Below are 60,948 nucleotides of genomic sequence, written 5' to 3' on the forward strand. Positions count from 1 at the left end.
TTATATTTTCAAGTTTGAGAACAATTTGTGATTAAATGGGTTTTACAGTCTATTCTTTGGTGTAGGATTTACTTTAAACAATTTCTGACTGTAAATTGCTGGTAAACTTGCTGGTAAATTTCACGATTAATTAAAAATAATATTTGGACAATTTGACACAGAATCCCTAAAAAAAGGCCTTTTCTATAAGTAAAATGCTGCAATAACCTCTTCGGAAAAAAATACCAAAATATATCAGAAATTATTCATTTATTTATTTATTTTGATAAACAATGCATACTGCAACACATGATTTGGTAAATAATATTAGATATCCAAAGTATCTAAAATGGAAATATTAAATATGTAGATGTAGAGTGATGTGAGAACAAATCGTTAGCATATCCTGCTAAACAATACAGTATGTGTTTACATGCTAAAACTTTAGGGAACTATTACACAAACAGAGATCTCTTCAGCACACCCGCTCATGAGTGCTGGTATTCCCACAGGCCGCGCTCATGTTTTCTAGCCTGTAACAGTTGGCCTAATGGCATTATGAGGTCATGGTGCTGGAACAGGAAGTGAAGATCTTTTTCTCTACACTTTTTCTCTACAGAGAATACAGGGAAAGTATGTGTTATGCTAAATGCTTGATATGTAAAGATTTGTGGGTCTGGTCAATATACTCTCAGTCCTGTTGTGGTCACTGGACATGCAGCGCATTTAAAAATAAATAAATAAATAAAATTCTGATTAAACATTGTTATATAAAGTGGTATAACAGCCGCTCCAGGGTTTAGTGTTATAGATATTAATAGTATGTGATCAAAATGCTACAATATAAATTTGTTTATATATGTGTGTGTGTGTGTGTGTGTGTGTGTGTGTGTGTGTGTGTGTGTGTGTGTGTTAATACATTTGGGGTCAGTAAGATGTATTTATGTTTTTAAAAGAAGTCTCTTACACTCATCACGATTTACTTGATCGAAGATACAGTATGAACAGCAATTAAATTAAACGTTTACTAATTGATTAATTTTATCTTGAGTGAAAATTCTACATATAGCTAATTCAGCTTTTGTTTATAATGAAACATTAAGTAACATTTTGGCTTATGTCTAAAGAAAAAATATTGATTAACTATGGTCTTTATAATAAATAATCTTTTAACTTTGTATCATTGCTTTTGTCTTTGGAATATCAGAATATATCTTTTTTTGCTAAGAAGTAAGAAGACATATTGTATCTTTTGAGGGTGGCCAATTCATGAACTGAAAAATAGTGACGCATTCTGAATGGCATGTACCATTATAGTCACAAACATATGAACACATTCCCATATTCATCCAGACATATGTCCTGTGTTAGTAAACATGAACTGCTCTTTGGGATGAAGGAAGATCAGAACCTGCATGTGACAGACAGCTCTTACAGTAATGCACATTCACTGTATAGAGAGGTGCACATCTTCACACTGTCCTGGCTCATCTGTCACAGAGGGAAGAAAGAGACCCAGAAAAAAGGCATGGAAAGTGGGAGGAGGGAACCACTGTTTCAGGGCTCCCTGAGGGTGGCAACTCACTGACAGACCGTATCCAGCCAGCCCTGATGGCCTTGGCGGTGGTCCCCAGATGCCCCGGAGGGTCCCTCTTGTGCTGAGGGTTGACAGCTGCTCTTTTCCCTGGGGTGAGATAGAGAGAAAGAGAGAGAGAGAGAGAGAAAGCAAGATATTCTAAAGCAAGAGTGCCACCTCTATTCATGTCTCCGCTACATACAAGAGCTGATGGGTTCTCACAGGGCCAGACTTTTGTGCGCAGACTAACAAACATAAACAGTCAGTTGAAAAATAGAGCCTTATTCAAATGTATGGTTTTATATACTCTGTTTATGGTTTATATATGTTCTATATCAGTACAATAGTACACTTTATTGTTTTAAACTATGTGAATAATGTTCATATTCTAACATGATGAAAATCTTCTGGAACACGTGTGAAATAAAGGAAACGGATTTCATACATCCACAAAAAATGACCACCAAATTAAGTGATTACAAATGTTTGAATAAGCAGAAAAGTCATTTTCTGAGATAAGCTCTAGCATAATTTGTTGCCATATGGTTATTGTAAAACTTGAACATTTTAAGTGTTTTTACGTCCAAATACCTTTATTTAAAACCTTTATGGATTTCTTTCTTCTGAAAATAAAAGAAGATATTTTGAATAATGTGGGTTACTAAACATTTGCTGGTCCCCACCGACGTCCATATTCCGAAATAAATAAATAAATAAAACCTTAGGAAGTCAATAGGAACAAGTGTTTGGTTACCAACATTCTTCAAATTTTTTTATTTTGTCTCCAGCAAAATTGAAAGTGAAAGTAAATGATGATAGAATTTTTACTATTGGATGAACTAACCCCTAAAAATATCTACCAACAATTTGATTATGATGCTTTCCTATCAGTCTTGAAGGAAAAGGGGAGGAGCACAAGCTGTCTGGGTTTGTGGACTGACAGCATTAATCTACTGTAGAAAACTCTCTCAGGATTCATCAAAGAGAGGTGGAGAGAGCGCAAACACCCATCTGTGCAGATTTCTCTAAGCATTAGTGATAATAGTTTTCCCTCATCTGATTGCTGACAACTAATGTTGATGTGGCGGGACGTGTGAGAAAGCCACGCTCGTCACCACTGTGAGAGTGGGAGGCCGAGATATTGAAGGAGATGTCTGATTGGTCAAGACAGCATATGCAAATATGACAAGAAAAATTCATGCTCTGCAGTTTGGACTGTTAAAAACTTTTACTGATAAACTCCAAACAAATATTGACCCTAATCCAGCAGAAGCGGTGTAAATATTCTTAACTGTTTATACAGTGAAAAAGTGTTTTGTTAAAAGGGTTATATGACACTGCAAAAAAAAAAAAAACATTATTTTGTGTATTTGGAGTAATTAAATGTGTTTATGTGATTTAAGGTTCAAAAAACAGATTATTTTCTACATACTGTACATTATTGTTTCTCCTCTATGCCCCACCTTTCTGAAACGCATAGATTTTTACAAAGCTCACCATTTCAAAAAGTGAGGTGTGCTCTGATTTGCCAACTATCCAGTGTGTTGTGATTTGCCGAATACATCAAGCGTGTAACGGAAATGTTCCGCCCCTTACCATACTGTCATGACAAAAACAATAAAACCCATTATAAATGATGAATTTGTTGCATCCACATAATTACAGATTATAATGACTTATACTGTCTTTTTACGCGTTGCGTCGCACCACGTAAACATAAAACCATGTCTGCATCTGTGATCGGAGAAGGGAAACAACAAGCGCTACTCTACACTGCTTTTTGAATAGTCAGTAGCTAGATGAGTAACATCTACAAATAAATTACAAAATGTAGCCTTTATTTTGTTGCCTTTGTTACCTGTTAGACTATTTTAGGCATTTCATATTGCTCATATTTTTCTTTATTGTAGTAAGTTCTTATCACTGTAGGCATAGTTGTAGGAGTAACCATGTTTGCTCTCTTCAATAGGCTATTTTTTCAGATTCACTCATAAAATACCTACGAGGTGCTTCTGTTACAGGTGAGGTAGTGCTAAACGTAAAACAAAGGAAGAGAAGAGGATCTGGAACAAATAAGGAGTTTTTACTGAAGACAAAGGAGGTACAGACTATATTAACAAGATTACATTAAGTATACATTCAACTAACACATCAACAACGATCAACACATCAATAACGCTAAACATCGACAATCACGGACAAGGGAGAACTAAACAGACCAGGTATTTAAACACACAGGTGATGAGGGAACTGGGGACAGGTGAGGATCAATCAATTAACTAAAAAAAGGAAAGGAAGATGACCAAATAAGGAAACGTGACAGTTCGCCCCCTCCCGGAACGGTGCGTCCTCGCACCGCAAGAGGAATACCAGCGGAGGGAGGGTGGGGGTTCTGGAGGCGGGCGAGGAGCAGGCCAGGAGCAGGTGACGAGGGAGCAAGGAGGTAGGGACCAGGGCGGAGTGGATGGAGGGAGGAGCCAGGGAGAAGCCCGGAGCAGGAGGAGCCAGATGGTCCACCAGAGACCAGCCAGGATGGAGATCCACGGTGGAGTCGACGGCGGGAGGAGCCATGGTGGAGAAGCGGCCGACGACACCAGGGGGGGCGACAGGCGGAGACTGCACCGGTGGGTGAGGAGCCCAAGATGGAGCAGCACAGCCGCAGAGCCAGGGTGACGTCGAGGATCCGGAGGGCCTAGGTGGAGCAGAAGGCTCTGGCGACCAAGGCGGAGGCGGGGTCCTGGAAGACCGCTGTGGAGCCGGAGTGACTGAGGATGATGGTGGAACCAGAGGGAAGGATGAGCCTGACAGAGCCGGAGGGATGGAGTGACGAGGTGGAACCAGAGGAGTGGAGTCCTGAGGCGGCGGATGGTCGACGACTGACCAAGGTGGAGCCGGAGGGACGAGGGAGCCCGGTGGAGCAGGTGGGATGACAGGCCACGGTGGAGACGAGGGAGCTAAGAGCCAAGGCGGAGCCGCTGGGTCGAAGGACCGAGGAGGAGTCCAGGGCTCGGAGGCTGGAGGCGGAGACAGGGCCTTAACGCGCCAAGGCGGAGCTGGAGACTGGCAGTCCAGCGACGAACCATCGCGCCCAGATGGCGCGGACTAAGGGTGAGCTGCGGGACTGACTGGCACCAGCGGAGATGAGGTCGATGAACGGGCTGGTCTAGGAGGAGGAGAGAGAGGAAGGAAGGGAGGAAACACAGGAGGATCAGGGCTGGACGGAACCAGCGGAAGTGGAGCAGGGGAACTGGCAGGTTTAGGAGGAGGTGGGAGAGGGAGGCTGGGAGGGAGTACAGGAGACACAGAAAATTCAGAGCTGGGCGGAACCAGCGGAGACATAGGAAATTCAGAGCTGGGCGGAACCAGCGGAGACATAGGAAATTCAGAGCTGGGCGGAACCGGCGGAGACATAGGAAATTCAGAGCTGGGCGGAACCAGCGGAGAGACAGAAAATTCAGAGCTGGACGGAACCAGCGGAGAGACAGAAAATTCATAGCTGGGCGGAACCAGCGGAGAGAGACAGAAAATTCATAACTGGGCGGAACCAGCGGAGAGACAGAAAATTCAGGGCTGGGCGGAACCAGCGGAGAAACAAAAAATTCAGGGCTGGGCGGAACCAGCGGAGAAACAGAAAATTCATAGCTGGGCGGAACCAGCGGAGAAACAGAAAATTCAGGGCTGGACGGAACCAGCGGAGAAACAGAAAATTCAGGGCTGGGCGGAACCAGTGGAGAAACAGAAAATTCAGGGCCGGACGGAACCAGCGGAGAAACAGAAAACTCAGGGCTGGACGGAACCAGCGGAAATGGAGCAGAGGAGCTTACTGAAGGAGGTAGGAGTGGGAGACTGAGAGGGTATACAAGGGGATCATGGCTGGATGGAACCAGCGGAAAAACAGGGGATACAGGAATTACCTCCATAGACCAGTCCATTAGATCCATAAGTTGCTCCATATTTCCCGAGACCGGATACAGCTCACCTCCAGTCGCGGAAGTGTGGGCAGGGCGTTCCTCCACGCCCTCGATCTCCGCGAGGACTCCCACGATGCACGGTGTTGCCGGCTCGCACACCTGGTCAGTCGCAAAAAGTTAGTAGAAAAAGTTAGAGAGCGAGCGGTCGGGGAAGTGAGTAAGGCACGCCAGATCTAAAAAGTCCCTGGTGTGGTCCTCCAGCGAACGGTCCAGTTGCTCCAGGCATAGGAGACGGACTGCTGGGATGGCCATTCCGGGAGAGGAGAAAAACAAAGCAAAAAATAAATGAAAGAAAAAACGCCGCTAAAATAAACTATACTGTTTAGGTCCGTGATTCTGTTACAGGTGAGGTAGTGCTAAACGTAAAACAAAGGGAGAGAAGAGGATCTGGAACAAATAAGGAGTTTTTACTGAAGACAAAAAACAGACTATATTAACAAGATTACATTAAGCATACATTCAAGTAACACATCAACAACGATCAACACATCAATAACGCTAAACATCGACAATCACGGACAAGGGAGAACTAAACAGACCAGGTATTTAAACACACAGGTGATGAGGGAACTGGGGACAGGTGAGGATCAATCAATTAACTAAAACAAGAAAAGGAAGATGATCAAATAAGGAAACGTGACAGCTTCAACATCTCCATTTAGTTGTTATCACAATTTATTTACTACTTATTTATGTTTATACTTATCAATATTTCTATATAATAGTAAGGGTGGGGGGGTGGGGGGGCAGAAATCTAAATTCTCACCTAGGGCACCAACAGAGCCTGGGCCGGACCTATGGCAGTGGCAACAGTGAACATCAAAGTTAGGCCTTCTTTCTTTGTGTGAACATTTGGGCAGTGTTATACAAATCTTCCCACACAGTGATGTAGACATGTGGGGACGTGTTTAAACGAGGCATTTTAGGAGGGCGTAGACAAGTCTTAACTTTTAAATAGAATATTCCTTTGGGTTCGAGACTTAAGTCTTTGCAACTTTAGGTATCTTATCTATGTACCAACAGCTTGTAACACTCCAAAGAGAAAGGAAAATTTGAAATTGCATCATATGACCCCTTTAATGATTAGCAGGTGTTTAAGCTGAACATAAGTCCCTCAGTATGGCATTATATCTTCAATGTAATTGGAATCTAACAAATTCACACAAATACATAATGCAAATTTTCTGTCATGGATGTGCAATTACTGACAAGATATTGTACAGCAATTAAGTTAATTTACTGTGTAAGAGGAACTAGAAAATCCAGACAGATGTGGCTCCTGCTCCTAATTAAGGAGTTCATGAAACAGCCTGAGATTTGAAGTTGTCACAGTTAATTGGTAAATAAATAGTTTAGGAAGGTGTGAGGTGTTCATGTAGTCATTTATATTGTATATGTAACATGGCAAATGAGATTAGAGATGTTTGGATCAATTTTCAAAGCTTTATTTAAAGATGTTGTCAAAACAGGTGCGGGTCAGACAATAGCAAATAGGCAGTCCAGTAAATGGGCATGGTCGATCTCCGGCAAACAATGTCCAAAAAGGGTAATCCAAATGGTTAATCAGAAACACAGGTGATGATCCAGGCAAGGGGAAAACAGTATCCGAACAGGGCGAGATGAGAGGGGAAGTCCAAGACAGGCTATATACTTCAGGGCAGGTAGAGATCATACAGAAACGAGATACACAGGCTAGGATCAAGACAAATGACAAAGGCAATAAAAATTATTAAACTAGACTTTGACTAAGGAAACTCGGAATGGCTCTGTAATGTAGCTATCACCTGGAGAGCAATAAATGCTACACAGTGCTCGGCAGTTTGAGAAGGATCTGAGTGAGTGTAATATAGTGTGTGCGGGATTGTTTACAGCTGTGTGCAATCAGTGCAATGGATGATGGGAAATGTAGTCCGTGGTGACGCATAACAGTCTGTGTAGTGAGAGAGTCAACATGATGGACAAGTGACCTCTGGTGGCGATCGGACGGAATTCCATGGACAGGATTCGTAGCATTATATCTGTCAGGTTTATGAACCTATTTGTGTGTGTTTTTGATCCATGTGACCCAGTTTCTTCCTCATGATGATTGTTAATTTGATTCCAGGTGTTTCTCATTCTTCCCCAGTTATCCTGTGTTTAAAAGCCCCAGTCCTTTCAGTTTGTGTTTGTCGGTTCTTGGACGTCCTTCCATGTGTTCCTGTTTCTCCTACATTCCCTTTGTGATTGGATTATTAAAGACTGTGATATTGAAGAACTCCTCGTTTCCTCGTTCCTTGCTCTCCGAGTGTATTGTGACAGAAGAACAGACTAAAACAGTTACCTCCGTTTGTACCCTCTGTTTTCTTTTTGTTTTTCTCCCAGTGTTTTTCTTTCCGTTGTGTCCCATTTATTCCCTCCTTCACCCAGAATACCTCCTCCTGCTGCTGGAGCAGGGAGAGAAATCACTCGAGGGCCACACCAGACTGTCGTCTGTCGTCACACCAGACACACCAGCACCACCAACTACTCAGATGACGTGCTCTGTGCATTCTACGACGCCAGTTTGAACATGGCCCTTGAGAATTTTGTCGCCTTTGTGAAGTGAACACTGGAAAGAAATGGATCTTGGTTCCCCCCACCGGTTCTAAGGAGTTTATTTTGAAGGTAAGGGCCACTCCTGACCCAGAGCCCAGCCCACCAGTTCCCAGCGGTACGGAGCATCAGTCTGAGCCCACTGATGATGGAGAGCCATTTTTCGCCGCGATCTGTGAGACAGAGCAAAGCCAAGTGATTGAGTGGCTCCACCTCAGCTCCTGTCTCCCTCGCCTCCATCTTCACCCATTGATCTGTAATACTAGGATTTGCAGGTCTTGAGGAATTTGTGCGATATCTAGCGTACCATATAACTTTATTTAAACCTTCCCATTTAAATTCTTACAGATCCATCAGCTCCACCGGGCTCCCTCATCCCTCCGGTTCCACCTTGGTCGGGCGTTGACCTGCTCGGTCATCATTGTTAGGCCCCCTGGAGTTGGCAGCCATCCCTCCTCTACATCTCCTCCCACCATCGGCTCCTCCATGGGCCACTGTTATGGTTGCATGGGACCTACTGTACCCCTCCTGCTTCGGGTCCCTCCTCTCTCCTCTCATGCTACTCCCTCCTTCGTCACCCACCTGGACTATGTCTGCCAGTCTCCTCCTGGATATCTGTCCTCCTCTGGAACCTCCTCTCAAGTTCCCATTCACACCTCCCTTAGATTTATCCCTAATTAAACACACTTGATCCAACTAATCAAGTTCTTCAGGCTTATTTGAGAACTACATGGCATGTGTGTTAGAGCAGGATTGGAACAAAACTTTGCAGGGCTCCGGCCCTCGAGGAATTGAGTTTGACACCCCTGCTTTACAACATGTATTTTACTAATATTTCTATAAAGACACACTCTTGCAGTGTTGTACATACGTAAGTAATCATACAGACTGCACATTCTCAGATAACAGCTCAGAAGTATCTGCAGGCCAAGAATTGTTTGATTTATTTACTTTTTCCAACATGATGTCATGAAAATTTCAGTGTACTACTTTGCATTGCAGTATTACTCTATTATAATTTCTACAAATATGTTATATGCTTTAAAGGAATTTGTGCAGGCTAAATTAACAGATGAGAATTGTGCATCAATCAACATTGGCTTGTTTTTGTACAGAAATCAGTTTTATGTGTTACCAGTGTACACAAACACAAAAGCTGTATACGGTTTTGAGCTAATAATATTTATTGAAGTGTAAGTTGTATTTTCAGTTTTATGAAAATGCATAATATAGACTGTTTAATGTATAATTCCTATTTGAAAATCCCTACTACAGAAAACCTAAGAACTGGTGCTTTAAAGAACCCAGAGGAACCCATGTAAAATCAAGAACTTATTAATATCTAAAAATCACATTACCAGCAGCTTAACCATTCTTGAACCATTCTCCATCATTTTGATTTAAGTGCACATGAGGGACTTGGAAATATAACCTGTGATAAATATAAGCTTATTATTATGCTACATAGTTAAATAGCACATCACAAAATACACTCGAGTCAGTCTCGAGTCAGTCTAAGCACATTTCAATCCAAAATCTGGAATGAGCTCCACAATAATGTCTTTTTCCCATCCCAACATTTATTCACAACAACAGGTGGACAAGCCAAAGAGGTAGACCTTGGGGCATTTATTCAACTTCTCACTGTTTCTTATAGCCTTTGTTAATCCCTTTACCACATTTCTAAACAAAAGGTTAAGGTAGGGTGTAAAATCAAAGAGTTCACAAGCTAACTCAAAAGATGTGTTCTCTTATAAGATTTCTCTCTATGTACAAACAAAGTTTGCATCTCCTTAAAAGGTTGATGAACGAAGCAATACAAGTCTGTAAATTCAAAAGAGTTTTCTTGTCCCATGGGCACAGGTCCCAGTACATGCCAGATTAGCAGTGTGACTTAAAAAGTGCTCATTTTTGCATTATTAGCCAGTTTATTTTGGTAACAACCCCGGAATGCATTCCCTCTTGTTGGTTGTGCTTGAAATAACTCTTTGAATCCAAATGCTGCCACACTTATGCTTAACTTAAAGGGATAGTTCACCCAAAAATGAAAATTCTGTCATCATTTACTCTTCCTCGTGTCAACTTTCTTGTGTCTGTGAAACACAAAAGAAAATATTTTAGAAAAAAAAAGTCTTAGTGTTTGTATGTTCATACTATGTCAGTCACTGAGGTAATGAGTTACTTTGGATTGACTTCCATTGAATGGACAAAAACAGTATCTTTTTTTTTTTAATCTTCAGTATCTCTCTTTCCATAAAGCCATATTGGTCTGGAATGACATGAAGGTGATAAAAAATTGTTTGGGTGCACTGTCCCTTTAAGATAAAGTTTGTTTTTAAAGGCAGTACGGTAAAGTTTATTGTCATCTTTTTATTGTATCGTTGTCGGTTTATCAGTCAAAATTGGAAATGAGTAGCAACACGAGAAACTGAGACGTAAAAGGGAACACTCCACCCTTAAAACACTGCCAGCTTTTATGTGGCAAGCTAAACTGCGGGCAGCTGTTCAGACAAGGGATCTGAGGGGGCTAAGGAACATTACAGCAACTGTAATTCAGCATAAACTGTCCATAACAGTGACAATTGTTTCCAGCTTGGAGGGACAGTACAAAACTCTGGCATGCTTCCACGCACGGGCCACTAGAGTACTCCAGTGGGCAGTTTGACCTGGAGGGCCAAAACATGTAGTAACAACCACAATAATGATCTACAACCATTGTGATTCCCTGATGCAGATTTTTTTTCCAGATGGTTTAAAAGGTGACTGATTTAGAAACTCCACACATTGCTCAATGAAACATCTCTATACATGTCCTCATGAATTAAATGCCTTTACTAAATTAAAAATAAATGTTCATTGTGGTTACCGGTATATATGTAAATTACATATGCATTGCCCTAGTAATGCTTAAGCTCAATAATTAAAATCTGTTATAAAAATAATATCAAAGTTATTCAGAGAATAAATATAATAATATGTATAATATATAATAAATATAGATATAAGCATAAAAAATAATGATTTGTGTGACAATAAAAATATGAAATGAAAAATGTGAAAATTATATTCAACCTTAAAACATTTTGATTGGAAAATTGTACACATACAGATATTGCAGAAATTACACACTAAGATATACTTAAATGTGAAATGAATGTTATATTTTTGGACACTTAATGCATGCCTATTCCACTGAAATGAAAACGTATAATAGTTCAAATTTATATTAAATGTAATTTGCTAAATTTTAGTGACTATTGTTATGCAGTGGACAAGCATTTATGGAGAACTAAAATATAAATTAGTAATTTCTTGTATGTTGTATTTTTAAACAGTTCTAATGATTAAACTTTTTGGTGTTTTTCAAAACAAGTATAATATATAGTATATAATATATATTCCTTTTCTATTATTGGGCAGGCCCAAGCGAATTGAGGTTGGACACAGTAAATTGTGTTGATTTGCACATGAAACATATATTTCTTTGTGTGTGTTGTGTGTGTGTGTGTGAATTTTTTTTTTTTTTTTTTTTTTTACGGCTTGGGTTGTGGGTTTTGAAAGGGTTACAGACCTGAATCATGGACAAGATTGGCGATCCAGAACTATCTGTCAGGTTTTATGAACGATAATGGACAGAGCTTGTTTACTCAGCTGAGGTTCCCATGACAAATGCAGTCTAAATCACTGTGCGCGGTCACGGACATGGTGCAGTATTTTCTTTTGCTTTCTGCTATAACAAAACAAAGCATACATAAAAACAGTGCATACTTTCCCATTGTTCTTTGTATGTGTGTGCCATATGGAAACAATTGTCTAAAATATTGTGAAACGGTTCGTGTGTTTCTGTGTTTTTGCTGGTCCATGTTTATTAAAAATGCAACGCACATGCAAAAATCTTTATCTTGTATAGTTCAGAACTATGCCACGTTAACACCAAGCACATCAAGTTTTTCATAGAAAAACCATAGAAACTTGGTAATCTTTAAAAACAGGTGCTTTTTGGAGTAAAATGTAAATACCCTCATATAAGAATATGTGATTGTTTCACGTGTTACATGTACTTACTATTATAATAACAATAAATTATACACAATTACATGCAAGTAAACCTAAACCGAACCCTAATCCTGACCCTAACCATGTAGTTAGTACATGTAGTTAACTGATATTATATGTAATAATAAAAATAATTTCATTATAAATTTAATATAACACTGTAACAATCATGCTATTTTTTACTTTTTGTTTGAGAAATGTGTTGTTTGCATGGAGGTCAGCTTCATTTATAGGCATATTTAACTCACGATAAAAAAAGAAAAAGAAGAGTCCTTTATTTACTCTAGGCATATTGTTGTTCAAAACTGTATGACTTTCTTTCTTGAGAGTAAGTAAATAATGACAGAATTTCCATTTTTGTGTGGAATATCCATTTTAAAATGCATAACTATATTTGTTTCTGAAAGCCAGGCATACATGGGATGTACACACGCAGTTTTATCAATTTCCTAGCTGCCATAAATTTGACGTTTTCAGCTAAGAGCAAAGTACTTTCAGCACTGTTTAAAGAATTCTCCCCTCAAAATCCAGAATGCAGTGCACAGATTCGGACCTGCTAAAACAGAAATTAACTGACTATTAGTGCAATGATGTGCTAAAACCAAGGTTATGAAGTGAGTAAACTGACAATGGGCCGTCTGTCTTGCTCCTCATCACTTTTCAACATGATACAGCACTTTCTCATTCAGTTGGCCCCCGTCTAAGTGCCTCCCGTGGACATTGTTTACCACTTTACACCCCCCCCACCCCCCCCAAATGGTCATACCACTACTGGAATTGAACTACTGGTTTCGTCTGGTCAGAGGAGAACTGGCCCCCCAACTGAACCTGGTTTCTCCCAAGGTTCTTTTCTCCATTCTGTTACCGATGGAGTTTCGGTTCCTTGCCGCTGTCGCCTCCGGCTTGCTTAGTTGGGGTCACTTCATCTACAGCGATATCATTGACTTGATTGCAAATAAATGCACAGACACTATTTAACTGAACAGAGATGACATCACTGAATTCAATGATGAACTGCCTTTAACTATCATTTTGCATTATTGACACACTGTTTTCCTAATGAATGTTGTTCAGTTGCTTTGACGCAATGTACAGTATTTTGTTTAAAGCGCTATATAAATAAAGGTGACTTGACTTGACTTGACTACTGAATAAAAAATAGCCTTAGCTGTCAATCTCTGCCACTTCTCTTTTTGTTTAGCCGATCAAATGGTTCCTGAGTGTCCTGATGTCCCATCTAGACTTCAGATCTCCCTGCCCACAATGGTCTCTCAGCTCCTCGAGTGCTAGACTTCGAGAACATTAAGTGCCATCTCGCGTCTGTTGTCACTCTAGACCATCGATGTTTCTTACTTGTTTGATTGTCATCATGTTAATGATTTATTTATACCATGTGTTTATGTGAAAGGTTGCCCTTTTTATCTCCATCTGAGTTCATCTTTAAAATCTCAGCATTTCACTGAAATAAACACATAGAGGCAATATGACGCGGACTCTTGAGAAATGGACCCTGAATTGGAGATGACATCAGGAAACCGGTGGCCTAACCTCCGCTGATGTCTGCTGTCCATCACAAATATGAGCGTGATGGAATCAGGATGCCAAAGTGCTGCCAGATTAACAGACTTTCAAGGATGGCTCCTTTCTGCCATTTTATATTTGGGCTATGAAGGATCAGTGTTTTCTGAATGCCTTGCGATGTCGTTTTTGACTGCAGTTGTAAGGCTTTGCGTCCTCTCGTTGATGGGTGTACTGGAAATGTCCATTAAGTTTTGACAGAGACATTTGGTGAGCTTTGTCCCAGTTTCCACAGCCAGAAGTTGAAAGACAAAGTGACTTTGTACTATTACTAGCTGCAACTTAAAACCCGTTGTCAAGCACGGCTCCTGATTTTTGCACAATTTTTGTAATTCACAAATTCTGTGATATAAAATATATCTATGAATCTATTAAAGCAATATCATACATGCAAACGTATGTTATGGACATCCATTATTTGGCTGTAGGCATGAGGCCGCAGGACATGTATGGACAAATATGTAAATAAGTAAAGAAAAACAAAAACATTCTAACACAATTAGCAACTATCTTTAAAGTGAGTGACATTCATGCTGCGGCGCCCGGGGAGCAGTTGGGGGTTCGATTGCTTTGCTCAAGGGCACCTAAGTTTCAAACCCACAACCCTAGTGTTAGGAGTCAAACTCTCTAACCACTAGGCCACGACTTCCCCTTTGTGGCTAATTTGCTGTCTGAATGTCTCATCTAATTTTGCATAAGGGTGAAACATTTCCCAGTACAGATTTTGCATCATGTTCAAGTTTTTTCCACACAAAATATTCTGTGTTGACAACAACATGCTGCATGGTTTGGTAAGCTAATGCTGAGTAACTAATTTCAGTAAATTTGTCCAGTTAGCATGTCTGTTTTTCTCTAGTGAAAATACAAGTAAATTTAAAATCTTCATCACCAAGTGAAATGGACCCTGAGCGACTTTGTACTCCATCAACTTCTCATTCACACATAAGTTTATGTTAAAAACACACGAGTTACAAAAACAGTCGGTTATCTGTGAAGGTAAACCGCTGGGAAATAAATCACGTTTATTTTATATCTGTGTGGCAGCAGTAATATACAGTAAATAAATCAATAAATCCACTGCTCTCTTGTCTCCTCTGAGTCTGGGACTCTAAATACTGTTCTGTTCTTGTCTGTGCAGCCAAAGACAGATTAGTTAACATGTTTTGCTCAAACTTTCACCATGGCATTAGAGCTGGTACACCGTTGTCGCTTGCAAAATCAAAATGATGGCGCCATGGGTCTAAACTTACAGATTAAATGGCGGTAACATTATAATGAGATCTCTTTGCCACGTCACCAAGGGTGCTAAATCTGAAGCACTCATTTTCTCAGACGCTTGCAGAAAAAGGCTTAGCAAAACAAAATTACTGGGTTAATCTTTTTCACGTTTCCTTGGTTGTTAGATGCACCAGGGACCTGATTATAGCACTTAAAACCTGGAAAAGTCAGATTTTCATGATATGTCACCTTTAATAACTTTAATTAAAATACAAAGAATAATATAACAACAATAACAACAACAACCACGTTGGGATCTAATGGTTACTTATTTTTTTTTTTTTTACAAAGTATTGTCAAATGACAAGGGTTGACATGGTATATATAGTATTAAGCTAGACAGTAAGCTACTTATTTCACAGCCATGGTGTCTAAAATGGTGTTTTGAACATGTCCCATTGTAGACCTATGATATTCCTTGAATTACCAAGATGTAAAATGCAAATACCATGAACATTGTAATCCAAGGTTTAATTTGTCAGCAATATAATTGCAAACATGGATGACATGCTATTGACTTAATTTAATTCATTATAATTTAGAGCAATACATTGTATTTATTTGGAAATCATAAAAGTACAATTAATAACCACATATTTCCGTCTAAGGTTTCTGATGAGTGATAGAAAACTCGACATAGCTTATTTGTGTCTTCTAACTGCTGTAATACTGTATATTTCTCTCTCTCTTTTTTTTTCTTTTTCTTTTTTTAAGGTACAAAACAGGATAAGCACTATAAATTGTAGCCACTAATCTGGTTAGTGTGTTATGGTTCAGAGTAACATATATTTATTTGAAGAAATAAATAATTCGTCTGTTCTGCTTAAAACATTTACAATTGTGTGCTTTGGGCTACATTTGGAAGGTTACGTATGTCGAGAAACTACAGTTCCCATGATGCCCGCACACGACGTCATGCACGCGTCCGTTCCCCCTTGACGCACAATACGCGTCACCGTAGTAACTGGCGATCCGCTGCTGTGTCGTTTAGCACTGGAGCGGCGGAAGGGGCCGAGGGATTCTGTTATTATCGGTAACAGATATCCGAGTCCACCTGTGTATTAGTGCGGACTGGACGACACGATATTGAGGTGGAGAGCCCCTGCTAAGGCGCCGAGATGTTGAATATGTGGAAAGTCAGGGAGCTGGTGGATAAAGCGTGAGTATGCCCGGGCTTTTGCTTTCTAAAGAGCTTGTGTGTCGATGCAGAGGCCCGTTACTTATAAAGGTGCGGATCCCGTGACGTCACACACCATCAGCTGAACACGAGCGCCACACGATTAATATAACATTATGAGCTTTTATTTTTATTATTTCAGTATTTTAAACATATTTATGACCCCTTCCCGTTCATGTGTGCTCTTCTATTAAATTTACACAATTCCACGCGTGTGTTTTTTTCTTGGTTGTGTTTCAAACCCCAGTGAGCTGTCTACCTAGGCAGCATCTTTGGGGACGGCAGGAGCGTGTAGCAATTTAAGGAATTATAGGCACGTTTCCCTTGCCTATATTGCTCTCAAAATGTTAACTAGGTAGACAGCTCACTAATTTTCAGATATATTCTTCTTACCTGTTCATTCATCTTGTCAATAGTGTTATCCCGCTAAAACATCTCACTATTTAGCAGCAGATGAGCTTGAACGGTCTCTGATAGCATTTATCCTCATCTTATGCACCGTCACATATGTTTTATTTGTGTGTATAATGTTAAAGATTGTGTTGTTTAAATGCAATACAGTTCACCGGTTACAGGCCCGTTATATATGCTAGCTAATTAGCCTATTAGCTAAAGTCAACATAAATTCGTATGGGGAATGGATAACGATATCGCTCAACGTTAACATCACAACACACATTGATTATATCAGATTTGACTATTAGCTGTCAACCCTAAAATTACGACGTTCAGATGACCTTAGTAGTACCTGTGTGCCTTGTTTTTCTCCATCACACTTGGAGCTCTTCACCTGTAAAATGAATGAATTTCAGATCAGTCCTTCTGATTTATTTAGTAAGTGTTGGCAGAACCTTGTGGTGCAAATTGATGAGAAACTTCAATATTAATCTTGATTTTAAAAATAAATGTTATTTTTTTATTATTGTGAGAGAAATGTGTTTTACTTCTTGGCTAGACCAATGATACACTGCATGTATTTTCTCAAAAAGTTAGTGCATGGCTATGTGCTTTATAATTGTTAAGAAATGTTTTTATACAATTTTAGTAGCAGGTTATAGTGGGAAGAGAAAAATGGTTAATGACAATTAATTGATTTTTTTTTTATCATTTGCTTTTTTTGTATAGGGTACTTGTAAATCTATTAAATTTTGTTATGCTGATCAATCCTTTTTCACAATACTTACACAGAAATAGTAAATTTTCCAGTTTTTCGTAGTTTTTCAGTTTGCACCATTCAGTGGAGCATTTCTGTTTTATATCAAACTTTCACCAATACTGGAGGGATATTAACCTCTACTAAGGATGTCCAAGCATAAAAGGAAATATTTTTTTATGAAAATGTAATGTAAATGTAAATGAATTTGAAGACTAGAGGTTTGTGGTATAGCTACAAAATGCAAAAATGTAAATATTCAATGTATAACTTAATGTATTTGCTCCTAAAGGGTGTCTTTTTTTATAAATGATATAAAAATGATTAATTCAAATAATTTAGAATAATATTTTATTTTTATCGTTTATGTTTTTTTTTTATGGTTTCTCATTTGTAAGTCGCTTTGGATAAAAGCGTCTGCTAAATGACTAAATGTAAATGTATGTTCATGCTTTCAGTAATAACTGCTCAAACAATTTTACTGGTCATAATTTTTCTGACTCTGGGTGTCTGGTGCACAAACAAGCCCTGCAGTCAAGTTACTGTAATGGATGCCACAGCAGAAGGCATCTTTTAAGCATTCATATATTCAGCTGAAAGGAAATGGATATTGATATAGTTTGCCTTTTCATTGGCATTGATTTTGTATTGTTGGGTGAAGCTTTTTTGCTTGTCCTTGAAGTGATACCCACGATAATAAGTAAAATAAGTGTTATATTAAGCTTGTTAGCTTGGTGCAGGCAGCATTTGTTCCATTTTGTGAGATTGCTTGTGGTGTAACATAGAATGTTGTGGTGCAGCATGGTGATGTTTTTTATTAATTTAGGGCTGGATGAATGGAATGTACTGCTAGCTTACCTACTGGTTGACTTTTTAACTCTAAATTTTTGTACTCCCCTGGACAGAAAATTAATTTTAAATGTGTGTTACGATTTACTCTTACTTTTTGGTCATTGTTGTTAATGTTTACGTCACTCATATACTGCCCTGCAAAGCCAATATGCAGCAATTATTTTGTCAAAATTGTTTTATTATGAATCTCTTAGACTGTAGCTGTGCTACAGAGGGAAAGCAAGTGTGAAAATTTACTCAATTTATTTTGTGTATGTTAGTGTTGGGCGATATGGTCATTTTTCAAATCGTCATATCGTCAGCCCGTGAGATCGACGATACACAATATTATCGAGCATGGGTGGAGCAAGAGAGAGACTCTTTGTTCTTGTCATAGCATAACTATTTGGTGTTTTAAACCGCGCAGGTGCGCGAGAGAGAGCCTATGGAGTCACCAATAATAAAAAAAAAATTACTTTCAAACATACTGACTGATTTAACTAACGTTGAATATAAAAATACTGTATTTAAAACAGCTAGTTCATACATAGTAGGACGCAACTGTCATATCGCACGTCCGCATCTGCGCTGGGAATTTATCAGTCTAAATGTTCTGCAAAATCAGTCAACGGTGAAAATCAATAGCAGATTTCATTTAAAGTCCAACAGTTAAACACTAATATTGGGCATAAACGAACATTTAAATATAAAGTATTTAAAACAGGTAAGTTGATATATTTGTAGTAAAGTTGAATTGAACTGCTGCATCAGTCATACAGCGCTCCGGACCGCGCGCCTCATGACGAGCTCGACGCACCGCAACAGAAACAAGAATGAGATGCAGTCTAACATAACTGTGGCATTAAACTCAGTTAGTGAGGGTTCGTTTAATATATTGCACATACAGTATATAGGCCCTTTAGATTACTTATTAAAGTGCAATGAAATACCTTATATCTGCAGACGATGTACGTCTGTTTGTGGATGGAGACTTTGTAACGACCAAAACAATGTATTTTGCATGCATCACATTATAGTGCGGTGTGCATGAAAATAATAACAAGGCGGCAGATTGAATTTATTATCCATAGTGGTTCTCACTAGTCCTTCTACGTCATCACCACATAGTATGTTTTATAAGTTAAGTGATCAGTCTTTAAGAAAAGGACTACGTGAGAACCATGCACTATGGATGATAAATTCGCTCTGCCGGCTTGTTAATTATTTTGTCTTTACTTTATTTGTGACACCAAGAAAGAGTTAATCTCTCATGTATGAGAAGAGCGCGTTGCCGTATACCAGCCATTAAATGTGTGGGACACCAACTCGTCGTTTTCTATCTCTTTCATTTCATGGATTTAACGAATTATCAGAGTCAAAGCGTTACAACTTCACCGACTACATGCTCTAATCCTCCTGCACGTGCGAGGTGTGTGTGTGAAATGCGGGCAGTGAAATTAAGTGAAATAGCTGGGCAGTTTAAAAGCCGAATTATAATAAGCAGCCTAATAAAAATAATAGTTATTATTATTATAATCTAATACATTAATAGGAAAATGAGCCTAATATCGTCTTGATTATCGACAGAGAATTCTGCTTATGTCGATATCTCTGACGATCGTCGATACACGATACTATCATCTATCGGCACAACCCTAGTGCATGTGTGATTGTGTGTTAAAATTACTGTAAGAAAACAGTAGCTGATGCTGGCTTCTGCTGTGTTTAATAGAGACTTTTTTTTTATTAAAGTCCTTTTACAGTGTCTTGATTTGGATTCCGTGCTTGATTGTTCCAAAAACGCATTTTGTTTGATTGTTAGTTGACCGTTTCAATGAAATCCCTCTTTCTGAAGGATGAAATTTGCTCTGATTGGTTAATTGGCCCAGTGTGTTGTATTTGGCAAAACGGTGTTCTGGAATTGACACATAGCGTTGCAAAAAGGTGAAAATTTTCCAGTAAATTTCATAGCATTCCAGAAAATCTCCAGGATTTTTTGGAATATTCCAGGTATTTTTGGAAAATTGCTGGACATTTACCTTAAAATTTCCACCCCTTTGCAACCCTATTGGCCCCCCCCCCATTTACCATAACCACAAGATTAATCTGCACAACTGTAAATATTAATGATGATGACATCAATTTTACCGTAACAATTTGAGTCCGATTCAGATCCTGAGAGTGTTAACAAACAAGAGGAACTAGCAATACCTTTGCAAGCACAAATAAAGGGCTTTTTGAACCCTGGGAGGAAAAAACAGCATTTATTCGCCATGGCAACAATATGCTACTAAAGCAGCTCTTCTTCAATACACTAACTAAATTTAAAAAAAGTGAAAAAGCATAATAGGACCCCTTTAACTATATATATATATATATATATATATATATATATATATATATATATATATATATATATTATAAATGGAAATAAAAGCTAGTTGCCATCATTATTCCCACAGGGTTGTTTAGTTGACATCTGTTAAAATGTTGTATGAATCAACCCTGTTACCCTATTATTTTTCTAGTTACAATGACATTGATCATCAAGCTAGTTTCAAACAGTGAATATTACAAGAAGAAACGAATATCTCCTGTTTTTATGTCAGAATAAAGCTGAAAAATACTGCACGCAAGTATGAAACAATATTTGGTGCTATTGACCCCATCTCATGTATATTGGTATAATAAAATCAGAATAAAAACTACAATTGCAAAAAAGCATCTACACTGCTCAACAGTTACGATCTGATCTGCTCTGCAGCTGTTCTTCATGCCTTCAGTCAAAAGAGCAAGTGTGAAACAGTCATGTGCTTACACTTTAGAAATATAGAACATTGTTTTATGAGATGAAATATTCAAGGATTCAAGTATTTTTATTGTCATTCCAAAACATACGTGGGCTGGAACAAAATTGAGTACTGAGGTGCAGTTAAAACCACTCACACACAAACACATATGCAGATACCCAGTCATACACACACCAACACATACGCAAATAGGCGCTAGAACCTTAAAATTAGCAGCATAGTGATATAAAGCAGCGTAGCTTAGGCAAATTTAGTAAAAGTATTATTTCTATGAAATGGATCATTATAAAGTGTGTGCAACATTGCACAGAAAAAAGTTTATAAAATAGTAGTTCAGTGGATAGGAGCAAAAAAAAGTCCCCTGCATGTATGAATTCTTTTATATATATATATATATATATATATATATATATATATATATATATATATATATTATACATTGTAAAACGGAAATGTTTTGAGAAAAAACAACTACACTGTTGTGTGACTGAGAGTATCTTCAGAAATCCTCCCCGTCACGTCACGTGGTGGTGGACAGCCAATCACGGGGAATTTAGGTCCTTACATGCACGAATGCTACAAGCTCACACAGACACAGCCACTTGGCAAAAAAAAAAAAAAACAGCCGGTTGGCTTTTGGAACCAAAATTTGGCACTGAAAGATAAATAATTTTTCGATACTCATAGTATCGAAGTTTTTCGGTACCCAGCCCTAGTTAAAAGAAGCCCGGTTCGTATTCGGTGGCTATTCCGGTGGATCTCTTGGGAAAAATGTATCCCATCTTTTGGACTCTTTTGGACAATTTTTCTAATGATGCAATCACGAAGCTCGCCACTTGAGGACGCCACAGACATTTAAGAAAAACTTTTTAACTTCAGACTTAAGTTTTCAGCAAACCACGCATATTTTGCCTTTTCTAGCAGCTATTTTATTAATCGTACATCGGCTTTACTCTTTACGTTTTTGGATTGTTGCTTCAACTAAGAAACGTCATAACACACAGGTAAGAACTCCGTAGTTGTATTGCAAATTAGTAGCAGCTTACTCATTGAGGAAAGATCGTGATTTAAAAAAAAAAAACATAGTCAAACAAACCCCTACATTATTAAAATCGCTACATATAATTGTTTAGAAGGTTATAGTGTGCGTTATTTGTTTTCTCTTTAACTTCCTTCAGCTCTTTTCATGTTTGGGAGTACGGATTGTACAAATTATGAAATATTCGATATCCCAATTTTGCATATCGTCCAGACAACAATTTGGATATTATCGTCTAAATGATATATCGCCCACCCCTATTCTATAGTTTTTGGAAGTATTATTGAGTGTATTGCTTTGTAATCGGTTTGCCCAACCTGAGCCAGTTTTATGTATGTTTGACCAAACTCAGTGGATCAGTTTTTGGCTGCTGGGAGATGGTGGGGAGTGATGCACAATCACAGTGACTTAATTTGGTAATACTCCAACATTTCAACAACCAACAGATGAGAATCATAAATTAGGTTTAAATCCACCCCAAACTAAACTGTCTAGCACATTTCCAACAGGAAAATTGTCATGTTAATTTTAGGGGTGCTCCTATCACGATCGGCCGATCGTTATGCGCATCTCGTCAGTAAAGCCGGTTCTCTAATCAGCAGTAAATTCCATCAGGTGCGTGATTTCACATAGAGCAGCTGTTACTACACAGAGCCATTGTTAACTGAGAAGCTGCGCAAATCCACGTTCATTTTCAGCGTTTATTTGCGCATCTTCTCAGTTAACAATGGCTCTGTGTAGTAACAGCTGCTCTATGTGAAATCACTCACCTGATGGAATTTACCGCTGATTAGAGAACCGGCTTTACTGACGAGATGCGCATTAATGATCGGCCGGTCGTGATCGGAGAACCCCTAGTTAATTTTCCACTTGAATGCCAAGTCATGACATTACTACACACAGACTTGATTATGGTAACTGCATGATTAGATATTCCGAAACAAATTCATTTAAGCTAAAACAAACTGAAACCAATGCTGGGTCTTTAATTTAACACAAAATCAAATGCTTCCATATTCACGATTGTATTTGAATGCCAAAATATTATTTAATACATTTATATTTACGCTTTTAGCAGATGCTTTTATCTAAAGCAACTTGTATTTATATATATTTTTACCAGTGTTTTATTATGTAGCCTACTTCACTAACGTTACAATATCCACATAAAACAAAATGTTTTACATGACATCAAGGCTGATAACACTTGACGGCACAGATTTTTCAAGTGTGATTTTTTTTTTTTTATATATATTTGACTGACTGTATTTTATTATGATAATGAACAGGCTGCATTGTCAAGGTAGCAATGCTTAACTGTGTTTGCGCATTTGATGCCGACGCAAACACTTGCGCAAACACTTACTTTTTTTTCTTCTAACGGAGGAAGTAACTACTCCTTTAAGTCATAAAGATAATCTAAATTATAAAAGGTTTGCCTTTATTTGTGTACATTCACAATAAAAAGAAATCTTTGTGCTTTGTAAAATAAGCCTAAAGAAAAATAGGAAGTCCACTATCTGCCGTCTGGTTTTCTTTCGTGCAGCACAAAAATGAAGTGAAACGCTGCATACTAGCTTGAGGTCAACCGATATGGGTCTTTCACTGGCCGATGCTGATGCCAATATTTAGAAAAAAGGTGCGTCCAATGGCCGATATATGATGCAGATTTTGTTTGGCCGATATATTTGGCCAATTTTCTTTTTCTTTTTGTTCTTTTTTTTCTATTTAGAGTAATAATAAATGGCTCAAACAATTCTAAAACATGCTTTTTGTTTCTGTTTACTGACAGACACCAGTGTTTCCCACAGACTGCAAATAAATTTTCTGCCAGCTGGATATTGTTATATTCGATATTGGATATTGCACCATAAGTTAACGTGCACGTTATAATCAGCCCTGAATTGAATGTGTTTCTACTTTCACATGCAAATGACTTGTTACACTTATGAATATGATAACTTTACAGCATCAATTCTAGTAGGGTGAAACGTAATGAAAGTGCTTTATTCAGAAATGTCACAAATGTAAGGGAGAGTTGTCATATCTGTGATGCTTTTTACACATTAATGTACATTCTGTGCTATTTCTGCATTTCCATTTACACAGTCCTTGCAAATTCTGTAATCTCACAACATTCATTAAAGAAAGAAGATTGGACATAACCCATTTAGTGGCTTTGGTGCTTTTTGGCCAGACTTACAACGGTTTTGGGCAGCCCAGTAACCTGGGTTGGCATCTTTTGGCCCTAGCATTGATGAAACAACCAGAAACAGAAGAATCAGACATACCCTTGTCTACAGACCTGCAAATACTCTGAGAAATCTTGCTCAGAGAGAAGCTTAAACCTAACATATCCAAAAAATCTAATCCATTATCCTTTGAACTGTAATCAAATTGAATCGTAAAGGAAAGGTTGTCAACAGGTACTGAAAGTATTCTGTCTTTAAAGATGCCCTTTTTGCATTTGTAGCAATCTCAGAAAAAACAAGGAATAGAAAAAAGAAAAAGAAATCAGTATTGAGAAATGCTAATAAAAAAATTAAATAAAATAAAAAGTTCCATCATATATTTGAAAGGAAATATTTCATCCATATATTTATATATGTGTGTGTGTGTGTGTGTGTGTGTGTGTGTGTGTTGTTGAGCGAAAAACCCAGTGCTAGCCCCAACTCAGAATCACCCATCTTCATAATTCACATCTCTTGGGACTTCTTTCCCTAGCAAACTTTCCCTTGTCCAGGTATCACTGCTTTCATCTCTTAGCTGGTGCTTTCGTTCTCTCTCCATCATACTTATTATAAACCACCACCATCCTCATCTCCATCGTAAAGTTTACTCCAGACCTTTGCTTTCCTCTGAAGCTGTAGGTAGTCTTTTTAGTTTGAGGTGGCGGAGCAGGAAAGCTGAAACCACTCAGAGAGCTTTCATGTGAGAAGTCTTGAGTTTGTTGTGGGTTTTTCGCAGGCCATAGCTCCACAGTGAATGTGTAAGTACACCCATTCATTCTAGCGAAAAACAGCGAAGGAGACAATAAAAGAAGTGGAGAGTAAATCTCGGCAGGCCCATAGAACAAAGAGGTTGTGGATGCAAAGGATGGCAAGACGCCCCTACGCCTGTCTGTGCCCCCTTCCCTTTGTGCAAAAGAAAGCCTGCCTCTTTTGCTTTTGTCTTTCCTGCATATTAAATATTCCAGTGGAATATGTGCAGCACAGTACACCGCACCATATGTGTGTCTGGAATGTATTTATTATGTGTGTGTGACTGCTTTACAGGCCGCTTGCTTGCATAAACCAACATCATTCATTATTCATTTGCCTGAGATTTTCCTTGTAATCTTAGCCCAACTTTGCAGCGCTCTTTCTACATTGAATAACATCGATTGCCAATCCCTCTATCATGAACTCTTGCTTGGCATTGAAACAGCCAAAGAATAGACACAACTCTGTGATACCTTGGATGTTTGTTTGTGGTCACGCCAGTAAATTTACAACTTTTGTGCCTGATTGTCAAATAGATTTTGCAAAAGGCTTTGACTTGTTGAATAAACATGAGCAATGCACGTTTAAAAATCAAAAACCGGTGCGGGTGTTTTTATATCACTATTTCAGAAGGAAACCGACTGTTTTCAGAAAATTTTCAATATCATTTTCATTTCATCTTCCATGTATTGCCTGATAAAGCAGCGTCTGTGAGCGGAGCGTTCCATCTCTTCTGCTCTAAAAGTGCCTCCTGCTGGCAGAAAATGAATACAAATTAAATAAACAGTGATTTTCAATTTTCAATTTTTTTAGGAAGGTCTAGTATTAGTTTTAGGAACACAAATCGAATAAAGTAATCAAATGTAAAACAGCATTGCATATTTGACTGTATAAATTAAATATTGTTCTTTATTAAAGTTACAAAAGCTTTTCAATCAAGAGCAGTGAATTATTTCTTTGTTGTTGCTGTTTGATTAATATAAAGACTGTCACTGATACAGCAGGCCTATGTTCAGCCGGCTATGTCTGCTGTAGGATATTTACCAAGACGGGCATTTTGACATAAATATTTTTTGTGAATTTGTCCATTTAAACACAATACTTCAGAGAGAGCTGTGCGTTCTGAGGGGTGGGTTTGAGCGCATCAGATGAGCGCATGCACAAATCTTCTCACTGAGCGCACAAGCTCTGGCTCTTAAATGTTTAAACTGGCTGAGCTTAAATGAGTTTAGTTTAAACAGAGAGCAGATAGATGTTTGTTTTACGTGTTATTTATAGCAAACCATATCACAGATGCTTAATAAGGTTTAAGTTGAACCACAACATATGAGGCAGACAAGTATTTTATATATATTTTTTTATGATTAATGATTACTCACATGTACAGTCGTGGCCAAAAGTTTTGAGAATTACATAAATATTAGTTTTCAAAAAGTTTGCTGCTAAACTGCTTTTAGATCTTTGTTTCAGTTGTTTCTGTGATGTACTGAAATATAATTACAAGCACTTCATACGTTTCAAAGGCTTTTATCGACAATTACATGACATTTATGCAAAGAGTCAGTATTTGCAGTGTTGGCCCTTCTTTTTCAGGACCTCTGCAATTCGACTGGGCATGCTCTCAATCAACTTCTGGGCCAAATCCTGACTGATAGCAACCCATTCTTTCATAATCACTTCTTGGAGTCTGTCAGAATTAGTGGGTTTTTGTTTGTCCACACGCCTCTTGAGGATTGACCACAAGTTCTCAATGGGATTAAGATCTGGGGAGTTTCCAGGCCATGAACCCAAAATTTCAACATTCTGGTCCCCGTGCCACTTAGTTATCACTTTTGCCTTATGGCACGGTGCTCCATCGTGCTGGAAAATGCATTGTTCTTCACCAAACTGTTGTTGGATTGTTGTAAGAAGTTGCTGTTGGAGAGTGTTTTGGTACCATTCTTTATTCATGGCTGTGTTTTTGGGCAGAATTGTGAGCGAGCCCACTCCCTTGGATGAGAAGCAACCCCACACATGAATGGTGTCAGGATGCTTTACTGTTGGCATGACACAGGACTGATGGTAGCACTCACCTTTTCTTCTCCGGACAAGCCTTTTTCCAGATGCCCCAAACAATCGGAAAGGGGCTTCATCGGAGTATATGACTTTGCCCCAGTCCTCAGCAGTCCATTCACTATACTTTCTGCAGAAGATCAATCTGTCCCTGATGTTTTTTTTTGGAGAGAAGTGGCATCTTTGCTGCCCTTCTTGACACCAGGCAATCTTCCAAAAGTCTTGGCCTCACTGTGCGTGCAGATGCGCTCACACCTGCCTCCTGCCATTCCTGAGCAAGCTCTGCACTGGTGGCACTCCGATCCCGCAGCTGAATCCTCAGCTGAAGCCATTTTTATGCAACGCAATGATGGCTGCACGCGTTTCTTTGCCGGTCACCATGGTTAACAATGGAAGAACAATGATTTCAAGCATCACCCTCCTTTAACATGTCAAGTCTGCCATTCTAACCCAATCAGCCTGACATAATGATCTCCAGCCTTGTGCTCGTCAACATTCTCACCTGAGTTAACAAGACGATTACTGAAATGATCTCAGCAAGTCCTTTAATGACAGCAATGAAATGCAGTGGAAAGTTTTTTTGGGATTAAGTTAATTTTCATGGCAAAGAAGGACTATGCAATTCATCTGATCACTCTTCATAACATTCTGGAGTATATGCAAATTACTATTATAAAAACTTAAGCAGCAACTTCTCCAATTTCCAATATTTATGTAATTCTCAAAAGTTTTGGCCAAGACTGTATGCATGAAAAAGGGTTATAATATAACATTTTTCCTGATGGTTTAACCACATAACATTTTAAAGTTATTAACTGTACTTTTATTTTTAAGCTTTGGCACATGCATTTCAAACTAGATTTGTAAAAGTTTTTCTCTGTCTTGCATACTTTTACTTGACTATTTCATTGACCTTTAAACTATCAAGCAATTTATTGTTAAGTGTTTCCATAACTTGTGCAGAACAACAGATTTTACCGTAATTACACATACTACTGTATTTATTATTCCTTTTTTTGTCTTTCACATCATGACTGTTACAACTCTGATGTTTAAGGTTAAAGTGCAATTAATAATATCTTTAAATCACAAAAATGTATTCCAGAATCTAGTTGACTGTTGATTCTCGTGCAAAGCCAGCAGAAAATGTTTTGTGTCGCCTTGCGATATATCTATAAATAGATAGATAGATAGATAGATGATTTTAATAAAAATTTAATTTAAATTTAATTTAATACATATATAGATTAACAGTTCCTTATATGAGTAAAGTACATTGTGCATAACATCTGTATTAGAGCTGAAACGATTAGATTTTTTTCCTCCTTAATGTACAAACAGCACCCCATATTGACAGAAAAACACAGAATTGTTGACATTTTTGCAGATTTATTAAACAAGAAAAACTGATATATCACATGGTCCTAAGTTTTCAGACCCTTTGCTGTGCGAAAACCTTCTCCAGAGTGCTCAGGACCTTAGACTGGGTCGAAGGTTCACCTTCCAACAAGACAATGACCCTAAGCACACAGCTAAAATAACTAAGGAGTGGCTTCACAACAACTCTGTGACTGTTCTTGAATGGCCCAGCCAGAGCCCTGACTTAACCCCAATTGAGCATCTCTGAAAAAGGCTGTCCACCAACGTTTACTATCCAACCTGATTGGAGAAATGGCAGAGGATCCCCAAGTCCAGGTGTGAAAAACGTGTTGCATCTTTCCCAAAAAGACTCATGGCTGTATTAGATCAAAAGGGTGCTTCTACTAAATACTGAGCAAAGGGTCTGAATACTTAGGACCATGTGATATTTCAGTTTTTCATTTTTTTAATAAATGTGCAAAAATGTCAACAATTCTGTTTTTGTGTCAATATGGGGTGCTGTGTGTACATTCAGGAAAAAAATGAACTTAAATGATTTTCAGCAAATGGCTGCAATATAACAACGAGTGAAAAATTTAAGGGAGTCTGAATACTTTCCGTACCCACTGTATAACTCAATATTTTAACTAATTGCAAAAGCTGTATAAAGTCTACTGATTTATCAGTGAAATAAACGACCAATAATCATACCAATAATCGTTAGATTAATCGATAATCTAAATAATTATTTGTTGCAGCCCTAATTCGTATTTAAATTAGGGATGTAACGATTTAGTCAACTTCAATTTTCTCACAATTTTTTTTCCTAAGCAAAATAAGATTCAAGAAAATTATAAATGAAAAGGTATCCTTTTATTATTGCTTGGATAAAATGCTGCACATTTCTTTGTGAAACAGAAATATGACAAATAACAAAACTTTTACATTTTAAAACAAGCCCTAAATCTAATGAAATAAGACAAAGAAAAAAAAACTTAATATAAACAAAGCCTTCCTGTGATCTTTCCATTTAAAATAAGAGGGACCCACTGCATTTGAATCACGATACAGAGATGCTGAATACTCTGTATATGAAGTTTTTTTTTAAATCTAAATTAAATTGCATTATTTGAAATTTTAAAACAAAAACAGGATGTTTTGTGAAACTGTACAACATAAAACCTCTGCAGAAACAAAGAGCAGAAGCTCTGAATGAGATGCAGATTCATGCTCTGACAGCAGGTGGCACTTAAGGAACAGCAACAATACAGCATTCCTTGGTTACCACTGTAAACAAAGCAGAGTAGCGCTTATGAACACTGATGTAATATTATATCGAGATGAGATTAAAAGAAAATATCATCGAAACTTTTTCAAAGACAGTCAGTTCCCCTTAGAGATGCATTCATATATTTGTATCGATTTTCAACCGGCTCACGGTTAATCGTTACATGCCTAATCTAAATTGTATGATTTGAATGTGACAGTTTACATGTTAATGATTTTTCTAATCGATTTACACTTGGGATGCACGATAAATATCGCCCGATATTTAATGCGCATCTTGTCAGTAAAGCAAGTTCTGTAATCAGCGGTAAATCTCTACACATGCATGATTTCACATGGAGCAGCATTTACTACACCGAACCGTTGTTCACTGACAAGCTGCGCCAAACCACAATCCTATTTTGCGCATGTTTTGCAGTGCTTGTCACGTGTAGAGATTTACAGCTGATTACAGAACTGGCTTTACTGACAAAATGCACATTAAATATCGAGCGATATTTATCGTGCATCCCTAATTTACACATTCATTCTGCTTGCGTTTCGTGAATAAGGCCCAAAGGTTGATTTTGTACAGCCCTGCTCAACATACATGGTCAACATGGTGTAATGAAGCTGTTAGATGAATGTCAGTGTGGCTTTTTATGGAATAGTGCTGGTTAAATACCTTGACATCCTTCCTTGCCAGCTGCCACACAATTAGATCCATCTTTCAGTCATCAAGGCCATATGTGCAGCATTGGTCTCTATCTGAACTGCCTGATTTACTTAAGGAATTTTGAGGTTTTATTTTTGAAAGTGTTTACAGATTGAATTTGCTCTTCCATTAAGTAAAACTGATCCATTGGGAAGACCACACCACCCTCGAAGCCTGAAAGTGACGCAGATGAGCAGGATCAATTTCTTTGTTGCCACTTTTTGCTGAAGTCATTGATTTGGCTCAGACCTGATTTTGCAAATCATCTGCGTTGTCTTTACCAGACCACCTGTTTCCATGTCCCAGTGAGATGCATGTTGCCCACCTGCCAGCATTCCTTTTTTTACTGCACATCATCCAGCACCACTAGACTGTATGTAATAACTTCCAGAAGTTCACTTTCACCCTCCCACCCTCTTTGCCCTTTGGATTGTGAGAGTAAGGCGGAAAAAGACACACTTTCACATTAGTAATGATTATGGAAAGTGTTTGCAGCTGTTTTGAGAGTAAGCATGATAAACATCCGTCAAGGACCACCTCTGCAGTCTTGTGCGTGTGGTTCTGGATTTTAAGTATGTCATTTTCAGATGATGTGGCATTGATCTATTATTTACAGGCTTCATCCATGCTGGTTGTCTATTAGTAGGATGCACTGTTTAGTCTGGGCTTAAAGGGATAGTTCACCCAAAAATTTAAATTCTGTCATTAATTACACATCCCCAAGTCGTTCCAAACCCGTTAGACCTTCGTTCGTCTTCGGAACACACATTAAGATATTTTTGATTCATTCCGAGAGCTCTTTGACTCTTAACATACACAACAAGGGTACTACCATATCAAGGTCCAGAAACATAGTTAGGACATCAGTAAAATAGTCCATGTGACATCAGTAGTTCAACCGTAATTTTACAAAGCTACGAGAATACTTTTTGTGCGCACAGAAATAAAAAATAACAACTTTGTTCAACAATTCTTCTCCTTCTCATCCATATCTTAATTTGTGTTCTGAAGATGAATGAAAGTCTTGTGGATTTGGAATGACTTGAGGGTGAGTAATCAATGACAGAATTTTCTTTTTAGGGTGAACTATCCCTTTAAGGCCATGTTCAATAAGCCATTGTCAGGCCATCTTTGAGTGCCTGTTAGCCTAATTTTTGCATTGTGTTCCACTGCTTTGGCATTAGTCAGACCCTTAACTGCAGATTTTTGGCCATTTGAACTTATTGAATAGTCAGTCAGTGAGATAGATCAGTCTGATTGGATGGTCGGCTTAATGAATATGGAATTATATTTGCTTAAAAAAAAAATGTACGTAACTTTATAAAACTGAACAAAACTTTTTCAGAAACCATCAAAAATATGCCATTACAAAAGAAGAAAAATACAATGAAAATAAAAAAAAACTGTCACACAAATTTAACATTCTCTTCAAATATGCTTCATTCTTTGTTAATGTTTTTCAAAGATTAGTTTTCGCTAATCGTGGATTCTGAATGCATTGCTACAGATTTCGCTTACGCTTCGCAGTTTTTCATTTGGTGTTTTGACACAAACTTCTCTTGGGGACGGGCTTAACAGTTATCTACTCTTGATTGGATAGTGAGCTTTTGATGGACAGGTGCTCTCTGACCTGGAAGTACAGACATCACTCAGTGGCACGCATATTGGAAAGCTCTCGCTGTGATTTGTATGCAATACGTTGTGCTTTGTATTACTAAATATCTAAATAATATTTGACCTTCGATCGTCTCAGTCTGTAAAGATGAGCTCTCAGGAGAGACACGAAGCAGCGTCATCTTCCTCCTCAGCTTGTCCTTCAAGGCAGCTTGAAGTAAGCTTGTGTTACTGAAGTAACCAATAACATCGATAGAAGTTTTATTCATGTTACAGTGTGCAACAGCTCGTTGCGGGTTATTATTGTCATTCACAAGGAGGAAGATGATGCCGCTCCGTGTCTCTCCTGAGAGCTCATCTTTCCAATATGTGCACCACAGAGTGACGTCTGTACTTCCAGGTCAGAGAGCACCTGTCCACCAAAAGCTCACTATCCAATATGAGTAGAACACTGTTAAGCCCGCCCCCAGGAGAGTACAAATAAAGTAAAGACAAAGTAATAACAAGCCGGCAGAGCGAACTTATCATCCATAGTGGTTCTCATGTAGTCCTTCTCTTAAAGACTGATCACTTAACTTATAACACACACTATGTGGTGATGACATAGAAGGACTACGTGAGAACCACTGTGGATGATAAGTTCGCTCTGCTGCCTTGTTATTATTTTAATGTACTCCGCACTATAATGTGATGCATGCAAAATACATCGTTTTGGCCGTTACAAAGTCTATCCACAAACAGATGTACATCCTCTGCACATATAAGGTATTTTGTTGCACTTTAACAATTGCTATAATTTAAACGAGCCCCTGACTAACTGAGTTTAATGCCAGTTATGTTAGAATACATCTCATTCTTGTTTCTGTGGCGGTGCGTCAAGCTCGTCATGAGGCGTGCAGTCCGGAGCGCTGTATGACTAATGCATCAGTTCAATTTAACTTTACTCCAAATATATCAACTTACCTGTTTTGAATACTTTATATTTAATGTCCAATATTAGCGTTAAACTGTTGGACTTTAAAAGAAATCTACTATTGATTTTTCACCGTTGACTGATTTTGCAGAACATTTAGACTGATAACTTCTGTGCGCAGATGCGGCAAATTTGTCACAGGACGCGTGATATGACAGTTGCGTCTGACTATATATGAACTAGCTGTTTTAAATATAGTATTTTTATATTTAACGTTAGTTTATCAGTATGTTTGAAAGTATATTTTTTCGATTATTGGATTCCATCGGCTCTCTCTCGCGCACCTGCAAGGTTTAAAACACCAAATATTTAAGTTATTACAAGAACAAAGAGTCTCTCTCGCTCCACCCATGGACGATAATATCGTGTATCATCGATCTCACAGGCTGACGATATGACGATTTGAAAAATGACCTTATCGCCCAACACTAGTCCACTTGAACTTTATCTCCACAGCTGTTCTGATAATCACTTCACAAGCTTTTCCCAAATCTACTGTCAAATACACACTAAAACTCAACAATCTTCACGGCAAACTGCCAAAATAAAAGTTTGTTTTAACTTTAACTTAAGATATTATGATAGTGAAAAATAGCAGTGCATTTTTATTAGGGGTGTAACGGTACGCAAAAATCACGGTTCGGTACATTTTCGGTACAGTAAGGGAAAGAAATGCAAACATTAAACTGCAGGTTGTTTATTACTATAAACTTTTTTTAACAATTTGTTTTTTTTTTAAATACTTTTTAATAAAGTATATATAAAATAATAATAATACAAAAAGAAATAAAATAATGCTGCAAAGTTCTCCACTAAATAAAATACTCTCAGTTTCAAACCAATATCATATAATAAAACTTTTCCAAAGTGTAAAGTGCAGCATCAACGTTTCATTTTTTTAGACCTGCTCAGATTTCGTTATTGCGTTGGACCGATCGGAATTAAGAGCAAAGGTCTGTTTAAATGCCGACGGGAGCTGCGTTTGAGTTACAATCGTTTTTTTTCCTAGTTGTAGTGATGTTCACACTCGCGTGATGCCTTTTGGAAACCTTAGGCCGGTGACACACTGGCATATTGCACCTGTCAAACATAGTCTATTTTGACGGTGTCCTTTATCAGTAGGCTTTATATTTATGCTCAACATGAAGTATAAATATTGTTGTCGTGAAGACAAGATCCTGGTCTGTCGGCGGTCTCCCTCTATGTCACCTACAAAAGGAGCAGCGCCCTAGCGCCGCTTCAGGCACGATTCTGGTGTTCAAAGCAGCCGTCACGCAACTGACACGCAGCCAGTGTGTCACCGGCCTTAGAATCAGCTGCAGGGCGGGATTTGCGCTGAACGCGGAGACTTCCGCCACTTAATATGTTCGTTTGGAAACACGAAAATTTACCTATGTTCCGCAAAACAAAATATTGCATTCGGTCATTCGGTACAAACGTGCACCGTACCGAAAGCCCTGTACCGAAACGGTCCGGTACGAATACACGTACCGTTACATCCTTAATTTTTATCATGTACTTCGTGTACTTTGTTTTCATATAATCAGTATTCATAATAATAATATTATTTTTTTTAAGGAATATCATACATCCTCTAACATAAAATGCAATATTTTACTAATTGTTTATAATTTTTGTTAATAGTTTATAATATTTGTTTATTAATTGTTACATTTTCACTTGATTACATTTTAAAATATTAAATTGTTAAAGTTTTATTAATTATTTTTATTACACACATTTTATTATGATAAATTTGTATTTAATTATAAAACACACACACATACACAAAGGAAAACATTTAAAAACATACGATTTTATATAGAAAAAAAAAACATTTGATGTAGCTACTCTAAAGATCGCTACTCTGTGAGGTTCATTTGTGAACAGAAAAGTTGTTTACATTCATTCAAGTTCTAACTAACATATGGAGAGCATTTCCTTTCCCATTAATGGTAAATGAATATTGCGATAAATATCGATATTGTATGACCTGGAAAAATATTGTGATTTTTGGCCATTTTGCACAGTCTTTTGTTGAATGGAAAAGGCAGCCAGGCCATTCTGTTAAACATCTCCTATGGTTCGGGATGATAGTTTGATTTAAGGGTCATTTAAGGTTGTGGAAACTTTGTTTGAAAGTTAAGAAATGTTTTTGCATTTAACCCTCTTCCAACCCTGTTAAACAGCAAGTTGTATGTTTTTATTTAACTGTCATCCCCTGAAGTGAATTGTGAGTCTGGCCTTTGACCATTGATTGACTTGAGTTAACCCTCAGGAGTCGATTAACGCGGATACGCGTTATGAGTCATTTTCTCCTGATAACCCCGAAAAGAACTTAAATTACACTTTCAGTTTTAATCGTACAGATAAGAGCAATACATCAATCGAATCTGTTAAAGGGTCTACTTTTTTTGGATACAGACATAATAACAACAAAACTTTGTGCACTTATAAAATAAAGATAACAAACAAGGTGTGCTGTTTGCAGCCTTTGTCTGCGCTGATCTTCATTTACAAACACGTCATTAAAATGTGTAGCTTATCTGTATTTAAAACTTTGCCATGCAGATTTTATAAAATATGTGAATCATACATTTCATTTGTAGAGAAACTTTTTTGTGCTTCATAACGCCACCATTCAGTATTGTAGCTCTTTCCTACTAAATTTTTCCATAGACTGACAGGTTAATCTAAGACCGTGTTGACAAAGTGGTTTAGTCACATGAATGCTCGGTAGATTTAACACTAAACAGAGCTGTCTGTTCAGTTTTTCACACTAGGATTCATCTGAACACATTTAAACCTTCGGCAGCCCGTTCTTTCCTATCAGTCCAAAATACACAACAGTCGACCAAAACTGACCAGCTCGAGAGAGTTTTTTTTATGTCAACACCCCCATTTGCAACAATATGGACTTGTGTGTCTGTGTGTGGTTGCTTGGTGTTTATTTGTGGTTCTTTGATTTTCCCTGTTTCCCAGCACGAATGTTGTGATGAACTACTCCGAGATAGAGTCCAAAGTTCGAGAAGCCACCAATGATGACCCCTGGGGCCCATCGGGCCAGCTTATGGGAGAGATTGCCAAGTAAGTGCTCAGCCTGGTGGTGGAAGGACTATGTGTTCCCTTCAGTCTTCAGGCATTCAATCACTCTATTCTAGGGCAATTATTGAAGTATTATGTCATCATTGATAGCTGATGATTTCAGTTGTATTGCATCATTCCGTAGACTTGAGATAGTCTGAAAGTGGTTTAATTACCCCTTCATGTAGTGTCTTGTGTTAAATTGTGAAAAATCAGACTACATTAAAATCAGAAACTGGATGGATGGTTTGGCAATATTTTGACTTGCCAAACCACTTTGTTAGTAATATCACCACATTTTACATAGAAAACACAAAATAACAGATAATATCATAAAAAATGTAAAATAAATCTTTAAAGCTTTTTAGTTTGTCAGTGGTATAATTCCTGTTTTTGTACAATAAATTGTACTATTATACAACTTTTAATAAACCAAGCAGAATTGCTACTGCATATGAACTGGGCCATTTCAGAATCACTGCATTTTATTCAGTTGCTCCACTGGTAGAGAGAATTTTTATTTAATAATTTATTTAATTGAATGAGAGGACTGTCTTTTTCGGATAGTTGTAGCCCAATTTATCCCCTGGTTACAATATCTTAAATTTAACCAATTTAGATAATTTCCGTTTTTTTAATCTCCTACTGAAAGTAGTTAGTATAAAGTGTTTGTACATAATGTGACTAATCCACCTTATTGCAGATCCACATTTATGTACGAGCAGTTCCCGGAAGTTATGAACATGCTTTGGACTAGAATGCTTAAAGACAACAAGAAGAACTGGAGGAGAGTTTACAAGGTACAGGTGCACTGCTCATCTTGTATCGTACTTTCAAATGAAATCCAATTACTGAAATTAATTTTAGACTTCATTTAGACCGATTTAGCCAAAGCCCAGATATCGGCCAATTTATTGACCCTGCCTATGTGTCAGCCTATTGCTAATTTTCATTCATTTCCTCACACAAAGTTTTTATAAAACACCCATGCTTCATTGAACTTATTGACGTGATGTATGTGTGCTGCATCTGTAGCATGTTGTTGGGTCAAAACGATAATTTTGACTTGTTCCCTTCAGTGTGCAAAAAAGTAAATTCACTTATTTACCCCAAATCCTGCATTTAACTCTTTTAGCTGCTTGATTTGGAAATATCCAGAATAATGCCCTTTTCCATGTGTCCAGGCCTTATTACTATTAGCGTACCTCATCAGAAACGGGTCAGAGCGGGTGGTCACCAGCACCAGAGAACATATATACGACCTGCGCTCTTTGGAAAATTATCATTTTGTAGGTGAGTTTAAATAGATGAAAACGTTTAAGGAACTTCTTTGAGAAAATCTTTATTAGAGTAGTGTGCAAATGGGGAAATATAAGCAAACAAGTATTTTGATACTGTTGCCGAGTGTGATATGATGAAATCAAATTTGAGTTTTTTGCCTAAAAACATTATTATAACCTAAATATAACTCAACACCCAAGTTATACTTCCCAGGTGTCAAGCAAACTGGACGTAGCCTCATGCTCTTGGGTTGAATTATGCTCTTGGCTTATTTGTACACAAGAAATGTTTATAATTCATTTTGGAGAAAGAAGAAATTTTGTATGTTAAAATTTGGAGATGTACTGTAACAAAAAGATTTAAATAAAGTGGTAAATTCTTTATAAACACTTTATCTTTAAGCTACATTTGTCAATGGCGAAACAGGTCTTCATAGTCAGTGCTAGATGTGTTAGAGTCCATTTCCTTTTTGTAGCTATTTAAAGCTCTGTGCCTTGTTCTAAATATGTTTCAAAGATTCTGGTTTTTTTTTTTAAATGATTCTGTTTAATTAGTTTCAGTCATGTACCGAGACAATTCATGAACATTAGCACATCAGTAGCTTTGATTTAATTTTAGTATTCAACCCAAAAGGTTTGCCTTCACACCATTGTATTCGTGAATTTGTGTTCAATGAATCTTTAATTAGGCAAACAACAAGGAATAATTTTGTAGCCTACCAAGGTTTTTGTAGGACATCAATGCAGCAAATGGCAAAATTCAGGCATTACTAACAAAGAAGAGTTGACTATGGCACTAGGGCTGCATGATTATGACAAAAATCATTATTGTCGATTATTCCCTTGAAATTGTAATTGCGTTATTAATTAAGATTATCACAATTTACATTGAATGATGTTTATACCATAGTTTGATGCAACTGCATGCCGTTTTTTTATTTGAAGATATAAAACACTAACTGATAAACTGTTTGTGCTTTTCTATAGTTTTAAGCCTCAAATGTCAAATATATATTGCATTGTTTTCTTTAAATTATAAAAAAAAGTTGAAAAGTATTAATGGTATTATAGTGTTATACTTAAACTAATATTAAAACAATGGAAAAACCCTTAAGATAACATGTAGAAAAAAAACATCTTAAGCACAAAGAATAACGTAAGTGGACTTTGATTAATTACCGCTTTAAACTATTATGTAATTGTGGCATCCATAATTGTAATCGCGATTAGATATTTGATTAATTGTGCAGCCCTATATGGCACTATATTATTTGATAAAGTACTGGAATTTTTGCATGGGGTCACATTCTGACATTTGTTCATTTTCATACTATATCTAATGGAGATTTTGCATAAACCAGTTTAAATGGACCAAACAGTTCCATATGATTTGATGAGCTCATTTCTATTTTGCTAGATGAAAATGGGAAGGACCAGGGCATTAACGTACGGCAGAAGGTGAAAGAAATGGTAGAGTTTGTTCAAGATGATGACCGGTTGCGTGAAGAGAGGAAGAAAGCCAAGAAGAATAAAGACAAATACATTGGAGTATCTTCTGACAGCATGGGAGGCTTCAAACAAAGTAACTGTAAGTTTAGCAAATTTGAGAGTTTTTAAATTTGAAAGTACATGATTTCTACAACCACCAGTGCAGTGGTGCAACCATTTATTGAAAGTTTTCCAAACAGGTTTCACGGATGTTTTGCTGTCTGCTGTTGGATGGACAAACAGATTGTTTTTCCCCAAATGCTTTCAAACCTAAACAATGTGATAAATATTATCTGAGGCATTCCATGAATATGGGCAAAAAGATATGTCTGCAAAACTGGCCATGCCTACATCATTCATGACTTAACTGTCTGACAACTTCTTACACCAGTATACTTGCATAATGCATGCCAAATTGAAATGTAAGCCCCCCCCCCCCCAAAAAAAAAAGAGAGAGAGAGAGATGATAAGATGCTCTCAGGAGGATCTAATATAAAAAAAGGATATAATGGTTCTTTCTCTCCAGTGCTTTTTATGAGTAGTATTTCCTAAATTAATTGTGATTTTGTGGTGATTGTTCCAGTGGTTTAATTTGGTAATCAAATAAACCAATAAATTCCCTTTGGTCACAGGTCATTTTGAGGCATTATTTTCTTTTCTTGAGTTTGACTACAAAAATCAGCTGCTTTGTCTGTGTACTGTAGACATACCACAGGGACTTGTTTTAGGCCCTCTGAAGTTTTCTTACACTGTGAGGAAAAATTCCCCCTGGATTTCTTTCTTCCCACGACTGATCTTTTGATTAGAGCTGTTCTGATTTCAGGGCTATCACTTTTTCAGCTTTGCTCACTGCATCATTTGGTGATGTTTATGATCAGGTTAGAAGAAATAATCAGATCTCTGCTTTTTGCGTTACATGTTTTTTTCTTAGAGCTGTCTAATCAATTCAAGATGCCACGTCCCTTGTCATGTCATTAGTGATGTTACTTGTGTGCAAAGTCAAAAGATTGTGCTTGGTTTCTGTTTTGATTTGTTGCTTAGATTTCTCCCATTATTAGCTGTACTACAGTTTCAAATTGCCTATTAATGATAGCATGCCAGTGATGGATTTGTTTTGGTGGAGAAAGATAAAAATACTGCAGGGTCAGAGGGGGCAGACAGCTTGATATTATATTATACTTGAAGTTTGTTGAGTTTAGTCAGGTGTATTTTCCATGCTTTTCGAAGTTTGAATTGCAATTAAAAAAAATACATTATTTCTTTATGTGGTGTATCAATGCAAAAACCTTTGTCTTATTAAAGCCGTTTTCTTTTCAGGCCAAAACGCACTACGTTTCTATGTAAATTAGTTATATTATAGTTTTCACCTCAACCCAGGATACCTGTGGGTCCTTAAAAGGTCTTAATTTATTTATTTAGTTTCATTTTAAATAAGTAATTTTTTTTTAATTTTTTTCAAAGCTTTTAAATTGCTTGTTTTATTTTTGTGATTATTTTTCTTCATGATTATTTTACTTTCTTTTTTGTAAAGCGCTTTGAATTACCATTGTGTACGAAATGTGCTATAGAAATAAACTTGCCTTGCTTTGCCTTGCCTTAAATTCTCTTAAATTTACTTTTATCAAGTTTGAGGTAATACAAAGTCTTAAATATACTTAAATATCTTAGATATCTTATTATGTGCTGAAGTAAATGCTTTGTTTTTAGTGTATTTTAAAAGCATGGAATAAATAGGTTCCAATGGCCCATTTACTCCAAGAACGATAACTGTAAAGATATGTCGCCTACACCAAGGCACCTATTCTCACACATCAACTGGAAAAAAAATTGTTCTGAAAGTGCCATTGTCATTATAGCTGGACCTCACTTTTCATGGAATTAGATTAGATTAAAAGGTAATAGTTCTCATCATAGTTATCTTCCCTGATGTGAACAGGCCTTTCAATCTGAAGCATTAAATATCTGAAACGAATTCGGCACCTAACTGATTTTGTATCCACTTTTTCAGCGGGAGAACAGGTTGACCCCGAATCTAAAAGCAAATGGGAGGAGGACTGGGACAAAAACAAGAGCAGCTTCCCATTCAGTGAAAAGTTTGGGGAGATAAGTGACAAAATTGGAAGCACCATTGATGACACCATCAACAAATTCCGCAAGAAGGAGAGGGATGACTCACCAGACCATATCAGGTACATAACAATGAGTTTTCAGTCCATATAATTAATAAAGCCATAGAATCAAAAATCCATCGGTTGTTGATTGAAAGGAGGTAGATTGGCTAAATCTGAGCCAATTGTAAGAAAGGGGCTTGGATTAAGCAAACTAAATGATTAGGTAGGTCTGGCATATTTCCCCAGAAGATCAAGTTACAACATTTGATTAAGACTTCCGAGTTGGACAGTAAGATCAATAACTTCCATTTAAAAAATAGATGGGGTGGATTTTAATTTCATGCCAACTTTAGTTCTTTGAAATCCACTTTGATGAATTAACCCCTGTAGGTATATAAACTAGCACAGTTCTGCACTATATTATAAACTTTTTTAGTAGCTAGCTACTATATTTGTTTTTGTCTCATGTTGCCTGTTCCTGCAGTGACAATGAGGATGACAGAGTTTCACAGAATGGTCGTCCTGCAAAGTCAGAGTTTAAGGATGATGACGAGACTGTAACAACCAAGAGCATCCAGATCACACAGACCACAGATACAATCACCTCCACCACCACTACCACCACCTCTACACGCAAACGCGGCGGAGTCCCATCCAAAACTGTTGACCTGGGCGCAGCTGCTCATTACACTGGTGACAAAAGCAGTCCAAATGCTGACCACAACAAGGTACAAAAGAGCCTGAAAAAGAACCTGCAAAGCCTAAACAGAAACAACTGAATGAACCTATACAGTCCTCTCTGTGGAGTTATTAGAGGTGGAAAAGGAATCCTGTGCTGCCTTCATGTGGTAGAAGTGAAATGTGACGTTAATCATTCTCTTTTCAGACATCAATAAGTCAGTTATCCAGCACGGGGCTTGCAGATCTGTTGATGGTGGAATCTGGTTCTGATCAACCAGTGTCTTCAGGTAAGACCCCATCAGCTGCATTATCCGCGTTTCAATTAGTATTTTTTTTTGCTAAGCATCACTGTTACTATTGCTTACACTTAGGTTTAAGGGAGTAAATACCACTCACAAACCAATTTAAACCCCTACACCTACTGAATGGACACAACACCTCAATGTGTATGGAGCATATAACATTTACTTCTTGGTCATTGTTCATTTTTGAGCCCAAATTCCATCATGCAGGGACACAGAAATAAACTTTTTTGTGAGAGTTGATGTAGCTTTTAAGCCATACTTATGGAAGTTCTTCAGGGATGCAGTCAGAGACATCTAAGTGCCCCAGATGGGTGTGAGAGAGAGAAAGAATGAATAGGAGATGGGTGCACAGATGCTGTTGTCCATCCGTATCCTGTCACCAGCCCAACAGCTGTGCTGTGTCCTCTAGCATCAGTCAGGAGGTCAAGAGCTGTTGCAATCAGGTTGTGACAACCTTATTGTGTGTTTGTGGATGGACACGTGTGTTTGCCTGTGCATCTGAATTTTAGTCATGCATCCAGATCATTTGGTCCTATTGTGCATTGCCACTATAGAAAAATATATATATATTATTTTGATTTAAATTAGATTTTTTTTTTTTTTTGTGGAAAATCATTTTTCAGTAAGGATGCGTTAATCAATCTAAAGTTACAGTAAAGATATTTATAATGTTATAAATGTTATTCAAATAAATGCTGTTCGTTTGGACTTTATATTCATCATAAATCCTGAAAAAAAAAAAAATTATTAGGCAGCGGAACTGTTTTCAACACGGCTAATGAAAAAAAAATGTATATGCTAATATGCTGCTCAATTATGAACAGCAGTTATCATATTTATTAATGTTGAAAAGGTTTTTACTGCTTAATGTTTTGTAGAAACCATGATAAAAAAAAATTCTAGGATTCTTTGATGAATAGAAAGTTCAATGAACACCATTTATTTGAAATAGGAATAATTGGCATACAATAAATAAACAGGAATAACATTTAAGTAAGTATTAAATATATCACATGTATTAATAAAAACATGTCTGTTAAATTGTAATATTTCACCATATTGCTGTTTTTACTGAAATAGTTTTCAAATAAATGCTTGAAATCTTTAGTGAGCCTGAGAGACTTATTTGAGAAACATTAAAAGCCTCCCTTAAAAAACAAAAATATTTTACATAATACGTTTACATATATGGGAAACTATGTTTTTCAATATACTGCAATATATGTATTGACCCTGTATGGCTATATATTTAAACCTGAGAAAAAATGTAGAAATGAAGACAAATTTAGCATTACATGTAATATTCATAAGGTTTTATCCTTTAATGTACATATATATTGCACATACATGTTCACATATACAAGTGAATATATATACACATATATAAAAACATTCAAATGAGTTTTAGCAGATTTCTAGTTCCCAGCATTATTTGCTTTTTTTGTTAATTTTAAAATTAAGAGTTATTTCATTTGTTTTTGCAAAATATTAATATAGGGGGAGATCTGTTAGTGTTTAATGTTCTATTATTTTGGAATTTAAAAGGGTTTGTGGTGTGTTTTGGGGGTTAGCGTGTGCTGAAGAGTAGAGCCTGTGGTTAGGTTGACGTCTGGCCTAACACCATTAAGACTATATATTACTTTATTTAAAAAGTAAGGGCTGTGCACTCTTCATCACGCTGATAGTCTCTTTGCTTTCTGTTAACTAGCGATATATGAAAATATGAAACATGTAAATAATTATAAAATATAATAAATTTACATCGATATATGTGCAATATATTACTGAATATAAAATTACTTTTATATAATTAAATGTCACATATTTTCAATATATGAAAGTGGCAGTTCCTTATGTACTATACCAATATATTATAATATATTAACACATTGTATTATTTGGTATTTTGGTAAATACCGTTCAATCATGTAATATATTGATAATGCATAGATTAGGAAATATATTTTCTTTGTGTAAGGGCTTACCTACTGCAAATATTTGAACTTCTATTCTAAATTGTGTTGCTTTCTAAAGACAAGTTATCTTAATGTTTTGCAGGTGGAAGCTCAGATCTCATTGGTGACTTTGCTGACTTTTCCTCACCCGCTGCTTCTGGCAGTCTCCCATCAGCTTCTGGTAAGTGTGACCCAAATGTACACAACACATACATGAACAAGGGCCAAAACTGTGTTTTTACCTTATCGGACAATATCTTGCAATCTGTAAATGTGTCATTGTGCATTTTTTTTATGTGCATTTTTTTATGTAAAAGCTTTACCTCAAGTAAGTGTTTCGGAGAATTGTATTCATATTTAAATAAAAAGTCTGCATGTTCTGTGTGTGAATTAATAGTGCAGTCAAAGCACAATGCAAAACTGTGACATGCATCCACTGACACTCATTAATCAGCAGCGCTAAATCCGGAAGCGCGTATATTTACTTGCCGGTAACCTGCCAAAATAAAAGCCTGCTGATTTTTAAGTTTGAATATGATAAAAACGCTTTTATTTATTTATTTTTAGACGCTTTTATCCAAAGCGACTTAAAATTGGGGAATACATAAAGCAATTCTTCTTAAAGAGGCAAACAAAGAAAGTAGTGGCAAATATAAGCATTTTATTTTTAAATTTACTATCAAATAAATGTACTTGTATTTAATACTAGGACTGCCTTTTATTTTTAATAATATTATCACACACTGTTATTTAGTTTATTTACTATTATTTTATTTTAAAAAAAAAAAACGAAATAAAGTGCATTAATATTATAACTTTTATTAGTTAATTTTTTTATAGTTTATTTATTGGGTCACGCTATATGCATTGTGAGGACCAAACCAAATCTCCAGGTTCTCTTATGAGAACCAGGCTGAAAAAATTATGTGCACCCCTGGCTATAATGCTTCTCCAATGAGCCGCTTCTTCTTCGGCTTTTGCTGTGGTGCTGCAGGTTACACCAGCAACATGGCCGTTGACACTGCAGACTAGTGGTTTGCATGTGTACTGCATGTCGACACAGACAACGACGCAGAAGTATAAATGAAAACTGACGCATAGCCTACAGCCTACTGATTTCACAGGGCTCTACAATTGTCAGAAGTGCTGCAGTTATTGGGGTTTTCTTCAGCAGATGTTTACATCCATTTGATCTGAATATTATTTATTCAGCAAAGTCAATTTTATTCTCGTTTTGGGGTGTGGAGAATGATTATTTTAGACATAGCATATGCAGACTTTGTCCTAATTGATCATTTAGAAAGTTATTACAGCTTTTTGACACGTGTTTAACTTTACAGAAAGAATGAGTGTGCTTGGCTTGACTTTTCCCATCATCCTCTTCCCTCCCTGGGCCTCGGCTCAATGGAGAGCAAATGGCACTTTGCTGGTGGGCAGGAGAATGACAATTCTGTTGGCTTGTCTGAAATATGATTGGAGTAGCAACACACGACACAGTGAAATATTAATGAGTGACTGAAGGGTCCAGATGGAGCTGCTACCTGCTGAGTGTTATGAGCACAGACACACGTCAGCTCCCATCACCCATGCCCCATCTACCCTGACAGAGACTCACTCCTTAAGAGCTGTGTGTGTGTGTGTGTGTGTGATGATCCGGCTAGAAGCCCTCAAGAACAGCCAGTGAACAGTGAACCAATAACCTTGTCAGTAGGAGAATTAACACAAATCGATAATAAACATTAATGTAAGCATAGAGAGTTCAAATAGGATTTCTAATGACAGGACCAGTTGGAAAAGAAGATTCAGCTTAAGGTTTTCCCCAGTCAAACATTGGAAATATTAAAATGTCTTGTGGTGCAACCAAAATGCTTAAACATACAGGAGACAAAAAGAAAAAAAAGGTACTCATTATCAAATAATATATATATTTTTTTAGTTCAGATTGTAAAATGTCAAATGGTCACTCGTATGCTCACCAAGGCTGCATTTATTTGATCAAACATTCAGTTTTTTTATTTCCATATTATCATTTAAAATAACTGTTTTCTATATTAATATACAGAATGTCAGAAATGCAAGATACAGACTTACAAATCAGATTTTTTTTCTCGCAATTGCAGATTTATATCTCGCAGACTTTTTTTATTGCAATTCTGGTGACTTTTCTCAGAATGATTTCACACAATTCTGACCTTATTACTCACAATACGATTTTATATCATGCCATTCTGAGAAAAAAAAGTGCATGAAAAAAAAGTCAGAATTGTGTTTTTTTTATTATTATTATTCGGTGGCGGAAACATGCTTCCACAGAGAAAAGCATTTATTTAAAAAAAAAAAAAAAAAAAAAAAAAAATATATATATATATATATTTATTTATTTATATATATATATATATATTTATTTATTTATTTATTTATTTTTTGTAACATTGTTAAAGTCTTGTCACTTTTAATCAATTTAATGCATCTTTGCTGAATAAAATTATCAATTTAGTTGGGGGGAAAAAATCCTACTGACCTCAAATGTTTGAAAGCTAGTAAGTATATGTGTGATTTATTCAATGGTTCTTGATCTCCTCAGGTTCGCTGTCTACTGGTAACGGTGAGTTTGGTGACTGGAACACCTTCTCCTCCACCAGTCCTCCTGCTGTCACTGCTCAGTCTGCCATCCCAGACCTGTTCAGTGACGTACCCGCTCCAGCCGCCCCACTGCCCACATCCGCCCAACCACCTTCCGCTGACCTCTTTGACTTGATGGCCCCCAACAACAGCAGCCTCAGCGCATCCCAAAGCATGACCTTCAACATGTGCCCACAGAATGCAACCATACCTCTGTCTAGATCACAGGTAAACACCGGTTCAGTTCAGAAAGGCTTCTCAGAACCCCAGATTTGCCAACCTGTATGCATTTTGCATAGCAGGGTATACATTTTGATTTTCGATTTGTGCACCTGCAGTGTTGCCAACAAAAGAGAATTTGTATTTTTATTTATTTTTTTTTTTTTACCATGTAATGTTCATTGATATTGACATAGCTGGACCTTCCTGTGAAACTACAGGTGTCTGGCTGATGATGTATGCAGGACTTCAGGAGTGACAAGCAATTTTAAGTTCAGAACAATTGTGTTCTGTATTTTGGAAGGCTGCTCTTGAAGTGTTGCCATGTTCACTTATTATAAGTGATGCTTTTAAAGCATTTTTGGGCTTGTTGTTTGGACTTGACTCATAAAATGATACAGAGTTAATAGAGAAGGTAGGAGCAAGTCGCTGTATTTTGGCATGTGGCATATTTTCAAGATATAGCCCTTTATGGTCTTGTTCTTATTTGCTTTTTTATATCAAGATCTGGCAACACTGAGTTAGGTTTTTTTTTTTGGTTACAACATTTTTGAAACTATGGCTCCATTTTTTAACTCTTCTAAAAAAAAAGTATTTTTGCATAGTAACTCTACACACAAACAAAATAATTAACCACATTCAAGCCAAACGACACAGATGTAAGAAATGTAAAGCACTACTCTCATGTGTCTTTTGCTTGTTCTGAATGCAGTGGAGTGCAGAGGAGTTTGTCTTAGCATTCGCACATACATGCATATGCACATATACACAGTATATACAGTGTGTGTGTACAACTGATGAATTCTACACAGTTATGAAGCTGAACTGAATCAATACTGAACTAACTTGAGCTGTATAATGACACTATTGACTTGTTAGAGCTGCTTTACAGCAGAATTTGATACTATTGTGAAGCTGCTGTGAAACAGCATTTAGAAATAAAGTTGACTTTCTGACTTGGCTTGTATGCATATTCAGTATTTAGTGTGTGTATATAAATATGTATACTGTACATATACGCACACATATACACACACACAGTATATAATTATATATCCAGTATACTGTATGTGGCCTTAACTCTACTGAGTAAATGAGTGTGGCATTTCACAAATGAAACAAAAGAGCTGTTAGTTTTGAATGATGTGTATAATGTAGAGAACTGTTTAGAGTTTTGCAAAAAAAATTATTTTACAGTTGCAGACTGAGTTTAAAGCACATAATGTGCTTGTAGTTTTGCATTTACAAAAACAAAAGCTAGCTGCATTGACCCTGCCCTTGATAAAACACAGTGAACCAACACCAGCAGCTGACATGGCACCCCAGACCATCACTGACTGTGGGTACTTGACACTGGACTTCAGGTATTTTGGCATTTCCTTCTCCCCAGTCTTCCTCCAGACTCTGGCACCTTGATTTTCGAATGACATGCAAAATTTGTCCAAAAGTCCAGTGCTGCTTCTCTGTAGCCCAGGTCAGGCGCTTCTGACGCTGTTTCTGGTTCAAAAGTGGCTTGACCTGGGGAATGCGGCACCTGTGGCCCATTTCCTGCACACGCCTTTGCACGGTGGCTCTGGATGTTTCTACTCCAGACTCAGTCCACTGCTTCCGCAGGTCCCCCAAGGTCTGGAATCGGTCCTTCTCCACAATCTTCCTCAGGGTCCGGTCACCTCTTCTCGTTGTGCAGCGTTTTTTGCCACACTTTTTCCTTCCCACAGACTTCCCACTGAGGTGCCCTGATACAGCACTCTGGGAACAGCCTATTCGTTCAGAAATTTCTTTCTGTGTCTTACCCTCTTGCTTGAGGGTGTCAATGATGGCCTTCTGGTCAGCAGTCTTACCCATGATTGCGGTTTTGAGTAATGAACCAGGCTGGGAGTTTTTAAAAGCCTCAGGAATCTTTTGCAGGTGTTTAGAGTTAATTAGTTGATTCAGATGATTAGGTTAATAGCTCGTTTAGAGAACCTTTTCATGTTACGCAAATTTTTTGAGATAGGAATTTTGGGTTTTCATGAGCTGTATGCCAAAATCATCAGTATTAAAACAATAAAAGACCTGTGTTGTGAATTCTGTCGCTTTAAATATTAAGTTGGTTGCGTGTGTGATATTTTAAGTTGCCTTGTAAGCAAATAACGTAGTGCAGCGTTCTCAGCACATACGGACTCAGCGTAATTGGCTATTCACTAAGCTACTCCAGTTGAGCGATCATATCGCGTGCACGCATTCATGTGCAGTGTTTATGTGCAAGAGAAAGTTTATGACAAAGTAAGTTCTCCTTTCTGTATGTTGTGAATAACAGATTGTCATACTGTATCCCAACTGTGCTAATTTAGACCATGTTTGTGGTGTGGTTGATGTTTAGCGATCTGTCTGAGTGTAATTTGATACTGCTTAACGAGCGGATTATCCCGCTAGCATCGCGGCTCGTATTGTTCATGTTTAGCCTACTAGTTATTACTTTGAAGTGAATTTCTCCGTGGATAATATCTTTCACTGGTTGTCATTTATTACTGCCTGTATTACTGAGACAGTCCAATTTCTATAATCCACATTTTGGTGTTTGTCAATTTATTATGCAGTTTATTACAGACTCATACTAATATATTTCTCGATTTATATTTCATGCATCAGTGCACTTTACAGATATGTTTATATTTGGGTTTGCAATCTCTTAAGTTGTTGAATAATTTTAGACTGTGAATATTTATTTCTGTTATATTATTTGTTTCAGAGACTACCTCAAGTACACTATTATGTGTATATGGTCACTCTTGTGCAATAAACAGTTAAACTCTATCTGATGACTCCGACTCCCTGACCAGAGTTCTGCAGCGGTCAATAATATAATCCACCAGTTTCAGTGGGGCAAACCCCAACATATGGTCCTTCGAGCCGGATCTATTGACTACTGCAGTGATGTCATTGGAAGAGCGATCAACCTCTCTCCCTCATGTTGAGACGTCAGACAGACCCTCACGGCATCGTCGCACACCTAAGCATCTGGAGGAGTATCTCCTTGATTACAGCCATCACCGACCTGCTCTTTCCTCCCCACCTACAGCAGAGGTGCCAGCGGAGCAGAGAGGAGCAGCAGCCGCAGTGGGCATAATTAATCAATCACGACCAGTCTCCAGCCAGGGTGAGCATCCAGCCACAAGCTCCACAGACTTATTAAGCATGAGTTCACTGAGGGAATTAATGAAGTCTATCTCCGAGAAGGAAAGAGATGAAGCTGCTGATATGGCTGCACTTCAGAGCAAACTCAAGCAGTACGAAAAACGACAGCGTCGGCGTCAGGATCTGATGAAACATATCACATCATTCCTGAAGGAAGAAGGGGATGAAGAGGTGCAAAGTGTAAAGCCTGCCACACCACCGATGAGATCACCTCCAGAAAACTCACCTCATCCGACCCCTTCATCAAGTCATTCTTCCTATTCATCACAGTCACCTGACATTGAGTTACATACCAAAGGACAAGGACATGTGAGTGCCACACGAATAAATGTAAGCACACCTACTGCAGAGGCAGAGCACTTTAACTCTGGTTTCGTACCAATAAAGCCAGCCACTTCACTCCCCTTGTACTCACCAATTTCGTCTGGTACGTTACCTGCCGCCGTGCGCCAACATCAGTATGGCACAAGAGCAGATACTGTGCCACTACTGCTTAATACACAGTTTTGCCCATATGATGATGCTGGAACTGCCTTTCAGCCTCGGGTGCAGCCACAGTTAGTAGCTCCCACGCCAACCTACCAGCATCCCAGTGTGCCTTACATCTATACAACAGTGGCACCTTCTCCTCAACAACCTGTCGCGGCTCCATCTGCACCCAGTTTTTCAGTTCCTCACTATACTACAATGCCTCCAGTAGCATCAGTGCCTCAAACCCTGCACAGTGCTTCAGTTCCTGCCATGAACATTCCTGCTCTCGCAGACACTTCTCTAAAGCCATTGAGCCAGCCACTGAAGCGACCAGAATACTTGGTGCCTCACCGCCCTTTGCATGCTGTCCCCCAGCCAAAGATTCCTGATTTTGTGAATGACAATGAAAGGGAATTCGCTAACCTGAAGTTAGCTTTGGACAATCTTCTGGAACCTCATGCAGAGCTAGATGAAAAATACAAGTATCACATCTTGCTGGAACACCTTAAATTGCCTGAGGCACAAATGATTGGCCAGTCCTGCCGCCATCATCCCTACCCGTACTCCGCAGCTATGCAAGCTCTTCAGTTACAATATGGCCAACCCCATCAGCTGGCGCAGAGCGAAATAGCAGCAATCCTCACAGCACCAGAGGTAAAACCAAACGATGCACGCAGTTTTCAGAGTTTCGCTCTCCGTGTCCACCTCTTAGTGAGCATGCTGTTATCTTTGGAGGGACCCAGAGGGATGGAGTTGAACTGCTGCTCGCATGTGGATCGTTTGCTTAGTAAGCTGCCGAAGTACTTGCGAGATGGTTTCATAGAGTTTCTCCAGCTACAAGGGAAGCTCAACTCCCCCAGTATTAACCCGTACAACCTACAAGACTTCACAGGGTGGCTCGACATCAAAGCTCAGCAACAGAGATTGTCTAGTAGGTTAGTGCAACGCTATCAGTATGAAAGAGATCACAGTGGTTCAAAGGAGAAGAGTGCTGCTAAACAAAAAAGCCAAAGTACAGCCTTGTATCATGGTGCAGCACCCACTGAGGATAAAGCATTCCCCAGTCCTAAGGTGTCTTGGAAGAAGACCCCCCTCAAAGTCAACTGCCTTTTCTGTGGCAGTAAAGACCACTACATCACTCGATGCAGTAGTATTAAAGAACAGTCAGTGTCTGATCTTTGTAAGTGGATTTCAGAGGGGAAGCGCTGCTGGAAATGTGCCCGTTCCCATGCGCATGAGACCTGTAATCTGAAGAAACCCTGCAGTGACTGTGGTGGTATTCACCTTCAAGTGCTTCATGGCGTTGCCCGAAGTCGTGCAACTGATACATCATCAGCTTCCTTGGAGAGCCGCATCTACCTCTTGCCATCCATTGCATCTGGCAGAGTCCTTCTGAAAGTGGTGCCTGTGCTGCTGCACCACAAATCAAAGACAATAGAGACTTATGCAATATTAGATGACGGAGCTCAGCGCACCATGATCCTACCTACTGCTGTCCAACGGCTCCAGCTTGAAGGTGAACCTGAGACTCTAGCACTTCGTACAGTCCGACCGGACACTACTCACCTCAATGGCTCAAAAGTCACCTTCGATATCTCTCCACGAGGTAAACCAGAGAAACGCTATCAAGTGTTTGGAGCATTCACAGCTTCTGGCATTGATCTGGTGGAACAGTCATACCCAGTTCAGACTCTTCAGAGACGGTGTGCACATCTAAGAGGAGTTCCACTACAGCCATTTCACAAGGTACGTCCGCTGGTGCTCATAGGTTCAGACCAAGTTCATCTTATCACTGCTAAAGAGCCTATTCGTCAAGGCACCAAAGGGGGACCCGTGGCAGTTTGTACAGCTCTCGGCTGGGCACTTCAAGGGGCGGAAATGAGTACTACCGGCCGAGGACCAGTGCAGCAGTGTTTCTTCGTTTCCACCGACCACCCAGATGATCTTCTTTACAGAAATGTGGAGCGGTTATGGCAACTGGATGTGCTGCCCTTTCGCAACGAGAAACTGGTTGTCCGGTCTAGGCAAGACAAAGAGGCCATGCAGTTGCTTGAGTCTCAAACTCAGCGAGTCAATGTCAAGGGAGTACAGCGTTACGCCACCCCTCTTCTGTGGAACTCAGGTGCTCCAGAACTTAAGGGCTCCATGCAATCCGTCCTTGCAAATCTGAGGAACACTGAAAGGAGACTCCAGAAGGACCCTGACAAGGCCTCAATCTATTCAGGAGAGATTGCCAAACTCATCGAGGCAGGTTACGTAGTCAAGCTCAACCAAACGGAAGCGACACAAACAGAGGCATGGTACCTGCCCCATCATCTCGTGAGTCATAACAATAAGCAACGACTGGTGTTCGACTGTTCTTTCAGATACCATGGTCGGTCCTTGAATGATCAGCTCCTCCCAGGTCCCACACTTGGACCATCGCTGTTAGGAGTACTCCTGAGATTCAGACAGCATCATGTGGCAGTAAGCTCAGATATCAAGGGCATGTTCCATCAGGTCCGTCTGTTGTCGAAGGACATGCCCTTTCTCCGTTTCATTTGGAGAGATTTGCAGAGTGAAAACCTTCCAGATGTATACGAGTGGCAGGTTCTGCCATTCGGCACGACAAGCAGTCCATGCTGTGCAATCTTTGCTCTGCAACACCATACTTGCAATTCTGAAGCCAAATATCCAGGGCTACAACAGCTAGTCCACCAAAGCTTCTATGTGGATAACTGCCTGACAAGCTTCCCTACTGTCTCAGCAGCCAAGCAAACTGTGGATCAGTTACGCAGCATGTTAGCAGAAGGAGGGTTCGACCTAAGACAGTGGGCTAGCAGTCATCCAACGGTGGTAGCTCATCTTCCGACGGAAGCCCAGTCATCAGCCACAGAGCAGTGGTTAATGCAAAACCGTGTTGACCTTATGGAGCCCACATTAGGCCTCAGGTGGAATTGCGCAGCTGATACCCTCGGCTACCATTATCGGCTCATTGAGCATGCAGAACTGACTATGAGAGCTGCTTACCAGGTGTTGGCTTCCCAATATGATCCACTGGGGTTCATACTACCCTTTACCACCAGAGCAAAGGTGATCATCCAACAGTTATGGGCTAAAAAGAGAGACTGGGATGACCCAGATCTACCACCAAACCTTCAGGCCGCCTGGACCGACTGGGAAAGCGAGCTAAAACAACTCAGTGCAGTTTCCATTCCTCGCTGTTACACACCAGCCTCTACAACTGCAGCAGAACAGCACAGATCCCTTCATGTGTTCTGCGACGCCTCTGAAAGAGCATACGGGGCAGTGGCATATTTGGCTGTTCAAACCAGTGGTGACATTCATGTTTCCTTCATAATGGCCAGATCACGGGTTGCTCCTAAGAGGCAGCAGTCTATACCTCGCCTGGAGCTTTGCGCTGCCTTGGCTGGAGCTCAGCTGGCCAAACTGGTGAGGGATGAGCTGACACTCTCCATTAGTGAGACAATTCTGTGGACGGACTCCATGACTGTGCTAGAGTGGATTCAGTCAGACTCCTGCCGGTACAAGGTGTTCGTTGGGACACGAGTCACCGAGATCCAAGAATTAACAGACCACAGCTCATGGAGATATGTTAATACGCAGGATAACCCAGCTGATGACATTACGAGAGGTAAAACCCTCCAAAGTTTGGCCGAGCCCAGTCGATGGAGTCAAGGGCCTCCATTCTTGAAACAGAACCCAGAGCACTGGCCTAAAAGACCTGAAGTTGCACAGTCAGAAGTAGTTTCCGAATTGAAAGGCCTAACCTGCTACTCCGTAATGGCAGTTGTAACAGAGTCCAACCTCCCCGATGTTACGCAATTCAAGACCTGGCGAGAGTTAGTGGGGGCAACTCTGCGAGCCTGTCAAGGGGCAGCCGCATCGAATAGTGTAATAATGACTAACAGGGAGGCGGAAGCTGTCCTGCTGAGGGAATGTCAAGCTCAGAGCTTCCCGGAAGAGGTAGCTGCCCTTAGAGCACAGAAATTGATTCCTGTGCACAGTCGATTAGTTAACCTCGCTCCAGAGTGGGACCCCCTGACCAACATGATACGAGTTGGGGGGCGTCTAAGAAGGCTGGCAAACTCAGACCCAGAACAAATCCATCCCATTGTATTGGACCCAAGACACGCAGTAACAAAGCTCCTTATTCAAGAATTTGATGAGCGTCTGTTACATCCGGGAGCTGAGAGAGTCTACGCTGAGGTACGGAGGCAGTACTGGATTCTCAGAGGACGTCAGGCTATCAAGCACCATCAACTCCATTGTCAGTCCTGTCAGCGCTGGAGAGCGCAGCCAAAGGTACCTCAAATGGCAGATTTGCCACCAGAACGCCTCCGTCTGCTCTGTCCACCCTTTTATTCAACGGGTGTTGACTGCTTTGGCCCATACCTGGTCAAATTAGGAAGGCGGAATGAGAAACGCTGGGGCCTGATCTTCAAATGTCTCACAACAAGGGCAGCTCACATCGAGCTTCTTAATTCGATGGATGTTGATGCCTTCCTCCTTGCACTCCGCCGGCTCATAGCCAGAAGAGGTCAACCCCGCGAGATTCGCTCAGATTGTGGCACCAACTTCCGCGGGGCAGAAAGAGAGCTACGGGAAGCCTTCTTAAGCATGGAGTCAGAACTCCAAATCCGTCTTGCAGACCACCAAATTGAGTTCAAGCTTAACCCGCCCAGCGCTCCACATTTTGGCGGAATATGGGAGCGCGAGGTCCGCTCTATAAAAAATGCTCTTCAGGTAGCCGTTGGTAACCAAGCAGTCACAGAGGATGTTCTGTCCACAATCCTAGTGGAAGTGGAGGGGATTCTCAATTCAAAACCTCTGGGATACGCCTCAACAGATGTCGCCGACATCGATCCAATTACTCCTAACCTTCTCCTTATGGGGCGGCGGGATGCATCTCTCCCTCAGGTGGCGTATGCTCCAGGAGACATGGGGCGGCGGAGGTGGCGTCACTGTCAAAACATGGCGGACCAATTCTGGATACAGTTCACCAGAAACTACTTGCCTACGCTTCAGACCAGGCAGAAGTGGCATAAAGCGTCAGAAAACCTGGAGGTCGACTCTGTTGTACTGATTGTGGATCCGCAACTCCCAAGAGCTCAGTGGCCCATAGGTAGAGTTCGGAAGACATTGCCTAGCAGTGATGGATGTGTGCGAACTGTTGAAGTTGTCATTGACGGTAAAGCTTACATTAGACCAGTTGCTCGCTTGATACAGTTGCCTGCTCTAGAAGGTAACCCCAAAGACATTTAGAGAATTCCCTTGATTACCCATTTGCTACTCAAATGTGGGGGCGGCTGTTGTGAATTCTGTCGCTTTAAATATTAAGTTGGTTGCGTGTGTGATATTTTAAGTTGCCTTGTAAGCAAATAACGTAGTGCAGCGTTCTCAGCACATACGGACTCAGCGTAATTGGCTATTCACTAAGCTACTCCAGTTGAGCGATCATATCGCAATCTCTTAAGATGTTGAATAATTTTAGACTGTGAATATTTATTTCTGTTATATTATTTGTTTCAGAGACTACCTCAAGTACACTATTATGTGTATATGGTCACTCTTGTGCAATAAACAGTTAAACTCTATCTGATGACTCCGACTCCCTGACCAGAGTTCTGCAGCGGTCAATAATATAATCCACCAGTTTCAGTGGGGCAAACCCCAACAACCTGAAATATTTCAGTTGGTGTGCAATGGATCTAAAATATATGAAAGTTTAATTTTTATCATTACATTATGGAAAATAATGAACTTTATCACAATATGCAAATTTTTTGAGAAGGACCTGTGTATATATATATATATATATACTTTTATTTTTTTTTGTAAATGCAGAACATTTCAGGTAATTCAGAGTTAATCTGGATGTAAAATGTGTTTGTTACTCTAAATTACTGAATTATGTGTGTACAGAACAGGATTAAGCTGTTAAATGGGAATTTAGCTGCAATGTGTATGTGGCCTTAGTCTACTTAAACCCACCTCTCAACTCCTGTTTATCTGCCTCCACTTTTGAGTGCAATGTCCACATATCAAAATCTAATCAACAGCTAATGAACAGAACCCAGCTTTAATGACATACATTCTCATGGTGTAACGCTGTTGTAGGAACGGAGTACATGGTGAAACCATGTAGAGGCGTCTTGAGTTAAATAGATACATGTTAAAGATCCAGTTTTTTCCTTCATGGAACTATAAGTGGTATTATAATCAAAGCAACATTTTCTTACAAAAAGGATGAGTCAATCATATTAAACTATCATTTTTTTTTAATTGTTGTAAATTGAGTTTAATAGGGTATATTCTGTTGCAATTCTAAGATATAATTTCAGATATAGTAATTAACTTTTTGCTCTTTCTTTATCAGACAGTAGGGGGTCCGTTGTTTCCCCAGCAGATGGGATTACAGAAGTCAGGCGGGAACGTATCAATGCCTGCCACCTGGTCAGACCCAAGCGTGAACATCAGCCTGGATTTCCTGTCAGCAGGCCTGAACCCTCCCAAACCCACACAGCCCACACTCAACACCATGATGCAGCAAGGTTAGAAATCCTAAACAAACTGTCACCAATGTAGTTCTCCTTTCTATCTCCATGATTCTTGCCTTGAGAAAATGTTGTTCTTTGAGGTAATCAACAGTAATCCAGCTACTTAGAATGCTGTTACAGTCATGTATTATTCATTGATATTTTAACTGTAATATATTTTTAATGTAGGTGTCCAGCCACCGTTGAACATGGTCACCCAGAATTTCGCCGGAATGACACTGAATGCCCAGCCCTCGGCGGCCGCTCCCAGACCAGGAGTACACCCCATGTTGGCAGGGGGCACCATGGGCATGGGAATGCCTCCTACTATGGCGACGGGCACCATGGGATTGGGCTCTGTGGGTACCGGAGGATTGCCTGTCAATCAAGGACTCGTGGGCATGAACATGATGCCTGCTGGAATAGGCCTGCAAGGTGCCCTCGGCATGCCCAGCATGGGGATTGGCCAGGGCATGAACCCCGCTATGGTGCAACCTAAACAAGATGCCTTTGCAAACTTCGGCAACTTTGGGAAATGAAGGGTGATCCACTCCAAAAGAGTTAATGGTCCAAATACACCTTCTCAAAGAAGGAGCTGCATCCAGTAAAATGGACAAAACTGACAAAACTAGCTCTTCAATCATTTGTCCTTATTCGTTAACAAATACAGAGAAACAAATCAAACACACAAGAATCTGTTTTTCTTTCATGTGGGGTTGATAATCGAAGCCTGGCTTTTTTTTTTTGTAAATGATGCGAAGCATATTATATACTTTTGAAGGAAAAAAAGATGACTGTGTGCAGTTTGGTACATTTTTCCATTGTCTGTTTCATAACTGACATTTTTCCACCACGGCCCTTGGTCACTTTTCAAATACGACTGATTTCAAAAATTACCTCATAATTAGCATTTTTCATGCTGTGATTTAAAGGCCGCAAGGGGTTGATATGTAAATATCTTGGTGTGCAAAAATAAATTATTTTACTCGCTTCTCAGATGGTATAAGATGGAACAATGTACCACAGGTCCTTAATATTTGCTCATGGTTTTGTTTTTTGGTTTGATGTTACAGATATACAGTCGCTCCCTATATTCCGTTTGCACTCCAGCACCTGTTATTTAGATAAATAGGGTCAACTTTTTTTTTAACAGGCTATATCTGTAGATATAATTTGAGTACTTTTGTGTAGCAAGCTGCCTGACCGTAATTTGAAGTGTGCCTGCCTGTGAAAAGGCCACGTTTTTAATAACACACGAGTGTGAAGGTTATTAACCGTACTTGATGAATCCAAAACTGTCTTAGAAGGGGATGTGTTACATGAAAAGAGAAATCCATTACCTTCTACATATGTCCATCTAATGTAAAGATTTCTGGGAGTCTCTTTCCCCAAATTTGAGAAGCATTTGTCATCTGAAGCTGCACAGATCAGTGCTTGGGCGGTAGCAGGAGTAGTGTTACACTTTTCTAGTTACTACTTGAATTGGGATTTATAACGCCTCGTAACAGCAGTCATATCCGTTATATTCTTGCATGTGTGTCGATTTTATAGTTTAAAGCAATGTTGCTGGTCAGTGTTAACTTTATGAAATGTCTGTCATAGGATTATATGATGGCTATGGAATCGATGAGGGCATTGTGAACCCCAAATGAAGTTTACTGGGAGGTTTTTTTTTTTTTTTTTTACATTTGGTTTTGTCCATTTTCTCATATGCTGCTTAACACTGGGCCCTCCATCAGGCACTGAGGCATTATCTTCAAAATGACCAAATCTTTATTTTATTACTATTTAGATTTATTCCATAGTGGTTTAGTTTCTTATTTTAATACTTAACATTATACAGAGAGATCCTGTGCATATATACATTGTCCTAGACGTGGGTGAATCAAGTAAACACTTCTTAGTTTTTATGCAAATGTAAAGAGAAACATGAAATCGAGCACCTCTTTCATCATGGTTTCTTTTCAGATTTCCGTTTTTGATTTTATTGTACTGAGAAACTTTGTTAAACATTAAACGATTTCATCAAAAGCTGTCTTTGTGACTTGTATCTATACTTTCACCATTCTTATTAGTGGCTTGTAAAATTTATAGGATATTCGTTAAAGTGCTTAATGGTTCTCTGTCTTTAAACTTAAAATCAAGATGTACTTGTGGGAAATAAATTTTAGTTTTATGAATTTGTGATTTCAAAAGTGCCTCTATTAAAGCCATTTTTATCAAAAATCTTATCAAATCTAATAAAAATAATGTAGATGATGATGAGCTCTGATTTGGAAGTAGAAAATCTGTAGAAGTAGACAACTTATCTAAAATATCTTGGCATCTTAATTACCACTTTATCCACTTTTCAAGAGAAGATGTGCTAATGGAATTGGGATGCATTCAACAATGTCTTGTCCTGTGGCTCCCTCCAGTGTCTACACCACGGAGAGTCACTGAAACCTATAAACCTACTGTATCATGTTTGATATTTATGGCCTCTACATTAACAAAACTTTAAAGAGAGAGAAAAAATGTCCATCTTCTGGTTGTGGTTCCATGTGATTCTTCTGTGAAATCTTTACTGATTTTTATAAAATAAGTGTAATAATATTTCAAGATTGGAGATTTCAAGAGTATAATTTCAAGATTCAACATTTACTCAATGAAGCAACTTGTTAGTGTTGTAATGTGTGTGGAACATTTATTTGTACATCTCTCAGTCATCACAGTATTTCATTCCATTACATGTTTTTTGTCCCTCGATTAAATGTCATCTTATGACAGTTATTGAGAGATATAGAGTGACAACTGATATGTATATGCATTTTATGTAAATCGTCTGTAAATGTAAATAGTCTTATAAAAAAATTAATTTACATTAAAAGCTGTCAGACGTCTCCCTCCCCACAGAGTTAAATCAAAAGTTAAATCAAGTTATATAATTATTCAAGTGAAGCTATTTAAGACCGTTCATCAGTTAGAGCCAGAAGACTCAAAAACATAATAATAAAAATATATAAATAAATCTACACCTTGGCAAAAAGTAGTCTTTGACCATGTCTAAATATGTATCCAAACGCAAAACCTAATAAAAACATATAATTATACCTGACAACACTTTTATCAGCAACTATGCGTAACCCTTTTTGTATGTTACAGTTTTTCTTGATTGCTAAGACACTACTAGGCATTTGAACTAAAATGTCAAAACCATAATGCCATTTCTTTTTAAATCACACCCATTTTCCTGTTCTATAAACACTATTCCCCTGCTTTGACACATGAGTCAGATTTGGTGAACTGTTACTGCAGAACTCTACATAAATCCCTACATTTCTCAATGGAAGAAGAAAGGAAGGAAAAGGAAGAGTAGGAGGTGGAGGAGGAGAATGAGGAGGAGGAAGAGAAAGAGGAGGAGGACGGGAAGGGCAAGAAGACAAGCAGTCTCAGATTAAATTCGCGCCACTTGTGGAAGGACCACAAGCTTAAGACCATAATTTATTACCGGGATTTTCTAGTATTGTTTTGAATTTAACTCATCAGTGTGTAAGACTGTGTTGTAGTGTGTGTGTTTTTGAGGGTTTGTGTGTCATGTAAAGCAAAGTTTGGTTGTTTCGATTTAGTTGTTTTGAGTGGAGAGCTTAATTTTGACCTGAATATAGGAAGTTTGGGGAATTGAGTTAGAATCTAGGGATTTGTCTTTAGAGTTTAGCAAAAAAAAAAAAGAGGCATAATTTCAAGAAATGTGTTTAAGCAATCTAGAAAAACTGTAATAGGACATAACAGGCATCTAGTGGTGAAACTGTAACAGCTTTAAAAAATCACGAGTGGGGTGTAACCATAGACTGGGTGTAACTGGTGTGTTGTAGAATAAAACGTGACAATATCTTGAGCTTGTGTGAACCATGGACCTTATTTAAGGGATTTAACCAAAATCCCATTCAAAAAACCTGCACAATGGAACCGGAAGTGCTAAAATACTTACTCGCTTCCAGGTTTTAATCTACAAAGAGACATAATAGTTCCACCACTCTATTGGTGGCGCATTATGG

General features: G+C 38.6%; 1 protein-coding gene across 1 annotated transcript; it reads left to right on the forward strand.

Annotated features, from left to right (window-relative positions):
• The first annotated feature begins 15,959 nt into the window (after window positions 1–15,959).
• Window positions 15,960–58,942, forward strand: clint1b (clathrin interactor 1b). The gene is made up of 12 exons (XM_059542762.1): window positions 15,960–16,168; window positions 35,962–36,066; window positions 36,767–36,863; window positions 37,248–37,356; window positions 38,761–38,931; window positions 40,840–41,020; window positions 41,427–41,670; window positions 41,829–41,910; window positions 43,987–44,064; window positions 46,468–46,733; window positions 56,752–56,926; window positions 57,101–58,942. The coding sequence occupies exons 1-12, from the start codon at window positions 16,128–16,130 to the stop codon at window positions 57,448–57,450; spliced, it is 1,899 nt and encodes a 632-aa protein (XP_059398745.1). The 5' UTR covers window positions 15,960–16,127; the 3' UTR covers window positions 57,451–58,942.
• The last annotated feature ends 2,006 nt before the right edge of the window (window positions 58,943–60,948 follow it).

This window comes from Carassius carassius, chromosome 47 (genome assembly GCF_963082965.1).
Source record: "Carassius carassius chromosome 47, fCarCar2.1, whole genome shotgun sequence".
NCBI lineage: Eukaryota > Metazoa > Chordata > Actinopteri > Cypriniformes > Cyprinidae > Carassius > Carassius carassius.

Coding starts and splice junctions, on each gene's coding strand:
- clint1b (XM_059542762.1), top strand. CDS start 16,128: ATGTTGAATATGTGGAAAGTCAGGGAGCTGGTGGATAAAGC. Junction 46,734..56,751: donor TACCTCTGTCTAGATCACAG/GTAAACACCGGT, acceptor TTTCTTTATCAG/ACAGTAGGGGGTCCGTTGTT. Junction 56,927..57,100: donor CAACACCATGATGCAGCAAG/GTTAGAAATCCT, acceptor TTTTTAATGTAG/GTGTCCAGCCACCGTTGAAC.